Source organism: Mesoplodon mirus, assembly GCF_964341445.2.
Source record: "Mesoplodon mirus genome assembly, chromosome: 19".
Lineage (NCBI taxonomy): Eukaryota > Metazoa > Chordata > Mammalia > Artiodactyla > Ziphiidae > Mesoplodon > Mesoplodon mirus.
In genome coordinates, this window is record NC_138995.1 from 60,499,182 (window position 1) to 60,556,965 (window position 57,784).

The following is a 57,784-nucleotide window of genomic DNA, read 5'->3' on the forward strand; positions in this document are numbered from 1 at the left end:
AACTCAATTGGGTTTCTAAAAATTAAAAATGATCAAAACAGAAATTGAGAAAACAATTCCATTTATAAGAGAATCAAAAAATATTAGACATGACATTATAAAAGAAGGGAGGGCTTCCCTGGTGGCACAGTGGTTGAGAGTCCGCTTGCCAATGCAGGGGACATGGGTTCGTGCCCCGGTCCGGGAGGATCCCACATGCCGCGGAGCGGCTGGGCCCGTGAGCCGTGGCCGCTGAGCCTGCGCGTCCGGAGCGTGTGCTCCCCAACGGGAGAGGCCACAACAGTGAGAGGCCCGCGTACAGCAAAAAAAAAAAAAAAAAAAAAAAAAGAAGGGAAAGGTTTGTACACTGCAAACTATAGACTGCTGAAAATTTTACAGAAGACAAAAATAAATGGAGACATACCCCATGTTCATGGATTGAAAGTCAATATTGTCAAGATGTCAATACTACCCAAAGTGATGAACAGATTCAAATCATTCATTCCCTAGTGAAATCCCAATAGGGTTTTCCTGAAAAAACAGATAAATCCATTCTGTGATTCCTATGGAATGTCAAGAGACAATGAATAGTAAAAACAAGTTTGAAAAGAACAGTCAGAGGTCTCACACTTCCTTGTTTTGAAATTTATTCCAAACCTACACTAATCGAAACAGTGTGGTACTGTCATAAAGGCAGACAGAGACTTTAGGAAAAAACTCTTCTGGGATAGCAGCCAAGATGGCGAAGTAGAAGGATCCTAAACTCACCCCTTCTCACGAGCACACCAAGATCACAACTAACTGCAGTACAACCATTGATGAAAGACTGGAACCTACCAGGAAAGCTCTTTAACAAGTAAAGACATAAAGAAGGAACCACAATGAGATGGATAGGAAGGGCGGACTTATGATATACTCAAACCCCGTATCCCCTGCGTGTGTGACCCAAAAACTAGAGAATAATTATATTACAGAGGTTCTCACACAGGAGTGAGAGCTGTGAGCCCCCACATCACACCCCCTAGCCCAGAGGTCCAGCACTGGGATGAGAAGCCCCCAGAACATTTACCTTTGAAGGCCAGTGGGGCTTGACTGCAGGAGCTCAGAGTAATGGGGAAAATAGAGATCTCACTCTTAACAGACACACACAATATCTCACATACACAGAGATGAAGGGCAAAAGCAATAATCTGATCGAAGCCTGGGCAAGAACTGCCCCTGCCTGCTGATCCCGGAGGATCTCCTGGGAAGGTGGGGGGAGGCGTCTGCTCACCCTGGGGACATAGACAAGGTTGGCAGTAACATCGGTGAGCATTCATCTGCATGAGCTCTCCTGGAGGCTGACTTCTTGGCACCAAGACCTCGCCCCACCCAAGAACATATAGGTCTGGCGCTGGGGCGCCTCAGGCAAAACAACAAACTGGCAGGGGATACAGCTCCACCAATCAGCCAATGGGCAGCCTAAAGGCTTCCTGGGCCCACTGCCCCCTCTCTACATGCCCTCAGACATACCCTGGCCTGCCAAAGGGCCAAGACCCAGGTCCAACCAACAGTGGGCAGGGAGAAGCCTCTAGACCAGCCTCACCCACCAGGGTGCAGACACCAGAAGCAAGAAAATGACAGTCCCACAGCCTGCAAACTGAATCCACAAATACAGGCCAGACACTACCCCGGGACCAGCTGGCCTCTGACCTTGGGTGATGAGAAGGAGGCATAAGACACCTCCTACAGAGGGCCACTTTTCCAACGCTGAGAAATGTGACTAACCTACCACATACATAAAAATATACAGAGCAATTTAGACAAAATGAGGTACCCGAGGAATATGTTTCAGGCGGAGGAATAAGACAAAAACCCCAGAAGAAGAACTAAGTGACGTGGAGATAGGAAATCTGGCCGAAAAAATGTTCAGAGTGATGATCAAAAAGAACTCGGGAGAATGGATGCACAGCCTGAGAAATGAGAAGTATTTAACAAAGACTTTGAAAATATAAACAACAACTGAACAGAATTGGAGAATACAGTAACTGAAATGAAAAATACACTAGAAAGCATCAATAACAGACTAAATGAGGCAGAAGAATGGATCAGTGAGCTGGAAGACAGAGTAGTGGAAATCACCCCTGCTGAAGAGAACAAAATAAAAGGAGGAGGACATTTGAAGAGACTTCTGGGACGACAACAAGTGCACTAATATTTGTATTCCCCAAGTCCCAGAAGGAGAAGAGAGGAAGGGCCTTAGAAAATAGTTGCAGAGATAATAGCTGAAGACCGCCCTAACCTGGGAAAGGACACGGTCACCCAAGTTCAGGAAGTGCCGAGAGTCCCATATCCATATAAAGACTCATAGAAAGCACAAACCAAAAATCTATCATAGATACAAATTCAAAATGCACATGAAAAGATGCTCAGCATCATGTGCTTTCCCACGTTGTACAGCTCCCTGGAGCACCTCCTTATTTCCCAGGTGGAATGCTGCCCAATGTAGCAATCATTCAATAAAGCCAATTAGATCTTTAAATTTATTTAAATTTGATTCAATTTTTGCACATTAATGGAAGTCAGTCTGAAATGCACTGCTATGGGATTTGCATTATAGCCATCTGAATATTCTGGAATAGAGTGTAGAGAGTACAAATTATGAGTATGTAACCCCCCAAATTGTATGTTGTTTCATTCCATATTGGAAAGAAATTGTTATAGATTCTTTCAAACCTGAGAGCTTAAAGGTGTGTTCTTACCTGCTGTTATAAAGCACCGAGATGAGATAAAACTGTGTTGATGGAATAAACATGATTCATCCAGGGTTATGACAAAAGTGATTATATTTTATTAATTAGAACAGGAGACCCATGATACATTCATTCATGTCATTCTATGAATACAACAGTAGCAAATGATAATGGCAGCAGTTAAATGTGAATCATACACAAACACATATTATTCTGGTTCTGATTAAATCTGATGCTCAAAATAATTGCTCTCTCTTCCATTTTTCTTTAATCATACATGCCATCCAATGGAGAAAGTGACCAACTTTTCCTGTGCACTGTTCCTACCACATGATCAGGCCCTAATAACCTGTCACTCTCCTGCCATGAAAAGCCCAGTGCCTTAATGTCTTCCCTGCTCTTGTCCAGGTCAGTTGGTGGAGCACTGTGTCCTGTAACCCACTGTGAACAGAAGGGTGCCCTGGACATAACGAGCATCATGATTCATGTCCTAGTTTTACACTGTTCTCTGCCCCTCCCTGACACTAATTCACACACTATTGAATTTGATAATTCAGGATTCATGTTTTTCCAGGGAACATGGATGTGAAAGAACCACACCTAATGAAGTTGGCCCCCTCATCTTACTGATTCCTTCCCAGAGACCATCATGAAAGGCCTGTAATGAATGCATGAAATCAACATATTAGCAAGGCCAAGCTCTTAGGGCTCACCACACAACAGGCCAGTAAACTGAGAGACTAGTTGTTGGGGCAAGCAACAGTGGCTTTATTCAGAAAGCTAGCAGACCCAGAAGGTGGTGGACTACTGTCCCAAAGAATCATCTTCCCTGAGTTAGAATTCGGGCTTCTTTCATACTAAAAGAGGAGGGAGTAAAGTCCTGGTTCCGATCAGATTCTTCAGGGGATGTTTTAATTTCTTCTTTCTTGAAGCCATTCACAGGGGAGCCTGAACAGGAGGTTTCCCATGAGGTAAACAAAGGTATTTTAGTTTAATGCACATTACACGGGAATCAGGTTTCCCAAAGATAGCCCATTATGTATAATTTAAGCTTATGGGCAACATCCCTTTAGTGATTCACTTGTAGCAAAAGCAATAGAATACAAATGTTAAAGTAAAAGGAAAAGGTCCAATACAGAGACAGACTTGTTCTTCCCTGTTACTTCAAACTTTAGGTTGAAAAGCATAAATAGTAAGTAGCCTTTTCAAGAAAACTCAAATAATTAAATTTTAATATACTAAAGATAATCGGTTATTTTCACATGTCCTTTTCCTCTCATATACACACCATGCCAGAAGTTTTAACATGTTGTGACTTGTAATGATTCTGCAGTATGTAATATCTCAGGTTAACCTCAGAGAACTAAAGATTTATTCCTAGTATGCCTTCTCTGGTGGTCTGTTGTAAGAATGGCTCAAAAAATTCACCAAATTCATTATATTTGTAAGGACTGTCCCAAATATTAGTTCTTTGGTAAACCCCAAGGATGTACTGTTTCATGAAGTTTTTCCATATATACTTTGTAACCTGTAAGAATTCTGTCATTACACTAAACGTATGGATACTTGTTGTAAAAATTTACAACATTCATTACATCGGAAAGCTTGCTCGCCAGCATAAATCCTCTGTATTTCAGTTTTGATCTTCAAGTACAGTCCTCAGGACACAAATTGCTTTGTGTGGTTTCTCTCAAAAATGTGTACTCTGAAGCTTAGTGCACTGTGAGGCCTGGAGAAAGCCTCTATTCATACATTTCCATAGCTTCTCTTCAATATGGACTTTCTGCAATTGCCAAGTACTTGAATTCAAGGTAAAGGTTTTGCCTCAACCAGTGCATTTGGGAGGTATGGTGCCAGTATGTTCTTATCTTGTGACTTCTGGGTAAGATCCTTGCCACATACATTACATTTCTGTGGGTTTTACTCAGGATAAATATTCTGATATCTAGCGATGAGTGAGCAATAGTTTAACTTTTGATATATTTGTTGCATTTTAAAACATGAAGTATTTGGTGATCACTGAGTTTAAGGCACAATCTAAAAGCATTCAAGGGGCTTCCCTGGTGGCGCAGTGGTTGAGAATCTGCCTGCTAATGCAGGGGACACGGGTTCGAGCCTTGGTCTGGGAAGATCCCACATGCCGTGGAGCAGCTGGGCCCATGAGCCACAACTACTGAGCCTGCGTGTCTGGAGCCTGTGCTCCACAACAAGAGAGGCCGCGATAGTGAGAGGCCCACGCACCGCGATGAAGAGTGGCCCCCACTTGCCACAACTAGAGAAAGCCCTTGCACAGAAACGAAGACCCAACACAGCCCTAAATAAATAAATAAATAAATAAATAAATTCACTTTGTTAAATAAATAAATAAAAGCATTCAAAATTTAGTACATTTGTAATGTTCTGAAAAGTGCGGATTACCTGAATATTGGTGAGATGTGAGCTGTGAGAATAGGTTTTTCACATTCATGGCACTGGTGAGGAATCTTCCTAGATTGAATTCATTTTCTAAAGGCCTGAATATACTAAATACATTTATCTGGTTTCTATCCAGTATGAATTTTCTCATGAAGCCTAAGATGTAAGGGCCTCCTAAAGCACTGCCACCTTCGTTGTATTTTTTTTAAAGATTTATTTATTATTTATTTGTTTTTGGTATGTTGGGTCTTAGTTGCAGCACGCAGGATCCTCGTTGAGGCATGCAGGATCTTTCACTGTAGTGCACAGGCTTCTCTCTAGTTGTGGCATGTGGGTTTTCTCTTCTCTAGTTGTAGCGCACAGGCTCCAGGGTGCATGGGCTCTGTAGTTGTGGAGCGTGGGTTCCAGAGCGCGTGGGCTCTGTAGTTTGCAGCACGTGGGCTCTAGTTGAGACACGCAAGCTCAGTAGTTGTGGCGTGAAGGCTTAGTAGCGCCACGGCACGTGGGATCTTAGTTCTCCAACCAGGGACCGAACCCATGTCCCCTGCCTTGTAAGGCAGATTCTTTACCACTGGACCACCAAGGAAGTCCCCTTCATTATATTTTTAAGTGCTCTAACCAGTATGGATCCTCTGATGGTAAGTTTGGCTTGAAAGCACACTGAAGGCTTTGCCACACTCACTATATTTGTAAGGTTTCTCTCTAGTATGAATTCTCTGATGGTAAGTGAGGCTCAATGCACAAAAGCTTTGCCACACTGATATTTGTATGATTTCTCCATAGTATAAATTCTCTGAACAACTGTTAGGTGTGAGTTTTGAAGGCCTTCACACATATATCACACTTACATAGTTTCTCTCAGGTATGGGTTTTCTGATGTGTAGCAAGGGTTGAGACCTGAGTAAAGGCTTTCCCACACTCAAAACATTTGAAAGGTTTCTCTATATGTACTCTCCGGTGACTTGTAAGGTGTGAATTTCGACTGAAGAACTTGCCACACTCATTACATTTGAAAGGTTTCTCTCCGGTATGAATTCTCCAATGAAGTCGAAGATGTGATTTTTGACTAAAGACCTTTCCACACTCATCACATTTGTAAGGTTTCTCACCAGTATGAATTCTCTGATGACTTAAAAGGACTGCCTTCTCACTAAAGGCCTTGCCACACTCACTGCATTTGTAAGGTTTCTCTCCAGTATGAAATCTCTTATGACTTATGAAATGTGAATGGTGACTAAAGAGCTTCCCACACTCATTACATTTATAAGGTTTCTCTCCAGTATGAATCCTCCGATGACCAGCAAGGTGTGCATTTCGGCTAAAGACTTTGCCACAAATATCACATCTATATAATTTCTTTCCTGTATGAATTCTCTGATGCCTACTGAGGTTTGAGCTGTCAGTAAAGGTTTTACCACACTCATTACACTGGTAACTTCTCTTTCCAGCATGAATATTCCGATGATGTACAAGATATGAATTTTGACCAAAGATTTTACCACATACATCACATTTATATAAGTTTGCTCCTGGGTGGATTATCTGATGTCTGGCAAGGATGGAGCCATTGTTAAAGGTTTTGCCACACTCATTACATTTGTAACATTTCTCTCCAGGATGAGTTTTCCGATGACGTGCAAGCTGTGAACTTCGACCAAAGAATTTGTCACATATGTCACATTTATGTAATTTCTCTCCTGTGTGGATGGTCTGATGTTTAATGAGGTGTGAGCCCTTAAGAAAGGCTTTCCCACACTCATTACATTTGCAAGGTCTTTCCCTGTGTGCTTTAAGGTTTTGTGTCATCACTGAAGGATGCACAGAATCATTCCCATATATGTTAGAAGCATTGGTTTGGACACTAGGAGGAATTTTCTGAAGTGGTGAAAATGAGAAACTATTGTTGATAGACCTCTCAACTACATCACATTCAGAAATTATCCCATCAGTCTGAAATATCTGCAGTTTATCCTGAAAGTTTAATCCAAGCCTATTTCCACAGGGCTTGATTCCTACACCCCCTCTACCATGTTGATCTCTTCCATCAGTGAGATTTTTGTTGCAGATTACAGGCATCCCTTTGTAATTTCTTTCATCATCTCTCCACTGACACTCAAAGTCATACATATTTTTCTGAATTTCCCAGAGGTGAAAATGTTTGATTTTACAGCTTTCAGGTCTTCCCAACATCGGTGTTTGGAATACTTCTCCTTTATCACTGTTCATTTTGGGTTGTAATTGCTTGATCACATGTATAGGGGAGATATCTACAAGATATAAAGAACCATAGGTATCCCATTCACAATAATTCAAAGATATATGTCTCACGTTGAATATATGATATTACAACAAATGTAATACTTATACGAAAGGTAAGTATGAAATGCCCCAACCATGACCTTCAATTTTTGGACACACCAAAGGAATAGAATTCTTCACTTAAGAAAGCATGATAACATAATTTCAAATATACTTTAAGGTAGCCTGGTTTTAAACACCATATGACAAAAACACTCACACTGGACAAACTTATGTCGGCTCTCAAAGAAAGAGTATTTTTCTACTATCACCTCTAAGAACAGACCAACCAACAGCAAACATCCTGCTGTCTCATCATTGAGGAGAAAAATATACTATTGATGTATTCTGCATGCTTACTGTACATAAATACATTTTTAAAAATAGACAATGTAGGGCTTCCCTGGTGGCACAGTGGTTGAGAGTCCGCCTGCCGATGCAGGGGACACGGGTTCGTGCCCCAGTCCGGGAAGATCCCACATGCCGCAAAGCGGCTGGGCCCGTGAGCCATGGCCGTTGAGCCTGCGCGTCCGGAGCCTGTGCTCCGCAACGGGAGAGACCACAACAGTGAGAGGCCCGTGTACCGCCAAAAAAAAAAAAAAAAGAAAAAAAAAGAAAAAAGAAAAAAGAAAAGAAGACAATGTATTGTACCGGGAAATAATCCAAAACAAAACTTATCCAATTAATAAGATAATTGGCTGTTTAGAACTGTAAAACAAATATAACAGAGAAAATGAAGAATTTGATAAAACAATTTTTAAGAAACAATATATTTTTCTAAATCTTTGCTATAGAAATGTGTACCCAAAAAGAAAAGGCATTTTACATTAACAAGTAGTACGTGTCAGTTGTATTGCATAATACATGCTAAAAGACCATCATCTGTAAATGACATTTATAAATTAAGACATAAAATATTCTCCAGTTATCTAATGGCCAGTAACAGAACAATCCCTACTTATGCAGTATCCTTAATTATCTGGTTTAATGGCTCCAAAATACTAGAAACAAAAAGTGAGCACTTTGTATATTTATTGCCTAGGGTCAGACACAATGCTGTTGGAAAAAAATGCAAATGAAAACTATATAAGATATAATGCAGATGAAGTCATATCATAAAGAACATGAATTTTATTAGCAGAAATCAGAAGGAAAAACCAGGAAAAAGCCATCTAAAGACGAATGAGTTTCTTCTGTACATACATGCAGTTACAAAGAAACTGAATCAACCCTCCAGTAGAATAGGGTACCATAATGTTCAAAAGTTAAGTTGCCTTAAATCTGAGTTCTCCTGCTAAGTCTGATTAACCTCTCTATTGAAAATTTTATTCTGTTTCTTCTTCCACACATGTTCATCTCAAGATTGAGGAGTACCAAAGAAAAGGGGGGATTTAAACTGAACAGGAATCTGCAGGGCCTTCCTGGTTACAAAAGCCTTTCTGAGTCTCCCATTTCCTGTTTGTAACAAAAAAAAAAAAAAGGCTTTAGTCTCCTAGACCATTCCTGAGTTCAAAAAGTCAGATTCAAGCAGTTACTAATTAGGGGATTGAGAGAATACAGAAACAAAGGAAAAGCAAGTCCAATTTAATCACTTCCATGATTGGTAGCTTAAATTGGTACTTTGATTTATGAACCCAAACTGTGGCTTCAACCAGTTACCCCAAGAGGACTTAAAAATTGATGACACCACAGGGTCAACTGAGAATTGAAATTCTTAACCAGTCAAATTTGGCTCTAAGTAAATAATAAAATGCCTGAACTATTGCTTTTCCTGTCTCCTAGAAGGAAGTTATGGGATCACAAGACTCTGATTTAGGAACTGTTTTGCAGGAACATACAGAATAATCAGAAAGGAAGCCACAACTCGATTCTCAAAAGTCTGCAGCTGAGATCTTATAGGAAAGCTGGGATTACAGACACTCCCCTCCCCTCTCTCCCTTACCCTTTAAAAATCTTACACCCTGGCCAGCCAGGAAGATGGATGTGAGACAAGGCCAGGTCTCCCAAGTTTCTGGCTGGCACCTCCTCAACTAATACACATTTCTCTGCTTCTAACTCCAATGAGGAATGGGCATATGAATTTGGATTCAACATCATGTGTGATGTATGTTCTTTATTAGGAAAAGGTAGAAGACGATGCTGAAAAATATCCTGCAATGGAGCAGTTACACAGAGCTCTCATCATACTCAATGGTGAAAGAATGACAGCTTTTCCTTTAAGATCAGGAACAAGACAAGGATACCTGCTCGCAATATTTCTAAAAGCATATTACTGGAAGTCCCAGGAAGAACACAGAGGCAGAAAATTGGGTAACAGATATCCCAATAGCAAAAGGGAGTGAAATCATCTCTGTATACAACTGACATGATCTAATATGTAGAAAACCATGAATATTCTGCAGAAAAAACCTGCTAAAATTTTCAGAGCTCTAAAAAATGAGAAGCTATAAAATCAACATGCAAAATTCAGTTAGGTTCATAAACATTAAAAATGAACAACCAAAAAAGAAAATGAGAAAAATATTCCAGCTACAAGACAATCAAAAAAAAAAAAAAAGTTAGATGCAACGTTATACAAGAAGGTAAAGATATATATATTGCAAACTAAAGACTGCTGAAAATTTTAGTAAAGACAAAAATAAATGCAAAGACATCCCAAATTCATAGATTGGAAGTCAATATTGTCATGATGTCAATACTACCCAAAGTGATCATTATATTCAAATCATTCCCTAGTGAAATCCCAGTAGTGTTCTCCTGAAGAAAGAGATAAATCCATCCTGTGATTCATATGGAGGCTCAGGAGAAAGCAAATAGCAAAAACGATCTTGAAAAGAACAAACTTGTTGTATCACACTTCTTTATTTCAAAACTTATTCCACAGATACACTAATCAAAACAGTGTGGTACTGGCATACAGACAGACTGCTGGAATAGAACAGAGACTTCCAAAAAAAACCTCTTGTGGGATAGCAGCTAAGATGGCAGAGAAGGACCCTAAGTTCCCCCTCCTTTCACAAGCACACCAAAATCACAACTGACTGAAGAGCAACCACTGAACTAGAACCTACCAGAAAAGATCTTCAACAGCTAATGAAGGAACCACACCTGGATAGATGAAGGGGCGATTGGCCGTATAATCACATCGCACGTCCCCTGGGTGGGCAGCCCACCAACTAGAGAATAATTATAGTACAGAGGGTCTCCCACAGAAGTGAGAGTTCTGAGCTCCACGTGAGGCAGCTCCGCCCAGGGGTCTAGCCCAGGAAGCAGAGTCCTCAGAGCATCTGGCTTAGAAGGCCAGCGGGACTTGACTGCAGCTCCACAGGACTGGGGGAAATGGAGACTTCACTCTTAAAGGGCGCACAAAAGAACTCACATGCACCGGGACAAAGGGCCAAAGCAGTAATATCATAGGAGCATGGACCAGAGCTACCTGCTGGTCTTAGAGGATCTCCAGGGGAGGCAGGAGGCAACTGTAGCATGGTCAGGAGACATAGACACTGGTGGTGGACGTATCAGGGAGCATTCATCTGCATGAGCTCTCCTGGAGGCTGACGTCTTGGCACCAATACCTGGCCCCATCTAAAACCCTGCAGGCTCCAGTGCTGTGACCCCCCCCCAGACCAAACAACACAACGGGCAGGGGCACAGTCCCACCCATTAGCAGACAGGCTGTCTAAAGACTTCTTGAGCCCCCAGCTACTTCCCATGCCCCTAGACACCAGAGGGCCCTACCCACCAGAGGCAAAGACCCAGCAACACCCACCAGTGAGCAGGCACCTGCCCCTCCCACAGGGAAGTCTGCACAAGCCTCTAGACCAGCTTCACTCACCAGGGGGCAGACACTAGAAGCAAGAAAACTATAGTCTCTGCAGCCTATAGACCAAGTCTGCAAACGCAGGCCACATACTACCTGGGGACCAGACAGCCCCTGGTCCATAGGTGACGAAAGGGGAGTGCACTGCCTGAATGCATAGGATGTCTCCTACAGAGGGCCACTTCTCCAAGGTTGAGAAATGTAACTAACCTACCACATACATAAAATACAAATGCAATTTAGACAAAATGAGGTGACAGAGGAATATGTTTCAGACAAAGGAACAAAACAGAAGCCCAGAAGAAGAACCAAGTGTCATGGAGACAGGCAAACTATTCAAGAAGGAGTTCAGAGTAATAATCGTAAAGATGATCAAAGAATTTGGTAGGAGAATGGATGCACAATGTGAGAAATGATAAGATTTTAACAAAGACTTAGAATTTCTAAATAACAATGAAACAGAATTGAAGAATAAAATAACTGAAATGAAAAATACGAGGAATTAATAATAGACGAAATGAGGCAGAATAATGGACCAGTGAGCTGGAAAACAGAGTAGGGGAAATCACTGCCACCAAAAGGAAAAAAAGAAAAGAATAAAAAGAAATGAGACTAGTTTAAGACACCTCTGGGACAAGAGCAAGTATGCTAATATTCGCAATACAGGGTTCCCAGAAGGAGAAGAGAGAAAGGGCTTGAGAAAATATTTGAAGAGATATTAGCTGAAAACTTCTCTAACCTGGGAAAGGAAACACCAAGACACATTCTGATTAAAACAACAAAAATTAAAGGTAAAGAGAGAAAATTACAAGCAACAAGGGAAGCAATAAAAAACATACAAGAGAACTCCCATAAGGCTATCACATGATTTTTCATCAGAAACTCTGCAAGCCAGAAGGCACTGGTACAATATACTTAAAGTGATCAAAGAGAAAAACCTGCAACCAAGAGTAGTCAACCCAGCAAAGTTCTCCTTCAGATCGATGGAGAAATCAAAAGATTTATAGATAAGAAAAAGCTAAAAGAATTCAACACCACCAAACCAAATTTACAACAAATGCTAAAGGAACTTCTCTAGTGGGAAAAGACCACAAGACTTTCTTGACTACAAACAAGAAAATCACAAAATGGAAAAGCTCACTGGTAAAGGCAAACATACAATAAAGGTAGAAAATCACCCACACACAAAGCTAGTAGGTAGGTTAAAAAACAAAAGTAGTAAAACCATCTGTATCCACAATGAGCAGTTAAGGGATATACAAAACAACTGGATGTAAAATATAATACCAAAAACAGTAATCATGCGGAGAGGAGAGTACAAATGTAGGGTATCTAAAATGCATTTGAGATTAGCAACTTAAAACAAGCACATAAACATACATACTAGTATACAAAAACCTCATGGTAAATGAGAAATAAAAATCTCTAATACATATACATACAAAAAAGAAAAAGAAATCCAACCATAACACTAATGATACTCATCAAACCACAAGAAAAGAGAACAAAAGAAAGGGGGACAAAAAGACCTACAAAAACAAATCCAAAACAATTAACAAAATGGCAATAGAAACAAACATGTCAATAATTATCTTAAATGTAAATGAACTAAATGCTGCAACCAAAAGATACAGACTGGATGAATGGATACAAACATAGGACCTGTACATACGCTGCCTGCAGGAGACTCACTTCAGATGCAGAGACATATACAGACTGAAAGTGAAGGGATGGTAAAAAGTATTCCATGCAAATGTAAATAAAAAGGAAGATTGAGAAGCAACACTTATATCAGACAAAATAGACTTGAAAAAGAAAAAAGACTGTTAAAAGAGACAAAGGTGGCCACAAGAAAATGATCACAGGATCAATCTATAAAGAAGACATAACAATTCCAAATATATATCCACCCCAACTAAGGAGCACCTCAATATATAAGGCAAATGTTAACAGACATAAGAGAAATGGACAGCAACACAATAATAGTGGGGGACTTTAACACCCACTTATATCAATGGGCAGATCATCCAGACAGAAAATCCATCAGGAAACACAGGCCTTAAATGACACATTAGAGCAGATGGACTTAACTGATATAGAGCATTCCACCTGAAAGCAGCAGAATACACATTCTTTTCAAGTGCATATGGGTCATTCTACAAGACAGACTACATGCTGGGTCACAAAGCAATCCTTGGTAAATGTAAGAAAACTGGAATCATATCAAGCATCTTTTCCAACCACAATGCTATTAGGCTAGAAATCAACTAAAAAAAAACAAACCCACAAAACCAAAAAAATAAAATCTGCAAAAAACACAAAGATGTGGAAGCTAAAGAATATGCTACTACACAGCCAGTGGATCACTGAAGAAATCAAAGAGGAGATTAAAAACAAAACAAAACCCTAGAGACAAATGAAAATAAAAACAGTATGACCCAAAACCTATCGGACACAGTAAAAACAGTTCTAAGAGTGAAGTTTATAGCAAAACAAGCTAAACTTAGGATTCAAGAACAATCTCAAATAAACAATCTCAAATAAACAACCTAACTTTATGCCTAAAGGAACTAGAAAAAGAACAAAACCCCAAAGAAAGATATAAAGATCAGAGCAGAATAAATCAGAGCAAAAACAAAAAAAGATCTATGAAACTAAAACCTGGTTCTTTGAAAAGATAAAGCATCGATAGAGAAGTCTCGGAAAACAGCAGAGGAATAAGATGTGGAGATCACCTTCTTCCCCACAGATACATCAAAAACACATCTACATGTGGAACAACTCCTACAGAACACCTACTGAACACTGGCAGAAGACCTCAGACTTCCAAAAAAGGCAAGAAAATCTCCATGTAACTGGGTAGGGCAAAAGAAAAAAGGAAAAAAAAAAAAGAGACAAAGGAATCAGGACAGGACTGATGCCTCTGCAAGGGCACTGTGAAGGAGGAAATGTTTCTGCACACTAGGAAGCACCCTCACTGGCAGAGACAAGGGGGAGCTTTGGAGACTCAGAGGAGAACGCAGCAACATGGGTGCGGAGAGCAAAGCAGAGAAAATCCCGCACAGAGGATTGGTGTCAACCAGCACTCCCCAGCCTGAGATGCTTGCCTGCCTGCTGGGGCGAGTGGGGGCTGGGTTCTGAGGCTCTGGCTTCAGAGGTCAGACCCCAGGGAGAGAGGATTGGGGGTTAGCTGTGAGAAGACAGCCTGAGGGAGTCCGGAAAGAAACCTGGGCCTGCCAGATAGACAAGGGACCATTGCTGCAGGGTGCACGAGGAGAGGGGCACACCCGCCCTAGGAGCTTCTTTCTCCACGCGCCCACAGACAGCAGGGCACAGCCTGCACAAGCTCTAGGGCCGGGTGAGAGCTGTGCCTGCTACTTGGACCCCAGAGGTGGGTGTGACGGCCACTGCTGCCACCGCTGCCACCACGGGTCCTGTGAGCAAGCTCGGGTCACTGCCCACACCTTCCCGGGAGCCAGTGCAGCCTGCCACTGCCAACGGTACAGCGATCTGAGGCCAACTTCCTGGGGAGAGCGAACGGCACACCTCAGGCTGTTGCAAATTCCCACTGGTTTCTGCCACCAAAGGCACTGCCCACACATCCTAATTGTGAATGCTGTGTCCCTCCCCGTCCCTGAACTGGGTGAGCAAGTGAGCCCTAGTCAGCCACTGCTTTGGTTCCCTCTTGCCTGGGTGGGGAAGAGACTCCTGAGGGTGGCCCCAGTGCAGAGGCAGAGCCACAACTAAAGCTGAACTCGTGGGGCCAGTGCGACCACAGAAGAGAAGGGGAAGTTCTCCATGCAGCCACGGGAGCAGGAGATCAAATCCCTCAATCGGCTCGATAAACCCCCCATCTGTGCAGTGTCTGAAGAGACAACGAGTGCTCCCACAGTTGAGGCCGTGGACTTTGGGGGCAAGTACTCGTAGGAGTTGGGTCAGGTCAGAGCATAAGCTGGTCCCACAGTGCCCACAGCAGGTGCAGAGACCGACCAAGAGTTCGATTTCTGCTTTTGATTTGTTTTTAGTTTTTTGTTTTGGTAGTTTAGTTTTTAGTGTTTGTTTTCATTTTGGGGTTCGTTTATTTGTTTGGTTGCTCTCTTCTTTTTTGTTATCTCTCTCTCTCTTTTGTGTGTGTGTGTGTGTGTGTGTGGTTCTTTGTTTTTGTTTGGTTTGTTTTTAACATTTGTCTTGGGGTTTTGTTTGTTCATTTTCTTTTTTGTTTGTTTTTGTTTGTGTGTTTCTTTGTGTGTGTCTGTTTTCTTTCTTTCTTTTTTTTTTTTCCTTTTCTTCCACACTGTGCAGCTTGCAGGGTCCTGGTGCTCCGGACAGGGGTCGGGCCTGAGCCTCTGAGGTGGGACAGCCTAGTCCAGGATGTTGGATGACCAGAGAACTCTCAGCCTCAGGGAATATAATTGGCAAAAGCTCTTCCACAGGTCTCCATCTCAACACCAAGACCTGGCTCCACCCAATGGCAAGCAAGCTCCAGTGCTGGACGCCTCATGCCAAACAACTAGCAAGACAGAAACACAACCCCACCCATTAGCAGACAGGCTGCCGAAAGTCATACTAAGCTCAGAAACACCACAAAAAGAGCCACCAGATGTGGCCCTACCCATCAGAGGGACAAGATCCAGCTGCACCCACCAGAACGGAGGCACCAGTCCCCCCCACCAGGAAGCCTACACAAGCCACTGGACCAACCTCACCCACTGCGGGCAGACACCAGAAGTAAGAGGAACTACGACCCTGCAGCCTGCGGATAGGAGACCCCAAACACAGTAAATTAAACAAAATGAGAAGACAGAGAAATATGCTGCAGATGAAGGAGCAAGGTAAAAGCCCACAAGACCAAACAAATGAAGAGGAAAGAGGCAGTCTACCTGAAAAAGAATTCAGAGTAATGATAGTAAAGATGATATAAAATCTCAGCAACAGGGTGTCCCTGGTGGCACAAGTGGTTGGGAGTCCGCCTGTCAATGCAGGGGACATGGGTTCGAGGCCTGGTCCTGGAGGATCCCACATGCCACAGAGCAACTGAGCCCAGGCGCCACAACTACTGAGCCTGTGCTCTAGAACCCACGCGCCACAACTACTGAGGCCATGTGCCGCATCTATTGAAGCCCACGCACTCTAGAGCCCGTGCTCTGCAACAAGAGAAGCCACCACAGTGAGAAGCCCATGCACCACAACGAAGAGTAGCCCCACTCACTGCAACTAGAGGAAAGCCTGGGCACAGCAACAAAGACACAACACAGCCAAAACTAACAAATATAAATAAGTTTATATAAAAAAATAAAATCTCAGAAATAGAATAAAACACAAGAAATGTTTAACAAGGAAACAGAAGAACTAAAGAACAAACCAACAGTGATGAGCAACACAACAACTGAAATTAAAAATACTCTAGAAGGAATCAACAGCAGAATAACTGAGGCAGAAGAATGGATAAGTAACCTGGAAGACAGAATGGTGGAATACACTGCTGAGGAACAGAATAAAGAAAAGAATGAAAAGAATTGAGGACAGTCTCAGAAATCTCTGGGACAATATTAAACACACCAACATTCGAATTATAGGTGTCTCAGGAGAAAAAGAGCAAGAGGAGGGGTCTGAGAAAATATTTGAAGAGATTATAGGCGAAAACTTCCCTAAACATGGGAAAGGAGATCGCCAATCAAGTCCAGGAAGTGCAGAGAGTCCCATACAGAATAAACCAAAGGATAAACACGCCAAAACACATATTAATCAAAGTAACAAAAATTAAAAACAAAGAAAAAATATTAAAAGCAACAAGGGAAAAGCAACAAATAACATACAAGGGAATCCCCATAAGATTATCAGATGATCTTTCAGCAGAAACTGCAGGCCAGAAGGGAGTGGCAGGATATATTTAAAGTGATGAAAGGGAAAGACCTACAACCAAGATTATCCTACTCAGCAAGGATCTCATTCAGATTTAACGGAGAAATCAAAAGCTTTACAGATAAGCAAAGGCTAAGAGAATTCAGCACCACCAAACCAGCTCCACAGCAAATGCTAAAGGAACTTCTCTAAGCAGAAAACACAAAAGAAGAAAAAGACCTACAAAAACAAACCCAAAACAATTAAGAAAATGGTAATAGGAACATACATATCAATAATTACCCTAAATGTGAATGGGTTAAATGCTCCAACCAAAAGACAGACTGGCTGAATGGATACAAAAACAAAACCTGTATATATGCTGTCTACAAAAGACCAACTTCAGACCTAGGGACACATACAGGCTGAAAGTGAGGGGATGGAAAAAGATGTTCCATACAAATGGGAATCAAAAGAAAGCTGGAGTAACAATACTGATATCAGATAAAATAGACTTTAAAATAAACACTGTTACAAGAGATAAGGACACTACATAATGATCAAGGGATCAATCCAAGGAAACATACAATTGTAAATATTTATGCACCCAACATAAGAGCACCTCAATACATAAGGCAAATGCTAACAGCCACAAAAGGGGAAATCGACAGTAACACAATAGTGGGGGAATTTAACACCCCACTTACACCAATGGACAGATCATCCAGACAGATCATCCAGACAAGGAAACACAAACTTTAAATGGCACAATAGACCAGATAGATTTAACTGATATTTATAGAACATTCCACCTGACAGCAGAAGGATACACTTTCTTCTCAAGTGCATACGGAACATTATCCAGGATAGATCACATCTTGGGTAACAAATCAAGCCCTGGTAAATTTAAGAAAACTGAAATCAAATCAAACATCTTTTCCAACCACAACACTATGAGATTAGAAATCAATTACAGGGGAAAAAAACTATAGTATAAAACACATGAAGGCTAAACATTACGCTACTAAATAACCAAGAGATCAGTAAAGAAATCAAAGAGAAAATAAAAAAATACCTAGAGACAAACAACAATGAAAACATGATGATCCAAAACATATGGGATGCAGCAAAAGCAGTTCTAAGAGGGAAGTTTACAGCAATACAATCCTACCTGAAGAAACAAGAAAAATCTCAAATAAACAATCTAAACTAACAGCTAAAGGAACCAGAGAAAGATGAACAAAAAAACCCCAAAGTTAGTAGAAAGAAATCAATCATAAAGATAAAAGAAATAAATGAAACAGAAACAACAGCAAAGATCAATAAAACTAAAAGCTGATTCTTTGAGACAATAAACAAAATTGATGAACCTTTAGCCAGGCTCATCAAGAAAAAGAGGGAGAGGACTCAAATCAATAAAATTAGAAATGAAAAAGGAAAAGTTACAAAGGACACTGCAGAAATACAAAGGATCATAAGAGACTACTATAAGCAACTACAGGCCAGTAAAATGGACAATCTGGAAGAAATGGACAAATTCATAAAATGGTATAACCTTCCAAGACTGAACCAGGAAGAAACAGAGAATATGAACAGACCAATCACAAGTAATGAAATTGATACTGTGATTAAAAATCTTCCAACAAACAAAAGTCCAGGACCAGATGGCTTCACAGGTGAATTCTACCAAACACTTAGAGAAGAGCTAACACCCATCCTCAAACTCTTCCAAAAAACTGAAGAGAAAGGAACTCTTCCAAACTCATTCTATGAGGCCACCATCACCCTGATACCCAAATCAGACAAAGATATCACGAAAAAAGAAAATTACAGACCAATATTAGTGATGAATATAGACAAAAAATCTTCAACAAGCTACTAGCAAACAGAATCCAACAACACATTAAAAGAATCATACACCACAATCAAGTGGGATTTACCCCAGGGATGCAAGGATTCTTCAATGTACGCAAATCAACCAATGAGATACACCATATTAACAAATTAAATGAAAACCATATGATCATTTGAATAGATGCAGAAAAAGCTTTTAACGAAATTCCACACCCATTTATGATAAAAACTCTCCAGAAAGTGGGCACAGAGGGAACCTACCTCAACATAATAAAGGCCATGTATGACAAACACACAGCTAACATCATTCTCAATGGTGAAAAACTGAAAGCATTTCCTCGAAGATCAGGAACAAGACAAGGAGGTCCACTCTCACAACTACTATTCAACACAGTTTTGGAATTCCTAGCCACAGAAATCAGAAAAGAAAAGGAAACGAAAGGAATATAAAATTGGAAAAGAAGAAGTAAAATTGTTTGCAGATGAGATGATACTATACATAGAAAATCCTAAAGATGCCACCAGAAAACTACTAGAGCTAATCAGTGAATCTGGTAAAGTTGTAGGATACAAAATTAATGCACAGGGCTTCCCTGGTGGCGCAGTGGTTGAGAGTCTGCCTGCCGATGCAGGGGACACGGGTTTGTGCCCCGGTCTGGTAAGATCCCACATGCCGTGGAGCGGCTAGGCCCATGAGCCATGGCCACTGAGCCTAGGCGTCCGGAGCCTGTGCTCCACAACGGAAGAGGCCACAACAGTGAGAGGCCCACGTACCGAAAAAAAAAAAAAATTAATGCACAGACTTCTCTTGCACTCCTATACATGAATGAAAGACCAGAAAGAGAAATTAAGGAAACAATACCATTCACCACTGCAACAAAAAAAGAATAAAATACCTAAGAATAAACCTACCTAAGGAGGTAAAAGACCTGTACTCAGAAAACTATAAAACACAGATGAATGAAATCAAAGACGACACAAACAGATGGAGAGATATACCATGTTCTTGGATTTGAAGAATCAATACTGTGAAAATGACTATACTACCCAAAGCAATCTACAGATTCAATGCAATTCTTATCAAATTACCATTGGCATTTTTCATAGAACTAGAACAAAAATATCTTAAAATCTGTATAGAGACACAAAAGACCCCAAGTAGCCAAAGCAATCTTGAGAAAAAAAAAAAAAGAGCTGGAGGAATCAGGCTCCCTGACTTCAGACTATACACAAAGTCACAGGCATCAGAACAGTTTGGTACTGGCCCAAAAGCACACACATACATCTATGAAACAGAATAGAGAGCCCCAAAATAAACCCATGTACATATGGGCAATTAATCTACAACGGAGGCAAGAATATACAATGGTGACAGTACCTTCAATAAGTGGTGCTGGGAAAACTGGCAGCTACATGTAGAAGAATGAAATTAGAAAACTCCCTAACAACATACACACAAAAAAACTTAAAATGGATTAAAGACCTAAATGTAAGACCACACACTATAAAACTCTTAGAGGAAAACATAGAAAGAACACTCTTTGACATAAATCACAGCAAGATCTTTTCTGACCCACCTTCTACAGTAATGGAAATAAAAACAAAAATAAACAAATGGGACCTAATGAAACTGAAAAGCTTCAGCACAACAAAGGAAACCATAAACAACAAAGGAAACCATAAACAAGACAAAAAAACAACCCTTAGAATGGGAGAAAATAATTGCAAACAAATTATTGGACAAAAGATTAATCTCCAAAATATACAAACAGTTCATGCAGCTCAATATCAAAAAAACAAACAACCCAATCAAAATATGTGCAGAAGACCTAAATAGACATTTCTCCAAAGAAGACAAACAGATGGCCAAGAGGCACATGAAAACATGCTCAACATCACTAATTATTAGAGAAATGCAAATCAAGACTACAATGAGGTATCACCTCACACAAGTCAGAATGGCCATCATCAAAAAAATTTACAAACAGCAAATGCTAGAGAGGGTGTGGAGACAAGGGAACCCTCCTTCACTGTTGGTGGGAGTGTGAATTGGTACAGCCACTATGGAGAACAGTATGGAGGTTCCTTAAAAAACTAAAAGTAGAACTACCATATGACCCAGCAATCCCACTACTGGGCATATACCCAGAGAAAACCATAACTCAAAGACACATTCGCCCCAATGTTCACTGCAGCACTATTTAGAATAGACAGGTCCTGGAAGCAACCTAAATGCCTATCAGCAGACCAACAGATAAAGAAGACGTAGTACATATACACAGTGGAATATTACTCAGCCACAAAAAGAATGAAATTGGGTCATTTGTAGAGACGTGGCTGGCCTAGACACTGTCATACAGAGTGAAGTCAGAGAAAAACAAACATCGTGTATTAACACATATAGGTGGAATCTAGAAAAATGGTACAGATCAACCTGTTTGCAAGGCAGAAATAGAGACAAAGACGTAGAGAACAAACGTATGGATACCAAGGGGCAGGGTCGGGTGGGATGAATTGGGAGATTGGGATTGTCATATCTACACTATTGATACTATGTATAAAATAGATAACTAATGAGAACCTACTGTATAGCACAGGGAACTCTACTCAATGCTCTGTGGTGACCTAAATGGGAAGGAAATCCGAAAAAGAGGGGATATATGTATACGTAGAGTTGATTCACTTTGCTGTACAGTAGAAACTAACACAACATTGTAAAGCAACTATACTCCAATAAAAATTAATTTAAAAAAACTAATAAGTGAAATGGTAATTACAGGGAAATTTGCTGCTTTAAATGCTTATATTGGGAAAGAAGAAAGTTATCTTTTAACATGCTATTTTATACTAATATGTATAAAATAGATAACTAATGAGAACCTGATGTACAGCACAGGGAACTCCACTTCACTTAGCTGTACAGTAGAAACTAACACATTGTAAAACAACTATACCCCCCCCCCCAAAAAAAGAATATTGAAAAACCTTTAGCCAGAGTCATCAATAAAAAAGGGAGAGGGCCCAAATCAATAAAATCAGAAATCAAAATGGAGAAGTTACAATGGACACCACAGAAATACAAAGAATCAAAAGAGACTACTCTAAGAAACTATACTCCAATAAAATGGACAACCTAGAAGAAATGGGTTAGAAAGGTACAATCTCCTAAGAATGAACCAGGAAGAAATGGAAAATATGAACAGACCAATCACAAGTACTGAAATTGAAACTGTGATTAAAAATCTTCCAAGAAACAAAGGTCCAGGACCAGATGGCTTCACAGGTGAATTCTCCCATTCTAATATTTAGACAAGAGCTAACACTCATTCTTCTGAAACTATTACAAAAAATACTTTTGGAGAGGAAGGAACACTTCCAATGAACTCATTCTGTGAGGCCATAATAACTCTGACACCAAAGCCAGAAAAAGATATTCCAAAAAAAGAAAATTACAAGTCAGTATCACATATATGCAAAAACCCACAACAAAATACTAGCAAACCGAATCCAACAATACATTAAAAGAAGCATAAGCCATGACCAAGTGGGATTTATTCCAGGGATGCAAGATTTTCAATATCTGCAAGTCAATTAGTATGATATACCACATTAACAAATTGAAGACTAAAAACCATATGATTATCTCAATAGTTGCAGAAAAAGCCTCTCACGAAAGTCAGCGCTGATTTATGATAAAAACGCTTCAGAAAGTAAGCACAGATGGAACCTACCTCAACATAATAAAGACCATATATGACAAACACACAACTAACATCATACTCAACAATGAAAAGCTGAAAGAATTTCCTCTAAGATCAGGAACAAGACAAGGATGTCCACTCTCGCCACTTTTATTCAACATACATTTGGAAGTCCTAGCCACTGCAATCAGAAAACAAAAAGAAATAAAAGGAATCCAGATAGGAAAAGAAGTAAAACTATCACTGTATGTAGATGACATGATGCTACACGTAGAAAATCCTGAAGATGCCACCAGATAACTACTAGACCTCATCAATGAACAGGGTAAAGTTGTTGGATAAATATAAAAAATAATAAATATACAAAAATCTGTTGCATTTCTATATACTAACAATGAAATATCAGAAAGTGAAATTAAGGAAACAATCCCATTTACCATCTCATCACAAAGAATAACATTCCAAGGAATAAGCCTACCTAAGGAGGCAAAACAACTGTACTTGTAAAACTATATGATGCTAATGAAAGATATCAAAGATGACACTAACAGATGAAAATATATACCATGTTCTTGGATTCGAATAAGCAACATTGTTAAAATGACCATATTACCCAAGGCAATCTACATATTCAATGCAATCCTTATCAAATTAACAATGGCATTTTTCACAGAATGAGAACAAAACATTTTTAAAATTTGTATGAAAACACAAAAGACACCGAATATCTAAAACAAGCTCGAGAAAGAAGAACGGAGCTGGAGGAATCACACTCCCTGACTTCAGACGATAATACAAACCTACAGTCATCAAAACGGTATAGTACTGCCAAAAAACAGAAACACAGATCAGTGGAACAGAATAGAAAGCCCAGAAATAAACCCACTCACTTATAGTCAATTATTCTATGACAAAGAAGGAAAGAATATACAATGGAGAAAAGACAGTCTTTTTAATAAGTGGTGCTGGGATAACTGGACAGCTACATGGAAAAGAATGAAATTAGAACATTCTCTAATACCACATACAAAAATAAACTCAAAATGGATTAAACACCTAAATGTAAGACCAGATACTATACAACTCCTAGAGAAAACAAAGGCAGAATACTCTTTGATATAAATCACAGCAATATTTTTTTGGATCTGTCTCCTAGAGACATGGAAATAAAAGCAAAAATAAACAAATGGGACCTAATTAAACTTAAAAGCTACTGCAAAGCAAAGGAAACCATAAAAAGAACGAAAATACAACCTATGGACTAGAAGAGTATATTTGCAAATGATGCTACCAAAAAGGGATTAATTTCCAAAATATACAAAATTCATATAGCTTAATATCAAAAAAACCCATACAACCCAATCAAAAAATTAGCAGAAGACCTAAACAGATATTTCTCCAAAGAAGACATAAAGATGGCCAACAGCCACATGAAAAGATGCTCAACGTCACTGATTATTAGATAAATGCAAATCAAAACCACAAAATGGTATCACCTCACACTGGTCAGAATGACCACCATCAAAAAGTCTACAAATAGGGGACTTCCCTGGTGGTCCAGGCAGTAAGGCTCCATGCTGCCCGTGCAGGGGACCCGGGTTCAATCCCTGGTTGGGGAACTAGATCCCATACACATGTCACAACTGAGAGTCCACATACAGCAACTAAGAAGTCCGCATGCCCCAACTAAATATTTTGCGTGCCACAACTAAGATCCGGCGTGGCCAAAAAAACAAAAAGTCTACAAACAATAAATGCTTGAGAGGGTGTGGAGAAAACAGAACACTCCTACATTGTTGGAAGGAATGTAAACTGGTGTAGCCATTTTGGAGAACAGTATGGAGGTTCCTTAAAGAACTAAAAATAAAGTTACCACATGAACAAGCAATTCCAATTCTGGGCATATATCCGGAAAAGATGAAAACTCTAATTTGAAAAGATATATGCACTCCAATGTTTATAGCATCACTATCTACACTAGCCAGGACATGGAAGCAACCTAAATGTTCATCGACAGATGAAGGGATAAAGAAGATGTGGCACATATATACATGGAATATTACTCAGTCATAAAAAAACAATGAAATAATGCCTTTTGCAGCAACATGGATGGACCTGTGAAGTCAGACAAAGAAAGACATACATGATACTAGTTATACATGGAACCTAAAAAAGTGATACAAATGAACTTATTTACAAAACAGAAATAGACTCACAGACATAGAAAACAAACTTATGATTACCAAAGGGGAAGGTGCAGGATGCGGGGGGTTAGGGGGGCGAGGAGAGAGATAAATTAGGAGTCTGGGATTAATATATACAAACTACTATATGTAAAATAGTTAAACAACAAGTACCTACTGTATAGCTCAGGGAACTATATTAAATATCTTGTAAATTGCTGTACACCTGAAATTAACACATTATAAATTAACTCTACTTAAAAAAAAAACCCTCTTGTGTAGATGTTTAAACAATGTTTCACAAAGGTGTAAAGACCACTTAATGGGGGAATGCAGTCTATGGAACAAAAGGTGTTGACAGGACTTCCCTGGTGGTGCAGTGGTTAAGAATCCACCTGCCAATGCAGGGGACATGGGTTCCAGCCCTGGTCCGGAAAGATCCCACATGCCGTGGAGCAACTAAGCCCGTGTGCCACAACTACTGGGCCTGCACTCTAGAGCCCACGAGCCACAACTACTGAGCCCATGTGTCACAACTACTGAAGTCCGGGTGTCACAACTACTAAGTACATGGGCTGCAACTACTGAGCACATGCGCCTAGAGCTGGTGCTCCTCAACAAGAGAAGCCACCACAACGAAAAGCCTGTGCAACACAACAAAGAGTAGACCCCGAGGCTTCCCTGGTGGCGCAGTGGTTGAGAGTCCGCCTGCCGATGCAGGGGACACGGGTTCGTGCCCCAGTCCGGGAAGATCCCACATGCCGCGGAGCGGCTGGGCCCGTGAGCCATGGCCGCTGAGCCTGAGCGTCCGGAGCCTGTGCTCCGCAACGGGAGAGGCCACAACAGTGAGAGGCCCGCGTACCGCAAATAAAAAAAAAAAAAAAAAGAGTAGACCCCGCTCACCACAACTAGAGAAAGCACGAGTGCAGCAAGACCCAACGCAGCCAAAAAAAATTAATTAATTAAAAATAAATAAATTTTTTTAAAAAGGTGTTGCCAAAACTGGATGCCTACTAACAAAAGTATTTACTTGGCCCATTATCTTACACTACAGACAAAAATTAACTCAAAATCGTTCAAAGACCTAAACCTAAGTCCCAAGTGTACACAACTCCTAGAAGGAAACATACAGAAAAAGTTTCTTGACGTTGGACCCACACATGATTTATCAGGTATGACACCAAAGGCTACACAATAAAAACAGACAAATTGGACGATATCAAAAACATAAACTACTCTGCATTAAGGCACAGCGAAAAGACGACCAACAGTAAAAGAAAACATTTCTAAATCATATATCCGATAATAGATGAGTATGAAGAATATATAAAGATTCTAAGAGGGACTGATCACCAATTCCACCACAGGGACCCTTCCCCAATCAACCACCCCACACGCTGCAAATATAAAGCAAAAACCCCAAGAGTAACATAGAAATTTGAACCTAATGATAAAATAAAAAATCATTTATAATGCATAGAAATGTACAAAATGAAAGTACCAGTGTCTTAAACACATTGTCGTTCATCACTGAAGGTATCCCTCCACTTCATAAGCTCTCATTAAGACGCTTCAAAATTTGCTGTTGCGGTAGAATGAACAATGGCACAGGCAATGAAGAATGTGGCCTCGGGGCTTCCCTGGTGGCGCAGTGGTTGAGAGTCCGCCTGCTGATGCAGGGGACACGGGTTCGTGCCCCGGTCCGGGAAGATCCCACATGCCGTGGAGCGGCTGGGCCCGTGAGCCATGGCCGCTGAGCCTGCGCGTCCGGAGCCTGTGCTCCGCAACGGGAGAGGCCACAGCAGTGAGAGGCCCGTGTTCCGCAAAAAAAAAAAAAAAAAAATGGCATCAACAACAGTTTAGCCAACAGCCTCACAGATATGAGAATGTGAGCTTTGACAAAGTTGTCCTGGGATAAATTCCTATACCAATTTAAAGAGGCTAAAATGTATGGTCATTGAGACACATGAATAACACAGTCACTGTGCCCTTGAGACAGGCTTTTGTGACAGTCCCCAAAGCCAGAAAAAAACCCAGTAAGACTTATCAGTCAGACTCCTGTGATACTTTCTATCTCGTATCCTAGGACATGCTGACCACTCTACTGAGTAGCTTCGAGTGGTGATTTTGTACAGAGCGAGAAAATATTACAACATACGAGGAATAGTGTCTCTATCAAAATTTTCTGTTACCCAGTAAACACTCTCCATAGAGAATCCACAAGAGGTTGCCAGATAAACATAGGTGGATTATCACAGCAAGGAAACCAGGTAAAATTTCAGACCTTAGGAATATACTTCAAAGAAATTTAAGAGGTAAAATCATACAAAGTAAGGAGAAGGTAAAATTAGGAACAGTCGACATTCCCACACTAGGTAGAGCAGTACAAGAGTAAAAATAATACAACGCCTAAGGGTCAGACATTATAGGATCTTGAGACGGGACCATGTACTCGACCCACAGATGCCAAGCTAAGAGCCTGAAAGATTCACATATGCTCCCCTTGTAGGATTTGGGATCAAAAACAGGATCTCTCCATCCACTGTCCTTATACTTTTCCTAAGTAACAATCACAGAAGATCCAATCCACCTGCCTGTCCCACACATCCCTAAACAAAAGAAACAGCCCTTCTGAGATACCCATCTTTGTTTACACTTTTGATATACTCCCACACAACGTATTCTTGGCTATTTTTCACATTTCTCCCCACTGTCCATGGCTCTTTCTCTTGCTCCAATGTGGAGAGAATATTCAGACCAGAAAAAGAAATTCTGGGACTTCCCTGGCAGCCCACCAGTTAAGACTCCATGCTTCCAATGCAGAGGGCATGGGTTCAATCCCTACTCGGGGAACTGAGATCCCACAAGCCAGGAGGTGTGGCCAAAAATTTTTTTAAAAAAGAAATAGAAATTCTGGTTTATCAGGACAAAGAAATGTGAAGTGCTGTGGTTTTCCTAAAATCCCAGTTCTTTGCTCAGCTGAGGAGTGAGGACATTACAGATGAGTCAGGAAAAATATTTCACAAATTCATCCACCGCCTGCCTTCTACACAGGGAACGGTGTAATATGCAGACATCGAGCTCTCTTCCTGCAAAAACTGAGTCAAAAGCCAAAAGGCAGAAAATGGGAAATTTGGTATTTTTTAAAGTTTGCCATTGAGCTTTGTACATAATTAAGCTCTGGGACAACCCCTAATGTAACATGAAATGCACAGAGCATCTGAAGAAAGGATCAGTTTAAACTCATGATGCCACATCATGGGTGAGTCAACAGGGCTTTCAAAGATTATCAGGGCCTCCCAAGAGGCACACAAGGGAAAATGCAAAAATACCCAAGGGCAGATCCCAGCTCTGGAGGGAAGTTATCCTCACCCAGGGAGATCAGGTTCCTGTAGGTCTCCACCATCACGTCCCTGTACAAGGCCCTCTGAGCAGGGTCCAGGCATTCCCACTCCTCCTGAGTGAACTCGATGGCCACATCCTCAAAGGTCAGCCGTTCCTGAAATGAAACCACATTTCACCAATGGGCCATGAAGAGTTCTCATCTTCATACAAATGGAAAAGAGGAGTAAGGGGTAAGGACTGATTCAATTAAAGTATGTGTTCTACCAGATCCATTTAGAGGTATTGGGGAAAATTATGTATCTCTAATCTTAATTTCTTATGCTTTTCCATAAGACCTTATGAGATCCTCCAATTAATATGGATTTTTCATCACTGTCGAAAATCTATGGAACACCTATAAGTAAAACTCAACACCGTGTTGTCTATGCAGAAGTGTTAGGTATTACGTTCTACACACTGAGTGAGATTCAGTATGTAGATGAGATGACAAAGTTCGCAGTGCTTTTAACGAAAGGTCAAAATCTTCAACTATGATGATGATAACAACGACTAAAAGTGTTTGAACACTTCCTATTGCTCTAAGTTACAGTAATGTTACTCTAAACATTACTCTAAATAAGTACTTGTACAGGCAAGACCTTGTTATCCACATAACAGCTCATTAAAGAAAGATCTGTCCCCATCTTACAGAGGATAAAAACTGTCACAGACACTCTGAGAAACTCGACTCAGATCAAGAAGGTAAGAAATGTTACAGCAAGCACTTGAACTCAGAGGGTTGTGCTCAGCAACTGAAGCTTAAGAATCAAATAGTTAAGTAATACAGAAAGCATTAAAAGTACATTGAAAGAGGGTTCCCTGAGAAAACTTGAAAGAAGTCCAAGGTGAACAACATGGAATGACATGAAAGGTCATTATAGATGTGGACACACAAGCACATACACATAAATTGTTAGCAATCTTACTACTACTTAAACCATTAACAAGATTGCATAGAAAAATTCTAGGCAATGGAATATACTGAAGACAATTTCAACTGAAAAAAGATATAATATATAGTTTTAAAATCATGATGTCTTTTATCTAAACCACAGACTTGCACATCCATGCACTCATGCACATACATATCTGTAAAAAATAACTGAAATGAGAGAAAAATCTCTTGGCAGATTTTTGGACTTTTTTTTTTTTTTTTGCAGTACACAGGCCTCTCACCCTTGTGGCCTCTCCCGCTGTGGAGTACAGGCTCCAGATGCGCAGGCTCAGCGGCCATGGCTTATGGGCCCAGCCGCTGCGCGGGAGGTGGGATCCTCCTGGACCAGGGCACGAACCTGTGTCCCCTGCATCGGCAGGCAGACTCTCAACCACTGCGCCACCAGGGAAGCCCTGGACAATTTTTTATCACCCTTTTATTCACGTGTATTTCAGCATCTTTCAGACAATGAAAATGTATGACTGTACTCAATTTAGTTTGTCAACATGATTCTGTAGTAGGCTACTAAAAAAAAATGGTACGAACATTTTAAAAAAATAAAATACTTGAACTCAAATTTCAGTAAGATAACCATACTCAAAAATATAAATAGGGGCTGGTGTACCTCAAAAAAAAAAAAAAATACCTAGAGACAAATGACAATGAAAACACGACGATCCAAAACCTATGGGATGCACAAATCTTAACAACTTTAAGAGACTGATATCATAAAAGTAAACAACAATGAAATAAACAGCAGAAGAAAAAAAAGAAAATTCTCCCAAATGCAGAAATTAAACAACTCTTAAACCACTAATGGGTCTAAGAAGAAATCACAAGGGAATTTTTAAATATATGGATGAAAAGGAAAATACAACCTATCAAAATTTATAACACACAATGAAGGCTGTACTAAAAGGAAATTCTAAACTGCTAAATGCTTACAGTAAAAAAAGAGAAGAGATCTCAAATCAGAACTTTATTTTTACACCTCTAGAAAATAGAAAAACAAAAACAAACTAAACCCAAGCTTAGCAGAAGGAAAGAGGTAAATAAGAAAAATGAAACCAGGGACTTCTCTGGTGGGGCAATGGTTAAGAATCTGCCTGCCAATGCAGGGGACATGGGTTTGAGCCCTGGTCTGGGAAGATCCTACATGCTGCAGAGCAACTAAGCCCGTGTGCCACAACTACTGAAGCCCGCAGGCCTAGAGCCCAAGCTCTGCAACAAGAAAAGCCACCACAATGAGAAGCCTGCGCTCCGCAACGAACACCCAACAACGAAGACCCAATGCAGCCAAAAATTAATAAATTAACATATTAAAAAAAGAAAGATTAGACCAGAGATAAATAAAACAGAAAGTAGAAAAATATAAAAATGAACAAACCAAGAGTTGGTGTTTTGAAAAAACTGAATGGGAAAACCCTTAGCTAGACTAAGGAAAAAAGAAAAAAGATTCAGGGGCTTCCCTGGTGGTGCAATGGTTGAGAGTCCGCCTGCCGATGCAGGGGACATGGGTTCGTGCCCCAGTCCAGGAAGATCCCACATACTGCAGAGCGGCTGGGCCCGTGAGCCATGGCCTCTAGTGTGTCTGGAGCCTGTGCTCCACAACAGGAGAGACCACAGAAGTGAGAGGCTGGTGTACCTCAAAAAAAGTAAAATAAAAATACCTAGAGACAAATGACAATGAAAACACGATGATCCAAAACCTATGGGATGCAGCAAAAGCAGTTTAAGAGGGAAGTCTACAGCAATACAATCCTACCTCAGGAAACAACAAACATCTCAAATAAACAATCTAACTTTACACCTATAGGAACTAGAGAAAGAACAAACAAAACCCAAAGTTACTAGAAGGAAAGAAATCATAAAGATCAGAACAGAAATAAAAGAAACAGAAACAAAGAAAACAATAGCAAAGATCAATAAAACTAAAAGCTGGTTGAGACAATAAACAAAACTGATAAACCATTAGCCAGACTCATCAAGAAAAAGAGGGAGAGGACTCAAATCAATAAAATTAGAAATAAAAAAGGAGAAGTTACAACAGACTCCGCAGAAATACAAGGCATCCTAAGAGACTACTACAAGCAACTCTATGCCAATAAAATGGACAACCTGGAAGAAATGGACAAATTCATAAAAAGGTATAACCTTCCAAGACTGAACCAAAAAGAAATAGGAAATATGAACAGACCAATCACAAGTAATGAAATTGAAACTCTGATTAAAAATCTTCCAACAAACAAAAGTCCACCAGATGGCTTCACAGGTGAATTCTATCAAACCCTTAGAGAAGCGCTAACACCCATCCTTCTCAAACTCTTCCAAAAAACTACAGAGGAAGGAACACTTGCAAACTCATTCTATGAGGCCACCATCACCCTGGTACCCAAACCAGACAAAGATACTACAAAAAAAGAAAATTACAGACCAATATCACTGATGAATATACATGCAAAAATCCTCAACAAAATACTAGCAAACAGAATCCAGCAACACATTAAAAGGATCCTACACCATGATCAAGTGGGATTTATCCCAGGGATGCAAGGATTCTTCAATACACGCAAATCAATCAATGTGATACACCATATTAACAAATTGAAGAATAAAAACCATATGAAAATCTCAATAGATGCAGAAAAAGCTTTTGACAAAATTCAACACCCATTTATGATGAAAACTCTCCAGAAAGTGGGCAGAGGGAACCTACCTCAACATAATAAAGGCCATATACGACAAACCCACAGCAAACATCATTCTCAATGGTGAAAAACTGAAAGCATTTCCTCTAAGATCAGGAAAAAGACAAGGATGTCCACTCTCACTGCTACTATTCAACATAGTTTTGGAACTCCCAGCCTCGGCAATTAGAGAAGAAAAAGAAATAAAAGGAATACAAATTGGAAGAGAAGAAGTAAAACTGTCACTGTTTGCAGATGACATGATACTATACATAGAAAATCCTAAAGATGCCACCAGAAAACTACTAGAGCTAATCAATGAATTTGGTAAAGTTGCATGATACAAAATTAATGCACAGAAATCTCTTGCATTCCTATACACTAATGATGAAAAATCTGAAAGAGAAATTAAGGAAACACTCCCATTTACCATTGCAACAAAAAGAATAAAGTACCTAGGAATAACCCTACCTAGGGAGACAAAAGACCTGTATGCAGAAAAGTATAAGACACTGATGAAAGAAATTAAAGATGATACCAACAGATGGAGAGATATACCATGTTCTTGGATTGGAAAACTCAATACTGTGAAAATGACTATACTACCCAAAGCAATCTACAGATTGAATGCAATCCCTATCAAATTACCAATGGCATTTTTTACGGAACTAGAACAAATCATCTTAAAATTTGTATGGAGACACAAAAGACCCCAAATAGCCAAAGCAGTCTTGACGGAAAAAATCAGAGCTGGAGGAATCAGATTCCCTGACTTCAGACTATACTAACAAATCTACAGTAATCAAGACAATATGCTACTGGCACAAAAACAAAAACATAGATCAATGGAACAAGCTAGAAAGCCCAGAGGTAAACCCACGCACCTATGGTCAACTAATCTATGACAAAGGAGGCAAGGATATACAATGGAGAAAAGACAGTCTCTTCAATAAGTGGTGCTGGGAAAACTGGATAGCTACATGTAAAACAATGAAATTAGAACACCCTCTATCTAACACCATACACAAAAATAAACTCAAAATGTATTCGAGACCTAAATGTAAGATCAGACACTATAAAACTCTTACAGGAAAACATAGGAAGAACACTCTTTGACAGAAATCACAGCAAGATCTTTTTTGATCCACCTCCTAGAATAATGGAAATAAAAACAAAAATAAACAAATGGGACCTAATGAAACTTCAAAGCTTTTGCACAGCAAAGGAAACCATAAACAAGACAAAAAGACGACCCTCAGAATGGGAGAAAATATTTGCAAATGAATCAACGGACAAAGGATTAATCTACAAGATATATAAACAGCTCATGCAGCTCAATATTCAAAAAACAAACAACCCAATCCAAAAGTGGGCAAAAGACCTAAATAGACATTTCTCCAAAGAAGACATACAGATGGCCAAGAAGCACATGAAAAGCTGCTCAACATCACTAATTATTAGAGAAGTGCAAATCAAAACTACAATGAGGTATCACCTCACACCAGTTAGAATGGGCATCATTAGAAAATCTACAAACAACAAATTCTGGAGATGGTGTGGAGAAAAGGGAACCCTCTTGCACTATTGGTGGGAATGTAAACTGACACAGCCACTATGGAGAACAGTATGGAGGTTCCTTAAAAAACTAAAAATAGAATTACCATATGATCCAGCAATCCCACTACTGGGCATATACCCAGAGAAAACCACAATTCAAAAAGACACATGCACCATAATGTTCACTGCCGCACTATTTACAATAGCCAGGTAACGGAAGCAACCTAAATGCGCATCGACAGATGAATGGATAAAGAAGATGTGGTACATATATACAACGGAGTATTACTCAGCCATAAAAAGGAACAAAATGGGGTAATTTGTAGAGACGTGGATGGATCTGGAGACTGTCATACAGAGTGAAGTAAGTCAGGAAGAGAAAAATATTGTATATTAACGCATATATGTGGAACCTAGAAAAATGGTACAGGTGAACTGGTTTGCAGGACAGAAATTGAGACACAGATATAGAGAACAAATGTATGGACACCAAGGGAGGAAAGTGGCATGGGGGGTGGTGGTGGTGGTGTGATGAATTGGGAGATTGAGATTGACATATATACACTAATATGTATAAAGTAGATAACTAATAAGAACCTGCTGTATAAAAAAAGAAAAAGAAAAAAGAAATAAAAAATTTGAACCGAATTATAACTAGAGAAATTTAAAAAGTAATAAAAAAACCTCAAAGAAAAACCCAGGGCTTCCCTGGTGGTGCAGTGGTTAAGAATCCACCTGCCAATGCAGGGGACACAGGTTCGAACCCTGGTCTGGGAAGATCCCACATGCTGTGGAGCAACTAAGCCCATGTGTCACAACTACTGAGCCTGCGCTCTAGAGCCCACGAGCCACAACTACTGAGCCTGCACTCTAGAGCCTGCAAGCCACAACTACTGAGCTCACGTGCCACAACTACTGAAGCCTGTGGGCCTAGAGCCCATGCTCCACAACAAGAGAAGCCACCATAATGAGAAGCCCGTGCACCGCAACAAAGAGTAGCCCCCACACGCCACAACTAGAGAAAGCCCACGCCCAGCAATGAAAACCCAACACAGCCAAAAATAAATAAATAAATAATACTTAAAAAAAAAAAAAGAAAAACCCGGGACCAAATTCTATGAATATTTACAAAAGAATTACCACTAATCCTGCTAAAAATGTTACAGAGTTGAAGAGGGAACTCTTGCAAATTCATTCTATGGAGCCAGCATGATTCTGATACCAATCCCAGACAAAAACACAACAAGAAAGGAAAACTAGAAACCAATACCGCTGATGAATATTGATGCAAAATCCTTAACAACGGGGGCTTCCCTGGTGGCGCAGTGGTTAAGAATCCACCTGCCAATGCAGGGGACACGGGTTTGAGCCCTGGTCTGGGAGGATCCCACATGCCGTGGAGTGACTGGGCCCGTGCGCCACAACTGCTGAGCCTGCACTCTAGAGCCCGTGAGCTGCAGCTACTGAAGCCCGTGTGCCACAACTACTGAAGCCCACGCGCCTAGAGCCCGTGCTCCACAACAAGCGAGGCCACCGCAATGAGAGGCCCGTGCACTGCAACAAAGAGTGGCCCCCGGGCCTCCCTGGTGGCGCAGTGGTTGAGAGTCCGCCTGCCGATGCAGGGGATACGGGTTCGTGCCCCGGTCTGGGAGGATCCCATATGCCGCGGAGCGGCTGGGCCCGTGAGCCATGGCCACTGGGCCTGCGCGTCCGGAGCCTGTGCTCCGCAACGGGAGAGGCCACAACAGTGAGAGGCCCGCATACCGCGAAAAAAAAAAAAAAAAGAGTGGCCCCCGCTCGCTGCAACTAGAGAAAGCCCACGTGCAGCAACGAAGACCCAATGCAGCCAAAAATAAATAAATAAAATAAATAAATTTATTTTTAAAAAAAATCCTTAACAACATACTAGCAAAATAACTTAACACCACATTAAAAAGATCTGACATCTTGATATCCGAGTGATTTTATTCATATAAGGCAAAGAGGAGTCAACATACAAAAATCAATTAATGGGATACACCATATTACAGATTAAAGGAAAAACACACACAGGACCATCTCAATTGATGCAGAGAAAAGCATTTGACAAAATTCAACAACCTTTCAGGATAAAACACTCAACAAACCAGAAAGAGTAAATTCTCTCAACGTAATAAATGCCATTTATGAGAAAAGCCCAGCTAATAACATTCTCAGTGGGGACAGACTGAAAGCTTGTCCTCTGAGGTCAGGAAGAAGGCAAGGATGCACACTCTCTGCACTGCTGCTCAACAGAGAACTGAAACTCCTAGCCAGAGCAATTAGATAAGAAAAAGAAATCTACGTTATCCAAATTGAAAACATAAACTTACCTTCTTTCCTAGATGACAAGGTTTTATATGTAAAATCATGAAGATTCCACAAGAAACCTGCTATATCAAGAGTGTTAGAAAAGTTGTTGTATACAAACTCCAAATGCAAGAATCGGTTGCATTTCTATACACAATGAACAATGTCAAAAGAAAACAAGGAAACAATCTTATTTACTATAGCATTAAAAAGGGATGAAATATTTAGGAGTAAATCAGCGAACATGGTGAAAGACTTGTACAGTGAAAACTACTAACCATTGCTAAAAGAAATCCAAAAAGATACAAATAAATAGAAAGACAACCTGTACTCATGGGTTGGAAGACTTAATACTCTTAAAATATCCAAGCTACACAAAGTGTTATACAGATTCAATGGACCCATTATCAAAATTTCCATAGCAATGTTTGCAGAAATAGAGAAAAAAAAATGCTAAAAGTCATACGGCAGTTCTAGAGACCACAAATAGCCAAAAGTCTCTTGAACAAGAAGAAGGTGGAGGCCTCCCTTTTTATTTCAAAACATATTAAGAAGTAATCAAGATGGTGTGGTACCAGTATAAAAACAGATACATAAACCAAATGAACAGAACACACTACTCAGAAATAATCCTTTGCATATATGTAAAATGTATTCACAAGGGTGCCAAGACACACATAGGGGAAAGGAGAGTATCAATAACAATGGTGCTGAGAAAACAGACCGACTAGGAAAAGAATGAAGCTGGAATCTTGCCCGTATCGGAAGTAAAAACTTCTGTCTGTCAAAGGATACAATCCACAGAGTGAAAAGACAACCTCTGAGGAATGGAGATGATGAAAGTAATTTAAAGAATTTCCAACTGCCAGAGATTTAGGTTGATTTCATAGTTTAAATTTGATGATAAACTAAAACACCCTCTACCACTGATGTCTATTTTTGAACTTTCCGTTCTATTACCAATCATTAAGATTTAAGGACAGTGACTCACATTTTTTTTTTTTTTTTAAATTATCCCCAGCAATGTGTGCAAGTTTTCCTACAGCCCCGCAAGCATTGGGGTTTTTTTTGTTTGTTTGTTTTTGTTTTTGTTTATTTATTTATTTATTTATTTATGGCTGTGTTGGGTCTTCGTTTCTGTGCGAGGGCTTTCTCTAGTTGCGGCAAGTGGGGGCCACTCCTCATTGCGGTGCGCGGGCCTCACTATCACGGCCTCTCTTGTTGCGGAGCACAGGCTCCAGACGCGCAGGCTCAGTAATTGTGGCTCACGGGGCTAGCTGCTCCGCGGCATGTGGGATCTTCCCAGACCAGGGCTCGAACCCATGTCCCCTGCATTGGCAGGAAGATTCTCAACCACTGCACCACCAGGGAAGCCCAGTGACTCACATTTTTAGCTTGAATTGCCTTAGAGAAAGTCAGAACAAACTGCTCCAATTGGTCTGATTTTCGGATTTTATCAGGTATTGTGCATGTTAATACCTGACTTCCAAGTGCAACTTCTGTACCCTGGTTGACAGAGAGCAGACAGTGCATCCGGATGGGGCTCCTCAACAATCCCTGCTGCCCAAGAGTACTGACACCACGTCTCCAATGCATGGGTGTGAAATCTAAGTGGGGACAACAGACCCTGAGGGAGGGCCCCAGGTGAGTGTGATGTACAGGTGTCAGGCAGGATACTTCAGAGTCAGAGAAGATTAGCAAGTCCAAAAAAGGGCATTTCAGAAAAAACAGACTGAGAATCAACCAAAAATATGACTTTACCTGAGAAAGAGCCATTTCTGACTCCTCCTTCTTTCCTCTCCCTCCTCTTCTGAGTTTCTTCCTCAGACAACGTGAGTCTTTAGAGGTCGATCCTGAAAGTGGAAAAGATGTTGTTTAATGCTTAGAATCGACACACCCCCTTCCTGAGTCACCACCACACACACAGGGAAGCCCTCAGCATGTGGAACAGACAGTCCTCTGCTGCCCCCTGTCCCAGGAGGGGCTCAGGACAGTAACTCCCACACAGAGACCAACAGGTGAGTTTCCCACCCTTTCTTCAGATCTCGCTCCCCTCCTGGTGAGGCCCTCACGTCCCCAGCAGCAGCGGGCACCTCAGCTGGACCCGACGATCCCCTGCAGGTCACAGACCAGCCCTGATCCATCCCCACGCAGAGCAGAGCCCTCAGCCTCAGCCCAGATCTCAGCCCTCGGGAATGGGGGGACCCAGAGTCCTGATGCTCAGTGACGGATCCAGATTGGACTCACCTGGGGCAACATAAATATTACCGAGCTTTGGTCCCACACTGACTACATGAAGAGGAATCCCTGGTCAGAGGGTACAAGACGTGTGTATGCATAAAGCCTCATCGATCTAATGGGAAGCCTGGGTGGAGCACCAGGCACAGGAGGCAAGCCCAGCACGGCCCCCACTTGCTTATTCTTTCCCAGCTTTACTGAGGTGTAACTGACAAATGAAAATGGTGTAAATGTAAGGTGTACAAAGTGATCCTCTGACAGATGTGTATACTGTGAATAATTATCACTATCAAGTAAGTCACACTTCCATCAACTAACAATTACCATTTTGTGTGTGTGTTGTGAGGACACTTAATTGTTTCTCTGTGAGCAAATTTCAAGTATATAGAAACAGTACATCAGATCCCCAGAACTTATTCATTTTACAACTGAAAATCTGTATGCTTTGACAGACATCGCCCCATTTTCCTTACCACCCAGCTCCTGGTAACAGCCCTTCAACTCTATGGCTCTATGAGTTTGATAATTCTAGTTTCCATGTACAATATCTGTCCTTTGTCAGGCTTATTCCACTTAGCATAATGTTCTCTAGGTTCATTCATTTTGTCATAAATGCAGGATCCTTGATTTTTCATATTTATATACAGTGAATAACATTTCATTATACATATTCTATACATACTATACAATATACAGTATATGTTTAGATACCACGATTTTGTTACCCATTCTTTTGTCAGCAGACATTGTGGTTGTTTCTGTTCCTTGGCTACTGCAAATACCGTAACACTCATGAGACTGCAGATGTGTCCCTGAAAACACTGATTTCCTTTCCTCTGGATATCTGCCAGAAGAGGGTTTAATAGACTGTGTGCCTGTTCTATGTTTAATTTATTGAGGAACCTCCATATTGTTTCCCAACTTAGCAGTACCATTTACACACCCACCAACGGCACCCAAAGGTTCCCTGTTCTCTGTATTGTGCCTCTGTGTGTGCATATTTCGGGAGGGACAGGAGTGGATGACGGAGCACCCAGCACTGGCTTGGCAGCAAGAAAGCTGCAGCTGCATCTTCCCACGGATGAGCCCCCGGACTGCAGACCACGGCAGTGTGGCTGCCCTCTGATTCTTGCAATAATCTTTCCCAACAACACGAGACTTGATGACTCTTCTCAAGTTGCGCCCACAGACCCATCCCTAGCAGGACCTCCTTCCTAAAAACATTCTGCAGTGTTAAGCTTAGTACTCATAATTTCCAGTCTGGACTCAAACAAACTTACAAACTCTCATGGGGTCCAACACAGTGTCCATAGAGCCCATAATGATTCCCTCATCCTGTTACACAAGGACAGAAAACATTTCAAGCCCTAATAACTCATGCATGAGGGATAATACATAAGAGGACACCCAAGGACCCACTAGACACAAGGCGCCGTATTTTCATTTACAGTGACCCAGGCAAAACACTGAAATCTCCAAAAAACTACTAAAAGGAGAGATATTTCTAATGATGCACATGCCCCAGTGAGACGCCAACATCTTCCAAGGCAACACTCCAGATTCTCTTTGCATCTTTCCAAATGCATATGAAACTTTCTTCACTGGCAACACCAAATACTCAAAGATACCAAAGTTAACGCAAAAAATGATCTCTGAGATTTTCCCTATATTACTCTATTGGTGGCATGATGATGCTTGCCCTCCTAAAAGAGCCAACAAAAGCCAGTGTGTGGAGTGGATGCTGGGGGGCACGCTCTAGATCCAGCCCCTTAAGACCAAGGCACCCATTCTCCTGCACCCAGAGCCCCCTGTGGGCTCTGCTCAGGCCATAGTTCTAACAGTGGAGGATAACATTTCTCTCAGCCAAATTCCACTTTCTTCACTGCTGCTCACATGTGATCATGAGTTATCAAATCAAACCCATGCAGGCAAATGTCAGCCTCAGCACTGATGTCCCAGGGAACCTGAGCTAAGACAACAGGGCACCTCAAACCACTCCATGCAGGTTCAACAAACCCACTTCCAGGTTCTCCAGCCTGAACTGAGACATTCCTTTCCAACAGATCCACACAGCCCTCGATCCCGTAACTACACTTGGGACAGGTGCACACACCATTCACCGGGCTCATCTTGATGCTCCCACTTGCTGCCATATCCCTCCTGCGGTCCCTACAGGCTCCCCTCCACTTTCCCCATTTTTCTACCTCTCCTCCATGCATGATTGACTAAAGGAGACTAAAAGGCACAGGGACTTCTTGGCAAAGGGATCAAAACAGGAACGCACACAAGCTGCCACCCAAAGGATATTGGGCATTCAGTATGAAAATCAAGAAACGCCCTCTGGGCTTCCCTGGTGGCGCAGTGGCTGGGGTCCGCCTGCCAATGCAGGGGACACAGGTTCGAGCCCTGGTCCAGGAAGATCCCATATGCCGTGGAGCAACTGGGCCCGTGCACTACAACTACTGAGCCTGCGTGCCACAACTACCAAAGCCCACGTGCCTAGAGCCTGTGGTCTGCAACAGGAGAGGCCACTGCAGTGAGAAGCCCGCGCACCACAATGAAGGGTAGCCCCTGCTTGCCGCAATTAGAGAAAAAGCCCGCGCACAGCAACAAAGACCCAGTGCAGCCAAAAATAAATAAATAAAATAAATAAATTTATGTAAAAAAGCAGAAAAAAGAAAAAAAAAAGAAACTGGTCCTCCTGGGAAAGTCTGCCACCACCTGGGGACATTATGGAGTCTGGGTACAAAGGCATTTGAGATCAGGGAGGACATCTCAAAGAGAGGGTCCCCAGGTCTCAGTTTCCTGTTGTCCCCACTCACACCGACTTGGAAGATGTTCTATCGCTTTGAGGGAGGCCTCCTTCATGCCCCATTAGGTTCCCCTTCTGCCTCCCCTTAGCGCAGTGAAACCACTACCGCTGATTCTGAGCAGATGAACTGTCGGAAGGCAAAGCTCCTGTCCAAGGTGGCGACTGGTCCCTGGATGTGCACAGCCTGGAACACCTGGGGGCTATAGCGGAGCAGTCACACAGGAGACTAAACACAGGGACAACTCAGCACACTGCATGAGGACATCCATGGGCTTTTTAGGACTTCCTATATTTTGGGGCTCTTCTTTTCAGTAATTTAGTAGCCACATGGGGTAAAGATCAATTACAGCTGAGCTGTCCAGAATGCAGGAAACAGCCTCATCACCTGCCCTGTTCTCTTTGTCTCCCTTGAGGATTATCCAGCCCAACCCACAGTCCTAACATCTAAAGACATCTGCAATATCAGGTACAGCAGCCATCCTGGGAAGGAGAGGAACACTGTGAGCCCTTAAATAAAGGGTAACCAGGAAAGACTCAAAAGAATCAATAGAGGGCCTCCCTGGTGGCGCAGTGGTTGAGAGTCCGCCTGCCGATGCAGGGGATACGGGTTCGTGCCCCGGTCTGGGAGGATCCCATATGCCGCAGAGCGGCTGGGCCCGTGAGCCACGGCCGCTGGGCCTGCGCGTCCGGAGCCTGTGCTCCGCAACGGGAGAGGCCACAACAGTGAGAGGCCCGCATACCGCAAAAAGAAAAAAAAAAAAAAAAAAAAAAGAATCGATGGAGAAAGGCTTTCAGGTGAGGGTGATTGACTTTAAAGGCAATAAAACCTGGTTAAAATGATAGAGATTGTCAAGGCAGGATGGGGAGCCCTGAGTATAGACCTGAAGGGGACAAAGGGCCTGAGCCATGGTGATTTAACAACAAAAGGTAAGAGCGGAAACTAACATCTGAGACAGATGGCGTTTGGAAACAGAGAAAAGGTGAATGTGACCAGAGCCAAGTGAACCATGAGAAAAGCTCCCAGGATGAGGCTGGGGACACTGGCAGGGCCCTGAGGATGACACAGGGCTGAGCAGCCACAGGGAGGAGTCGGGATTTTCTCCTGAGGACAAATGGAAGCCAGTGGAGGTCTGAGTGTCAGCAAGTGACAAAATCTCCCTTGAGATTTATCCTTAGTCATGGAAGACACCCGATGATGGTCTCGCTGACTTGGAGCCTCGCTTCCTGCCTCCATCCTACTGTTTTTGTTTTTAGTTTTTCATTTTGGGAGGTCTGGGATCCATTTAAAATTCTAATTACCAGGGCTTCCCTGGTGGTGCAGTGGTTCAGAGTCTGCCTGCCGATGCAGGGGACACAGGTTCGTGCGCCAGTCTGGGAAGATCCCACATGCCGTGGAGCGGCTGGGCCCATGAGCCATGGCCGCTGAGCCTGCGCGTCCAGAGCCTGTGCTCCGCAACAGGAGAGGCCACAGCAGTGAGAGGCCCGCGTACCGCAAAAATAATAATAATAATAATAATAAAATAAAATAAAATTCTAATTACCAGTGGACACTCCCTCCAAACCAGAACCGCCACACACAGACACACGCCCAATCTGGCCAATCATTTTAGGGGTCAGTGTTGCTCACACTCAGACTTTCTGGTCTAGTCTCTCATCTCCATGTTACAAGTGGGCTCCCTGAGGCCCAGAGGAGAGACATTTATGACAAGGTCTGAGCTGAGTGAATAGAACCGGGTGTGACTGAATTCTGAAAAGGTCACCTGATGGGCAAGTGGGCACAGTTTGTCTTTATCAACTGTCCCATTTAACACCAGGACCACCTTTCATGGGCCTGAACAAAGGAAACTTCTCTTTCAAGGTTCGATCACACGGATACCAAGCAGGTAATTCTTCTTTATCACAAGATTGCAGTAAAATATTTTAAAAACACAGAATTGCAAATATATATCCCTGGTGCAGAAAACATTGTTAAGGGATCAGCTTAGAAATAAGATCTGAGCAATCCTTTTCATCGTGAGTAGAGGGACGCTGTTGGAAGAAGGTTCCAAGTCAATCCCACCCGTCCTTCCTCATTTGCACAGAAGAGTCAAAAGGGACCTGAGGGAAACATCTTCATATTACCTCATAGCTCACTATTTTCACCAACCACAGAAAACGGAAAAAAAGGAACATCAGACTAACTGTTTAAACTAGGTTTTGACTGTTACTATAAAAGATCATTGACATCTTTGCCAAGTACTCCTCAAAATAATCTAAAGTTATTTCTACTTACCAAAGAAAACTTCAAATATATTAGATGAAGAGCAGAAAACACTCAGGCCAGGAATGAATCTGAAACAAATTTGAAAAAGAAATAATGTGTGTATTATTTTTAATCTAAAAATCTGGTATCAAAGTTTTAAAACAAAAACTGAGGGTAGGGCTTCCCTGGTGGCGCACCGGTTGAGAGTCCGCCTGCCGATGCAGGGGACACGGGTTCGTGCCCGGTTTGGGAGGATCCCACATGCCGCGGAGCGGCTGGGCCCGTGAGCCATGGCCGCTGAGCCTGCGCATCCGGAGCCTGTGCTCCACAACGGGAGAGGCCACAGCATTGAGAGGCCCGCAGTGAGAGGCCCGCGTACGGCAAAAACAAACAAACAAACAAAAAAAAAAACCTGAGGGTATATCACATTTGGAAAAGAATGACATGACTAGAATATTGGAGACTAAAAAAGCTTATTTCAGAAGTTAAAAATGATTTATAGGAAAGAATAAATTGAATGAACTAAGATTTATTCCAAGCTACAAAAAGAACCATATGTAAAGCAAGAAAAAAGAAAAATGTAAATCCATTAAAAAAAACAATGTTGCCTTAAAAAGCCATCACCACCTAGTGAGAGTCAGTCATTTCTTGCCCCACTTCTCTCCCCTGACTTCTACCCCATGTCAGGAAAAGGTACGGGGGTGACAACTGAGTGAATCAAGTCACTGCTTGCTGGCTCAACAGGGTTTGCAAATGGAAGTTATCTTCTGATACAAATAATAACAAAAGGCACAAGCCTTATTGACAGGAGTTTTGCAATTCTCATCCTCATCTGTATAATTTCAAGAAATTTTAAATGTATTAGATTCTAAAGACACGAATCAATATCATCACAACTTAATCATCTATATCCAAACAACTCACCATCCACCTGGATCCAATTTACCCTCTCCACTTTAACTACTAGGTGTTTCCATTTCATTCTGTTCACCTGTCTCGCTATTTCATCTTGGTCTGTGTGTCTCTTTTTATTCCCCTCTACACTCCTGCAGTTTCTCCCCTCTTATTTCTTCCCTCACACCTGTCCTGCCCCACTCTGCAACTTATCTCCCTTCGAGATGCTTTTTCTCTCCAACCTTTCTGATTCTGTCAAAAATCTGTAGGTATTTCTGCCTCTTGTTTGCCTCATCTCTGCTTCCTCTCTGCCCTCCGGGTTACACTCCTTCTCTCCCTGTTACTCTCCCTTCCTCCCCACTCTCTGGCACCCCAGGTGGCTGTGCTTCCTTCCTGCTCTTGTCACCCTTCGGCTTCTTTCTCTGCCAGCACCATGATGCACCAAAGTCCATGGTTCCACGTTTTATCCTCTCCACGTCTGACGTACCTCACCACCGTTCGCCTCCCCCTCCTCCAGGGCAGCTCTCCCTATGTGGTTTTCCAATCCCTGGAGATCTGGCTTTTTCATTTACTTCTCTATTTTAATCACCTGCTACTTTCAAGGCTTAATCTCTTTCATTTTATTACCTCTTTGAAAGTCCCTCAGCCACCCTCTACGTTCCCACCGGTTCTCCCTCATGCTTTTCTCCTTCGCAGTTTTAATCTTTCTATCTCAGTCGCTCAGTTTCTGCTTCTCCTGATGCCCCTCGCCATTTACGGGGCTGGAGACTGAATGAGATGCCCGCGGACCGGAAGAGCACATTTTTTAATAGAGCTGAATATGACACGGAACACTAGGTGTCACAAGGCTGACCCAGGTCACCTGCCCCAACTCGGGGTGAGGGGAAGGGCTGACCAGGAAGGGAGGCCTGTGGAGCAGAAGGACCGGCCTGAGGAGGGGGTCTCAGGAGAGGGGCGGGCTCTGCAGAACCCCAGGACCGGGGGGAGGACGCGGCCTGTCCGGGAGCGGGGCGGCCAGCGCTGCCCTCCGGGGGCCGAGGGCGAGGCTGCGGGGCGCGAATCCACCTCGCGGAAGAGGACTTTGCAGGGGGAGGGCCGGGGGTAGTAAAGGGTTTTAAACAGGAATATGTCGCCAAAGACGGTTTCTACGTGGACCGAAGGCTGAAAAAGCCAAGGGAACGGACCAGCCTCAGAAAAAATTAAAACCCAAACGAAAAGATACCCGACCTGCAACTTCAATGTCTGGATTTACTCTGGGACGAGTGCGGCGGAGCGTGAGGTGTGGGGCGGGGGGCTGCACAAATTAACACTGGAAAGAAACTTACGCTCCGCTCTGCGACCTTGGCTCAGCACTCTCCACTCTCCGCGTCCTTAGAAAGGGCTCCTGGCGTTCGAGGAAGGGCTTCCGGGGCGGGGCCTGGGCGGAGCGCCAGCGGCGAGGGGCCGGGCGAGGAGAGCGCCCAGGTCTGCGCACTGAGCGCGGGAGGGACGGGCAGGGAGCAGGGCGGGGTAGGTGCGCCTGTTACCTTGACTGCATTCCTTTAAGTTACTGGCTGTAACAGTTTTCACGTAAAAGCTTACGGCTGTGTGGGCCAGTTATGTCGGAAGCCAAGATATTTCCTCTTAAGACTAAAAGGGTTTAATAAAAACCTATTTCTCACAGCAAGCTGTTCTGACGTCCTGCTAGTGAGGCTGAAGCAATTCACTGGTCTGGGAACTTGGGTCTCCAGGAGCGGAGAGGGAGGGGTTGACGTGGGCCATTAGTTGGATCCAGGAACACTTCCTAGATTGGAATTAATTTAAGCAGCTTTAAGAAATAAGAATGGGGCTACTCTCTGTACTACATATACAAATAACAAATACAAAACTCCCCCTAGGTAGAAATGGGCTATTTCATACTGACACCCTACAAAACTGCTTTTCTTTTTCTATTCCCCATTCACGCAGAAGGGCAAACTCAACATAATGCTGAGTTCCGCAAACTCAGGGACAGTACCTGGAGGTCTGAAATGGAAGACTAGGACATGTGATCATTTAGGTCACTAAAAATTGCCTTAAAAACAGCAATATATTTTTTAAAATTGTTATAAACTGCATTATTCTTTCTTTTATCCAATGTGTTTTAATTATTTGCCTTTCTAAAACTAACTGTAAACAGTGACACATGAGAGTTGTATAAGCAACACTTTATACAGTGACAAACATCACAGTATAAGTTTACGCTGTAGAGCATAAGTAACTGAGTGACATATACTGTGAAATGATTATCACAATAAGTCTAGGTAGCATCCAGAATTTCATATAGATAATATAAAAAGAGAAAGCAAAATAGAAGAAAAAACTTTTTTTTCTTTTGATGAGACCTGCATTATTGTTTAAAAAACTTACTCTATTCCACACTTGGGAGAATTACTTTTAAGTATCTTTCCCCAAAACTTTTAATGAAATTCTACTTAAATACATAATAACACAATATAATTTCAAATTGATTATATGTTCATTATGAACATAAGTAGAATCTTTCACTTTTTATTTCCAAATATATTTTAGTTTTTTATTTTCTATTTCTTAAAGTTTTGTCAAGGGTGGGTAACAAAGCCTGAAAAATAAGTCTTCAGAAGACACTGGGATTTGTTTCCATTTAAAGAATAATTAAGTTGCAATATTTCTAACCGCATTTAGTAGGGAGGTATATTCTCTTTAATTTGAACCCTAAAGAAAGTAAAACTAGATTACCAAATATACAGTAACTTCATTTGGACCCCCAATATTTTTAAGGCAGTGTCTGTTAGATAACATCTACTATAAACTGTGCTTTATCACATCCCTACATGTGAAACATTTCAACCAGAGAGACATGGGAATCCATTGAAACAGGATGATGTTTACATAGGGAAATTAGCATACTTAAAGTATTTTCAGGTAAAATGAGCAGACTGTCCTGGTGTATAACTCACAGTAAGTTTAACTGTCATGCATCATCTCATATAGATAAAATGAAATCAAAATAGGAGAAAAAAACTTTTCTTTGATGAGAACTGCATTATTCATTTTTTAAAGTTTTTTTTTTTAATGTGGACCGTTTTTAAAGTCTTTATTCAATTTGTTACAATACTGCTTCTGTTTTATGTTTTGGTTTTTTGGCCCCAAGGCATGTGGGATCATAGCTCCCCATCGAACCTTCAAGCCCCTTCACTGGAAGGCAAAGTCTTAACCACTAGACCACCAGGGAAGTCCCCATTATTCTTTAAAATACTTACTCTATGCCACACCTGTGATGAATTACCTTGTGAACGTATATGGTGACTAAAAAATTCCTTTTAAAAAAAAAAGCAAAATAAAAAGATCTTAGAAGAACAAAATACGCTTAAGCTAGCAGAAGGTAGGAAAAAGGATTAGAGACAAATGAAATGTAGAATAAAACCAGAGAAAATGACAACAGTACAACACCGTTATTTGAAAAGGATAACAAAACTGACAAATCCTTATCCAGATTAACAACAAAGGGAAGACTCAAATGACTGAATCAGAAATCAAAGAGGGGACATTATAGCAGATTACAACTGATTCTTCAGAAATTTTTTTTTAATTTAGAAGAAAATATTTAGACAATTCTATGCCTAAATATCAGATAACCTAGAAGAAATGGATAAATCCATACAGAACACAACCTACCAAGACAGAATAATAAAGAAATTAAAAATCTGAACAAGCCTATAACTTTTAAGGAAATTGAACCAGTATTCAAAAACCATTCAGCAAAGGAAAGCAAGATAGCTTCACTGCAAAATTCAACCAACATTTATAAACAATTAAGCCCAACCTTCCAAGGACTTCCCTAGTGGTGCAATGGTTAAGAATCTGCCTGCCAATGGAGACATGGTTCAATCTCTGGTCCAGGAAGATCCCACATGCCACAGAGAGAGTAAGCCCGTGCACCACAACTACTGAGCCCACAAGCTCTAGGGCCCACGTGCCACAGCTATTGAGCCCACATGCTGCAACTACTGACGCCCGCACGCCTAGAGTCCATGCTCCGCAACAAGAGAAGCCACAGCAATGAGAAGCCCTCGCACCACAACAAAGAGTAGCCCCCGCTTGCCACAACTAGAGAAAGCCTGCACGCAGCAATGAAGACCCAACCCAGCCCTCCAAAAAAAAAGACCAACCTTCCTTAAAGTCTTCCTGAAAATAGTGAAGAAAAGGGAACCGTTCTAAATTCCCTCTACAAATCCAGAATTACTCTAATACCAAAGTCAAAGACACAAAACCAAAGAATAAAATTTCTAATGAATAATGATGCAAAAATAAATAATAGTAAGCAAAAATCAACACATTTAGGTCTTCCCTGGTGGCGCAGTGGTTGAGAATCCGCCTGCCAAGGCAGGGGACATGGGTTCGAGCCCTGGTCCGGGAAGATCCCACATGCGGTGGAGCAACTAAGCCCATGCACCACAGCTACTGAGCCTGCACTCCAGAGCCCGCGAGGCACAACTACAGAGCCCACGTGCCACAACTACTGAAGTCCATGCACCTAGAGCCCATGCTCCGCAACAAGAGAAGCCACTGCAATGAGAAGCCCACGCACTGCAAGGAAGAGTAGCCCCCACTCACCACAACTAGAGAAAGTCCATGCACAGCAACGAAGACCCAATGCAGCCAAAAATAAATAAATAAATATTTTTTAAAAATCAACACATTTAAAAAGACCATCATGGCTAAGGAGAATATATTCTTTTTTTCTGTATTTTTAAAAAATTTATTTGGTTGAAGTATACTTGATTTACAATATTGTTAATTTCTGTTGTATAGCAAAGTGAATCACTTATACTTACAATACATATATTCTTTTTATATTCTTTTCCATTATGGTTATTAAGGATATTGATATTGTTCCCTGTGCTATATAATAAACCAATGGAACAGAACAGAATGCCGCAAAATAATCCTTCCCATTATGTAAAGTGTTTTGACAAGGGTACCAAGACTACACAAAGAGGAAAGGACAGTCTCACTAACAAATGGTGCTAGAAAACTAGATATCTACCAGCAAAAGAAGGAAGCTGGAACCTTACCTGCATCAAATGCAGAAATTCGGTGTGCCAAATGATACGATCAACAGAGTGAAAAGATAACCTCTGAGGGATGGAGGTGACGAAAGTCATTTAAAGAACACCCACGTGTCAGAGATTTAGGTTTGATTTCATAGGTGAAGACCAATGATGGAATAAAATACCTTCTAGCACTGAGGTCTCTTTCTGAACTTTCCATTCCACTCCCGACCACTGAGATTTTGAAGTCAGTGACTCACTCATTTAGCTTCAATGCATTATACTAAGTCTGAACATATTTCCTCTAGTATGTCTTTTCCAGAATTTACCAGGCATTCTTGCAAATGAATATGTAACTTCCAAGTGCAGATTCTTTATTCCTGGTTTACAGAGGGTGACAGAGGGGGTTGTTGAAACTTATGATCTTACAGCCTATTGGTCAGAAGCACAGGTGATAACGTACATTTGTGATGCCATCTGAAGTGTGTTGAGAGGGATGGCAGTCCTGTGAGATCTGTAGGACCTCATGCAATCTCAGTACAGCCAGTGTCAGAATTGAGCTGAATTGTAGGATACACAGCTGGTGTCCCAGGAATTGCTTGTTGTGCAGAAAACTCCTCACACATCGGTGACCAAAAGTGTCAGAAGTGTTCTATGTGAGGGTGTTGTGGTGTGAGACATAGGAGACACAGAGGAAAGAAACACACAGTAGGAAGAAATGGATTTTTCCCTCCACAGGAGGAAGAAAATCAAGTTTTTCCTTTGTAAGCACACCCAACATAATGAGATAATTTTTCAAGATCTTCCAAGTACTTTACCAAGACAAACCATATTTTTGGCCATCAAACAAGTCTTGATAAATTATAAGAATTCAAGTTATACAAAATATTTCTATGACCACAGTGGGAAAAACAGAAATCAATAACCAAAAAATATCTGGAAAAAGTAAAATGGAAAATAATGACCACAAATATATGGAAAATAATGACCTACTAATGAACAAGGCTGGAACAAGGAAGAAATTACAAAGGCAATTAGCATGTATTCTCAACTGAATGAAAATGAAAACAGAACATATGAAATTTACAACTGACCAGTACTTCAGGAGAAATTAAAAACTTGAAAATGGATAGCAATTTATTAAAACATCTGAAAAGCTAAGGGCTCTTTCTTGTTTGTTTGTTTGCTAGGGTTTTGGTTGTTTTGGTTATTAATGTGAACTTCCTGCTTGGCATGGGGCTTATGTCCATAACTGAGTTCATCCAGTTCTGAGGCTTACATAGGCAGAGGAAGGCAGGACCAAGTAAAAGGGCAAGTCTTGAGGTTATTTACAAACATTTGATTATGATACACCACTTCAAAATGTTATAACTGAGAACACATAGGTCACTGAGGGTAGTTGGACTACAAAAAGTAATATATTTCTAGATAAAATAAAAATGAATGGCTATTCTAATGGAAAGAGAAAACAGAAATTGGTAGTAATGAGGGTAATTATTTAGGAAAATAATTCTTGACATCAAGATGTCAAAGGTGAAACAATTCCTGGAGATAATACGTTCTTACCTGTAACCTTGACTTTGGGAGATTAAGGTGGGGATGAAAAAAACAAAAGGTCACTGAAAGTGTACCGGTCAGCTTTCTAAAAGTTTTGCTGTGGTGACAAATATTCCTGAATTCTCACTGGATTATAACAACAAATACGTATTGCTTCCTCATATGACCTCTATCATTACTCACCTCTTGCTTATTTCTATAATTCAATTCTGTCATTAAGGGTAAAATTTCAGTCTACCCAAGAACATTCTTGCAGTAGAGAGGAAACGGGATTATACAGAACAAAGACTTTGAAAGTGTCCATGTAAAGTTGAAACATGCCATTCTCTTTTTTTTTAATATCTTAATTGGAGTAAAATTGCTTTACAATGGTATGTTAGTTTCTGCTGTATAACAAAGTGAATCAGCTATACATATACATATATCCCCATGTCCCCTCCCTCTTGCATCTCCCTCCCACCCTCCCTATCCCACCCCTCTAGGTGAACACAGAACACCGAGCTGATCTCCCTGTGCTATGTGGCTGCTTCCCCCTAGCTATCTATTTTACATTTGTTAGTGTATATATGCCATTGCCACTCTCTCACTTCGTCCCAGCTTACTCTTTCCCCTCCCCATGTCCTCAAGTCCATTCTCTACGTCTGCATCTTTATTCCTGTACTGCCCCTAGGTTCTTCAGAACCTTTTTTTTTTTTTTTAGATTCCATATGTATGTGTTAGCATACGGTATTTTTCTCTTTTGAACTTACTTCACTCTGTATGATAGTCTCTAGGTCCGTCCACCTCACTACAAATAACTCAGTTTCATTTCATTTTATGGCTAAGTAATATTCCACTGTATATATGTGCCACATCTTCTTTATCCGTTCATCTGTCGATGGACACTTACGGTGCTTCCATGTCCTGGCTATTGTAAATAGAACTGCAACGAACATTGTGGTACATGACTCTTTTTGAATTACGGTTTGCTCAGGGTATATGCCCAGTAGTGGGATTGCTGGATCACATGGTAGTTTTATTTTTAGTTTTTTAAGGAACCTCCATACTGTTCTCCATAGTGGCTGTTATCAATTTACATTCCTACCAACAGTGCAAGAGGGTTCCCTTATCTCCACACCCTCTCCAGCATTTATTGTTTGTAGATTTTTTGATGAAGGCCATTCTGACTGGTATGAGGTGATACCTCATTGTAGTTTTGATTTGCACTTCTCTAATGATTAGTGATGTTGAGCATCCTTTCATGTGTTTGCTGGCAATCTGCATATCTCCTTTGGAGAAATGTCTATTTAGGTCTTCTCCATTTTTGGATTGAGTTGTTTGTTTTTTTGATATTGAGCTGCATGAGCTGCTTGTATATTTTGGAGATTAATCTTTTGTCAGTTGTTTGTTTGTAAATATTTTCTCCCATTCTGACGGTTGTCTTCTCATCCTGTTTATGGTTTCCTTTGCTATGCAAAGCTTTTAAGTTTCATTAGGTCCTATTTATTTTTGTTTTTATTTCCATTTCTCTAGGAGATGGGTCAAAAAGGATATTACTGTGATTTATGTCATAGAGTGTTCTGCCTATGTTTTCCTCTAAGAGTTTTACAGTGTCTGGCCTTACATTTAGGTCTTTAATCCATTTTGAGTTTATTTTTGTGTATGGTGTTCTAATTTCATTCTTTTACATGTAGCTGTCCAGTTTTCCCAGCACCACTTAAAAACATGCCATTCTATTCACACCAAATGGGCCAAGGAACTCAAATGACCAAGCTTGTATAAAATAGGGAGGGAAGAGCAATCCTCTCAAAGGGATGGAAGGGTTGCCTATATCAACTGGCCAAGCTTGATATCAAAGGGCAGACATGCATGATCTCACAGGAGGGTGATAAATGATTGGAAATAATATTGTAGTATGTGATTAGTACAGCTTCATCAGAAAGAAGTCCCTAGCCACAGCAATTGGACAAGAAAAATAAAAGGAATCCAATAGGGAAGAAGTAAAACTGTCACTGTTGGCAGATGACATAATACTATACATAGAAAATCCTAAAGATGCCAACAGAAAACTAATAGAGCTCACCAATGAACAGGGTAAAGTTGCAGGGTACAAAATTAATATACAGAAATCTGTTGCATTTGAATACAGTAAAACCAAAACATCAGAAAGTGAAATTAAGGAAACAATCCCATTTACCATCGCATTAAAAAGAATAAAATACCTAAGAATAAACCTACCTAAGGAGGCAAAAGACCTGTACTCAGAAAATTATAAGATACTGATGAAAGAAATCAAAGATGACACAAACAGAAAGATATACTGAATCCTTCTCCTAGAGTAATGGAAACAGAAGAAAAAATAAACAAATGGGACCTAATGAATCTTGAAAGCTTTTGCAAAGCAAAGGAAACCATAAACAAAATGAAAGAACAACCTACAGAATGGGAGAAAATATTTGCAAATGAGACAACCAACAACAGATTAATTTCCAAAATATACAACGGCTTATATAGCTCAATATCAAAAAACCAAACAACCCAATAAATAAATGGGCAGAAGACCTGAATAAACATCTCTCCAAAGAAGACATACACATGGCCAAAAGGCACATGAAAAGATGCTCAACATCACTAATTATTAGAGAAATGCAAATAAAAACTACAAGGTACCACCTCACACCGGTCAAAATAGCTATCATTAAAAAGTCTACAAATAATAAATGCTGGAGAGGGTGTGGAGAAACACGAAACCTTGTACACTGTTGGTGGGAATGTAAATTGGTGCAGCCACTTCGGAGAACAGTATTGAGATTCCTTAAAAAACTAAAAATAGAGTTACCATATGATCCAGCAATCCCACTCCTGTGCATATATCCAGAAAAATGAAAACTCTACTTCAAAAAGACATATATACTCCAATGTGCATCACGACACTATTTACAATAGCCAAGACACAAAAGCAACCTAAATGTCCATCAACAGATGAATGGATAAAGAATATGTGGTATATACATGTATACAATGTGATATTACTCAGCCATAAAAGACAATGAGAGAATGCCATTTGCAGCAACATGGATGGACCTAGAGATTTTCATACTAAGTGAAGTAAGTCACATGGAGAAAGACAAATATCATGATATCACTTATATGTGGAGTCTGAAATAATGATACAAGTGAACTTAATTAAAAAACAGAAACAGACTTAGAGACAGTAAAAACAAACTTATGGTTACCAAAGGGGAAACGAGGGGAGGGATAAATTAGGAATGTGAGATTAACATATACACACTCTATATATAAAATAGATAATCGACGAGGAACTATTGTGTAGCACAGGGAACAATATTCAATATCTTGTAATAAACTATAATGGAAAAGAATCAGAAAAAAATATACATATAAGTGAATCACTTCGTGGTACATCTGAAACATGGTATATCAACTATTCTTCAATAAAAAAATAAATAAATAAAAGTTGTCTTTACTTTGTTCACACACAAAATACATTCACCTCAGTTCCAACTGAAATGAAAACAAAAAAAATGTCTATATGAATACAACTTCCATCACCAATGAGGATCTCATAATGGTCTCATGAGATCCCTCTTGCTTGGAAAACAGTTTGTTCATTCATAATGTCAGGTCTTGATTGTAATATTACATCAAGGCAAGTTGAAAACAAAATGCCATACTACTATCTTTTCTGTTACTGAAAGGATATCCAGGGGAGATCACACTACTCCCAGGAAACATTTGCAAAAATCTGGACACACCTTTTAGTGCCATAACTGGGGTAGTGCTTCTGGTGTCTAATGTGTACAGTCCAGTGACGTTAGTAAACATCCTACAATGCATGGAACAGCTTCACACAACAAAGATTTATCTCACTCACAATGTCAATAGAATAAAAAAGTTATACCATGTAAACATGAACTGAAAGGAAAGAGGAGTGTCTTCTTAATAGCAGATAAAGTTCAAAGAAAATAAAATTACCAAGGGTAACAGCAAATGACATAATGAAAAAAAGGGCCAATCTACCGTGAAGACCACACAATCCTAAGTGTATATGCACAAAAGAACAGCAGCAAAATTTGTGAAGCAACAACTGATAGAACTGAAAGGATCAATACACAAATCCACAATTATACCTTGAGATTTTGATACATCTCTCCCAGTAATTGACAGAACAAGGACAAAGGAAATCACCTTACATGGATGAACTCCACACCACTGTCAGATCAGGGGATAGAATCAAGAATTTTAGGACAACATTAAAAAACAGCAGATTACACGTTATTTTCAAAAATATGTCAGGACACATAAATCACAGCAATATGTTTTTGGATGCATCGCCAGTAGCCAACTCCCACACTGAGGTGTGTTTTAGAACAGGCTGGTTGACATGAAATCTCATAGGCATTTTTCCAATTATATCTGAGTCAAAATCCTGAGGATGATTCGTAGCTCCCATCACTATGACCTGGCACCTGTGATCAGTACCCAGTCCATCCCAAAGACTCATCAACTGAGCTTTCATCATGGCTGTAGCTTCACGGTCAGAACTTGAACGTTTTTGTAGAAAGGAGTCAATTTCATCTATAAAGATGATGGAAGACTGTGGCTTCATGGCAGGGAGAAAAGAGCAGCAGCTAGTTTCTGAGATTCTCCATACCACTTACTGGTCAGCGTTGAAGGCTGAAGGTTAAGAAAACAACAACTTGCTTTTTTGGCTGTAGCCTTGGTAATCAATGTTCTACCACAGCATGGAGGCATATAGAGAAAAACACCTTTTGGAGGCTGCAGAAGCTTGGAATTTTCAAAGAAATTTTTTTTTTTTTTTTTTTTTTTTTTTTTTTTTTTTTGTGGTACGCGGGCCTCTCACTGTTGTGGCCTCTCCCGTTGCGGAGCACAGGCTCCAGACGCGCAGGCTCAGCGGCCATGGCCCACGGTTCCAGCCGCTCCACGGCATGTGGGATCCTCCCGGACCGGGGCACGAACCCGCGTCCCCTGCATCGGCAGGCGGACTCTCAACCACTGCACCACCAGGGAAGCCCCAAATGTTTCTTTTTGATAGGTAAGATGACTGTATCTTTCAGATCCGTAATGACATCATTTAAACCTCCTATATCACTCCAAGTAACGTACGTGTTCAGACGGTCTAGTTGATGAACAGCAATACCCATTTCATATTCTGAAAGCTTCACATTTTTCACGCCAATTGGCTTCATTAATTTTTCTATTTCAGAGCTTTTGCTTTCTGATTGGATGAATTGCATCCAATATCCATTTGATTGTAAAGTATGTTATTGTATCAAATATCATCAAACAGAAAATTAAACCAATATCATTCCGACTCAGGGGACGAGAAAAGGCTTCAGCATGTTCCATCTTGATTGTTAACAGTCGCATAAAGAGCAGGCAATTGTTACCACCACCATTCTCTGCGAAAGGGTGCCTAGGCTTGAAAAGCCACATCCATTTTTGCACTAGGTCGTACCAGTGCCTGTGCAACAATCAGATCTGGCTCATTCTGGCCACCTTCACCTAGGACCCTGGTCCTGCGGTCACCCAGGACAACCCCATGCCCCTGCAACAAGCCAGCTACCTAAACTTTCCCTGGAAATGGCCTAACTCACAGGGGCAGCACTAACAGAGACCTAAGGGCCTAGGCCAGGTGGACACCAAGGTGAGGACTGGGACACCCTTGGAGGTTAATCCAATGGATACCAAGGGCTGCAGGAAGCTGGGGGGTGGCACTAAGGTGGGGTGTGAGAGGAAAGGGAGGTGACCTTTCCAGCTTGGCTTCCCAGATCCGATCTAGTCTGCAAAGGACCTCAGCTGGACCCTTCACCCCTCCCACAAAGCCCTGTGGGAACCCGCGACTCTCCCTCACAGACACCTTGGTTTTTTTTTTTGTTTTTTTTTTTTTTGCGGTACGCTGGCCTCTCACTGTTGTGGCCTCTCCCGTTGCGGAGCACAGGCTCCGGATGCGCAGGCTCAGCAGCCATGGCTCACGGGCCCAGCTACTCTGCAGCATGTGGGATCTTCCCAGACCGGGGCACGAACCCGTGTCCCCTGCATCAGCAGGTGGACTCTCAACCACTGCGCCACCAGGGAAGCCCAATACCTCACTTTAAAAAAAAAAAAAAAATTATTTATTTATTTTTGGCTGCATTGGGTTTCCGTGGCAGTGCTCGGACTTCTCATTGCTGTGGCTTCTCTTGTTGCACAGCACAGGCTCTAGGTGCGCGGGCTTCAGTAGTTGTGGCATGCAGGCTCAGTAGTTGTGGCTCGCAGGCTCTAGATCACAGGCTCAGTAATTGTGGTGCATGGGCTTAAGTGCTCCACGGCATGTGGGATCTTCCCAGACCAGGGCTTGAACCCGTGTCCCTTGAATTGGCAGGTGGATTCTTAACCACTGGGCCACCAGGGAAGCCCAATATCTCACTCTTCAAAGGCCCACATACAGAGACAAAAGGCAAAAGCAGTAATAGAATAGAAGCATGGGCCAGACCTATCTGCTGGTCTTACATGGTCTACTGGGCAGGCGTCTGTGGCTCACACTGGGGACATAAACACTGGTGGCAGACATCTCGGGAAGCATTCATCTGCATGACCTCTCCAGGAGGCTGACATGTCAGCACCAAGACCCAGCACCATCCAACAGCCTGTAGGCTCCTGTGCTGGGACTGCTCAGGCTAAACAAGAAACTGGGTGGGGACACAGCCCCAACCATAGCTGACCAGTTGCCTAAAGATATCCTGAGCCCACAGCCATCTCTACACATGCATCTACACCTGGCCCTGCCCACCAGAGGGCCAAGACCCAGCTCCACACACCAGTGGGCAGGCACAAGCCTCGAGACCAGCCTCACCCACCATGGGGCACACGCGAGAAGCAAAACAACTGGAGTTCTGCAGTCTACAGACAGAACCTGCAAACACAGGCCAGACACAACCCTGGGACCAGCTGGCCCCTGACCCTTGGCTTACAAGAGGGGAGTGCACTGTTGGGACACAAAGGATGTCTCCCAAAGTGGGAGACACTTTCTCATCTCTCCAAGGATGAGACGCGCAGCTAACCTACCACATACATAGAAAAACAAATAGCAATTTAGACAGAATGAGGCGACAGAGGATTATGGTTCAGATAAAGGAAGAAGATAAAACCCCAGAAGAACTTAGTTACATGAAGACATGCAATCTACCAAAGGAAGAGCTCCGAGTAATGACCATAAAGGTGATCAAAGATGTCAGAAGGAGAATGGATGCACAGAGCAAGAAATGAAAAGTTTT

At 41.3% G+C, this 57,784-nt stretch overlaps 1 protein-coding gene and 1 pseudogene across 2 annotated transcripts; both read right to left on the minus strand.

Moving 5' to 3' along the window:
- Positions 1 to 4,929: 4,929 nt before the first annotated feature.
- On the minus strand, positions 4,930 to 45,278 carry LOC309794921 (uncharacterized protein). The gene is made up of 5 exons (XM_082606868.1): positions 45,225 to 45,278; positions 43,036 to 43,094; positions 37,475 to 37,566; positions 28,196 to 28,322; positions 4,930 to 7,393 (listed from the first exon to the last, which is right to left on the minus strand). Exons 3-5 carry the CDS (start codon positions 37,487 to 37,489, stop codon positions 5,985 to 5,987), a joined length of 1,551 nt encoding a protein of 516 aa, XP_082462994.1. The 5' UTR covers positions 37,490 to 37,566; positions 43,036 to 43,094; positions 45,225 to 45,278; the 3' UTR covers positions 4,930 to 5,984.
- A 9,508-nt stretch (positions 45,279 to 54,786) lies between these two features.
- LOC309794964 (outer mitochondrial transmembrane helix translocase-like) lies at positions 54,787 to 55,883 on the minus strand (annotated as a pseudogene). The gene is made up of 2 exons: positions 55,533 to 55,883; positions 54,787 to 55,311 (listed from the first exon to the last, which is right to left on the minus strand). The product of its transcript is annotated as an outer mitochondrial transmembrane helix translocase-like (transcript).
- Positions 55,884 to 57,784: the final 1,901 nt, after the last annotated feature.

Coding starts and splice junctions, on each gene's coding strand:
- LOC309794921 (XM_082606868.1), bottom strand. Junction 7,394..28,195: donor CAGGAACCTGATCTCCCTGG/GTGAGGATAACT, acceptor TATATCTTGTAG/ATATCTCCCCTATACATGTG.